The 72,089-nt window shown below is 39.1% G+C and overlaps 2 protein-coding genes across 3 annotated transcripts; both read left to right on the top strand.

Annotated features, from left to right (window-relative positions):
* Positions 1–1,408: 1,408 nt before the first annotated feature.
* LOC127790632 (UDP-glycosyltransferase 89B2-like) lies at positions 1,409–2,945 on the top strand. Its single transcript, XM_052320212.1, has one exon. The coding sequence runs from the start codon at positions 1,419–1,421 to the stop codon at positions 2,874–2,876; it is 1,458 nt and encodes a 485-aa protein (XP_052176172.1). The 5' UTR covers positions 1,409–1,418; the 3' UTR covers positions 2,877–2,945.
* Positions 2,946–12,619: 9,674 nt separating this feature from the next.
* LOC127791186 (uncharacterized) lies at positions 12,620–48,471 on the top strand. Of its 2 annotated transcripts, none has more exons than XM_052321020.1 (7): positions 12,620–12,943; positions 13,499–13,597; positions 13,952–14,291; positions 25,456–25,590; positions 46,273–46,355; positions 47,732–47,837; positions 47,912–48,471. In XM_052321020.1, the coding sequence occupies exons 1-7, from the start codon at positions 12,759–12,761 to the stop codon at positions 48,026–48,028; spliced, it is 1,065 nt and encodes a 354-aa protein (XP_052176980.1). In that variant the 5' UTR covers positions 12,620–12,758; the 3' UTR covers positions 48,029–48,471. The 2 variants fall into 2 exon arrangements, with proteins under 2 accessions (XP_052176980.1, XP_052176981.1); XM_052321021.1 differs by having other exon boundaries at positions 12,622–12,943; positions 47,933–48,471.
* Positions 48,472–72,089: the final 23,618 nt, after the last annotated feature.

Genomic DNA, 72,089 nt, shown 5'->3' on the forward strand with positions numbered 1-72,089 from the left:
GGTGACCAGCTCTGATACCAAGTTGTTAACCTAAATCTCACCCTTATTTATGATCACTCAATCACTCAAACTCACACGACGAACTCTCTCTAATTTGTGATGAATAGAAATCATAATACAATCAAGAACTACATAACACACACAAGATTTACCCTGGTTCAATCTCAATGAAAGACCTACATCCAGCTTGGCTTTCGCCCATGTTTTCTCCATTATCTTGAATACCAATACAAGATTACAAGTGCACTCAAACCCAACCCTCACCTAGCCCATAAACCTGAAAGCTATATAGAGTTGTAAATCAGAAAGATATTCACTCTTCCTCTCTACACAATCTCGCCCCAAGATAGCATGAAAACCCATAATAGAAAGCACACCCAAAAGCCTAACTCTGGCCCCTATTTATAAGCCATAGAGGGCGGGAGAGCTACCTGATCGACTATCCAGAATTGGCAGTTATAACAAATCCGATCAGACTTAATTTAATAACAAACCCTTCTAGAAGACAAAACAGAAAAATACAACATGATATTTTCCCTCACATTACAAGCCCTAATCTAGAACAAATGAATTCTAACACCATGTAAATACTTCGATATTTAAGTCAAATTCTTAAGAATGCTAAAGAATTTGCAAAGCTTTTAAATTAGTATTAGAAACATACCTTTTCTAAATATGAGTTCACCCATTTATAGGGGAGTTTTGGAGTTTGTGATAAGTATTTTTAGTATTATGAGATTGATTCAGATGTAGACTCTTTTAGATAAAGTTTATCTCTTGTGTGAGTCCCTTGGGGATTTTTAGAGTTTTCTTGTTTACCCTTTTAGTTTTGGGAATATCCCCCCCCCCCCCCAAAAAAAAAAAAAAAGACTTCGTCGGGAGACCTTAAGGTCTCGCGGTGACCCTTTTGATTGGAGTCTACTAAGAATCTCTCAAGGATCCCTCGCCCAAGAAGATCTCTCAAGATCTTTTGACATGATGCTTTTCTTTTTGTCCTTTTGTTTTATCTTTAACTTTTCAACTTTGTGCCTTTAATTTGTTTGTTTCATTATTATATCGATGTGTATTCATTGGGTGAATTTTTTCGTCCCAAGCTTTTTTTCCTTAGGGTCTCCTTCTAGATTTTCTTCTAAATTCTCTCAGGTCTCCCATTAAATTTATTTTAGTCGACCTTGGTCTACATACACATCAAAAAGAAATAATGCAAGTATGCAACAAAAAATAGAGAACGTAACTTCAGAAAACAAGGGCTACTTTGCGTTATAAATCATAATTAACACTATTTATTACATCAATTGCTTAAGTTACGCGTTTACTCTCTCTCTCTCTCTCTCTCCCTCTCTCATGCGTGTACGTGTGTATATAATCTCGTTTTCTATTCACAAATCTAACAGATTAATAAGTTTAAGAAAAGCATTATGTCCACCTCATGCAGCGGCGGCGGCGGACACTTGCTAGTGTTCCCTTACCCGGCGCCGGGCCACATGACGCCCCTCCTCCACCTAACCCACCAACTGGCCAGCCGCGGCTTCACCATATCCATTTTGGTCACCCCTAAAAACCTTCCATTGCTCAACCCTCTTCTCTCGAAACACCCTTCCCTTGTCCACCCCCTTGTCCTTCCCTTTCCACCCCATCCCGCCCTCCCCGCCGGCGTCGAGAACGTCAAAGACCTGCCCCCCACCGCCTTCCCCGCCCTCATGCACTCCATGCACCAGCTCTACACCCCCATCCTTCATTGGTTCCGCTCCCACTCCTCCCCGCCCACCTTCATCATCTCAGACATGTTCCTCTGGTGGACCCAAAAGCTTGCCGACGACCTCAGCATTCGTCGATTCATGTTTTCATCATCCGGCTTCATGGCCATGGACATCATCTATTCCCTGCGAAGGCACCCACCAAAGGGAGGCGGCCCGGATGATCCGGACCATTTGATAGCTATATCTGAGGTCCCATCTTCGCCGGTGTACCCTTGGTGGCAGCTGCAGTTCCTTTACAGCACGGGTAGCTACGTGGAGGGAGACCCGGTTTCTGAATTTTTGAAACACGGGGTGCTCGCCAATAATTCGAGTTGGGGGATGATTTTCAATTCATTCAGTGGGCTGGAACGGGTTTACTTGGAACACCTGAAGGAGCAAGTTGGGCACGATCGAGTATGGGCTGTGGGGCCTTTGCTCCCTCCAGTAGCACCGTTAGCGTCAAACATAAAGAAGTCTGATGGCTTGGACTATACCGATGCTGATGATATATTATCGTGGCTTGACAAGTGTGAAGATCAGTCAGTGGTCTACGTTTGCTTTGGGACTCAATCTGTGTTGAACCCTAATCAGATGGCGGCCATAGCATCAGGCTTGGAGGAAAGTGGGGCCAAATTTATATGGAGGGTGAAGGAAATGAACGTGGGGATGGTCCCGCAGGGATTCGAAGATCGTGTGGCTGGGAGTGGGAGAGGTTTGATCGCAAAAGGATGGGCCCCGCAGACCATGATCTTGAGGCACCGGGCTGTGGGTGCGTTCTTGACTCACTGTGGCTGGAACTCAGTGTTGGAAGGAATAATGGGCGGAGTGCCGATGTTGGCGTGGCCAATGGAGGGCGAGCAGTTTCTGAATGCCAAGCTACTGGTAGAGGAGCTAAAGGTGGCGAGTCGGGTGTGTGAGGGGGCGCAAACTGTGCCTGACTCGGGCGAGTTGGCTCAGCTGGTGGCCAAGTCGGTGGGCGCAAATAGGGATGAAAACGTCAAAGCCATGCACGTACGAGCGATGCAGCTGGGTAAGGCCGCTTCGGATAGCATCAAGGAGGGTGGGGGTTCATGTCAGGATTTAGATGGCTTGGCCGCTCATATTCTTTTACAAGACGCCGGGGAAGATTCAAATTAAGTAGAAGAAACCAAAAAATAAAGCCCAAAGTTTTGATTTTTTGTATGATTTTCGATGGAAAATTGTATTAAATTTATTGTTACGCAAGCAATCTATATATTTTGAACGATTTCTATCACATTAAATTCGATGTGTCATGGCAACCACCAAATAAAATTCTCCTGATTGAAGAAACAAGAAAAGGGCCCAAGAAGAAGCCGAAAGGAGCCGAGGAGATTTCCTCGGCTCAAGGGATTGGGGGCTCTAGCTAATTATTAATTTAGAAATCTTTTAAATTATAAATTTTTTTTTTTATTTTTAATTTTGTATAACAGATAAAACTGTCTTTTAAAAGCATTTTGAGATCCCTCTTTTTTAAGAGTCCTAAATATAGGCTTTAGTCGTCTTGCCCTTCAACCGGCTTGCAAAGTGTAGACCAAACTTAACTTATATAAAGCAGAAAGGGAAGACTCTTCTAGAGATTTGAAGGTCCTTTGGAGACTTGAGGGTCTCCCAATGACCCTCAAAATCATATTCCCTCAAGACGTCAATTTACTTCGAAGTTTTATAAATAGGAAATGATTCTTCCCCTTCAAGTATGAAAGAAATCCTACTAAATTTGAGCTATAGGTATTTATATTTGTTATTAACCTTTATATATTTATATATATAAAAGTATGATAATTTGCAAAAGAATTTTTCCTCCCAAAACTTACATTAATTACTAAAAGTAGTAGTAATTAAATGCTTGCATTTTTCAATAAATTAAATATAGTAATTAAATTAAAAAATTAAGCATGGTTTCGAATACTATTTATACTATTTATTTATAACTTAATTTTAAACTCAATTAATCTTCTCATCAATTAATTCCTCCATTAATTAAAAATAAGTATTATTTTTTATCAATATTATTAATTAGAAATATTTATAATATTATTTTTGATTAATTCCTCAATTAATCCCTCAATCAATCAAAATAAATATTATTTCTGAAAAATATGAATATATAACTTAAACTATTAATTAAATCATAGAAAATAGTTCATTTGTATAAAATAAAAATAATTTGTATTTAGTACTTATTATTCCAAAGTAATTGAAGATCTCCTATAAAGTTTATTGGAACTTTTCATTATCAATTAAATAAATATTATTAATAAAAAAATTTGAATAGACAATTTAAATTATTAATTAAGTCATGTATAGATATATAATTTCTCAATGAATTAAAATAAATATTTTTTATAAATATTATTAATCAAAAATATTTATAATATTATTTTTTATTAATTCCTCAATTATTAAAAAATAAATATTAATGTATAAATTTTTCAATGTTAATTAAGATTTAACATCACATTTGCAAGACTATTCAAGAAAATTAATACATAGTGAAAGAAAAATAAGTCAAAATTCATATTTTCAAAATTTTGTTATCATTATTGCAAAAATTAAATTTCAAGATCAAAAATTAAAATTTTCAAATGAATTTTTAATTAGCATTGAAAAATCCATGTTTCCTCACATTTAGAAGTTTTAATTTATATTTATATTTATAATTTATAAATAAATATATAATATAATAAATAATTTTACTTTAATAATTAATCAGTCATTACCTTTAATTGTTTACAAGACCAATACATGAGTTTTTCAATACTAATTGAGATTTAAAATATTGTATTTTTAAGACTAATATATAAATTTTTTAATATTAATTAAAATTTAATTTTCAAATTTATTGTGATTACACTTTCCATGCATCACACGCACGGGTAAACACTAATTTTTAATTAAATTAATTTATTCATCGAAGAGTCTAAAAAAAAGATATATATATATTATGTGCCTAATTAGCTTTTGTCCTGTAAGCTCCTAGAGACCCTATAAGTGCGTCTTGCAAGCTTCTAAAGACTTAGGAAGCAATTCTCTAATTATAAATTAAATTGTTGTATCCAGCAATAATAAAATTTAAATTATATATATATATATATATTACGTTTTAAAAATTTTAAACAAGTATTCTTTCATTCTCTTACTTTGGTTATTGAAAGTCACGTGAAGGGCTTAAATAAGTACCACTAAGTAATAAAGTCTAATAAAATAGACGTCATTTCAGTTTCACCATTAAATTACATTAAAATTATTTAAGTCGATACTCTTTTACTTTTTACTTTCTTTATTACAATTTTTTTTTATTAAATCACATTAAAATTATTAAGCTGCATTCGAATATTTAAATAAGTCATCTTTCATTTGACCATTTTCGTCATTTATGAAGTTTTGTCAATTGAAAATTATTTAAAAGCTTTAAATGAATAAATAAAAGGACAGATTAATTAATGTAGTAAATTAATAAAGGCGCTAATAAATAAAATAGAAATTAATATTCATTTCCGTTTGCCAATTAAGTTAAACAAATATAAATTAATTTGTAGCAACTAAACAAATGTAAAGGTATTTTAAAAGTTTAATAGTTAAAAAGATAAATTAATATATCAAATGACTTTAAATTTAAGGAATTTTTAGGATTTGAACAAATTTGAAAGAATTTGTAAAGTTTTATGAATTTAAAAATTATTCAAAGTTTTGTGCCATAAATTTGTGAGGCATCCCCCTAGGTGTATTTTTGACTAATAAATGTAAGTGGACGTATTTTTTTCAAAATTAATCATGAATAAATAGTAAAGAAATAACTAATAATGTTAATAATGTTTGTAATCATGATTTTGAGGGTAAAATTGTTCAAGAAAAAAAAAAAGTAACAAATCTCGCTATAAATTGTACAGTTAAATGAATGGTAAAGGGAGATTGAGGGAGAGAAAATGGAGCAGAAAAACGAAAGCCAGAGGATTATTCCTAGAGGCTAAACATTCTTCCTGAAAAGAAGTAGCTAAGGTGTAACATCCTGCCTTCTCGAAACGTTAGGTAACGTAAAATTTTAGGAATAATTTTTTTTTTCAATCAAACAAATCATGGAAACTCAACACAAAATCGTTCTTTAAAAATCCCGTTATATCTTTTCAGTATATTAACTATGAACCATCAATAAACTAAGACAGATACATCATCTCAAATGCGGAAGCTAAATCGAAACATCAATAGACACAATTAAAACCACTTTATTTATAATATAAAGTCGAGCTAACGTTTACCTGATGTCATCAAAATAAAAAAGCATAACTGAATATAACATAATATAAATTATCCACTACTCGTCGTCACTCCTTGGCGATACCTTTCCTTTTCATACCATTGCCTTCACTTGGAACGTTTGAATATTCCAGAGACATAATCCAAATTAGATGATGAAAACACATTTTTCATGAATGAATGCAAAACATGAAATAAACCAATATACCCGGTAAGCCCTAACTCAAGAGAATCCCAAACGCTTAACCCTATCACCGAAAAAGAGCAATCTCTCTAAAAGCTATGCCACCATACCAACTCGACGACACGACGCGATTCTAGCTTAAGAGGGACAAGCCAACGAATCTCTCCAACATCTCGGGAATAATTGTTACCAACTCCCAACCCATGAAGGTCACATCAATACAGGAATTCGACTCACCACATTTACGTTGGAGATTATGTTCTCACTCTAAGCATCCAGGAACCACCACACAATCTCAACTCCAAAATTTCATATGGACCACCTAGTCATCCTAGTGCAACTTCCCTGACCAAACGGTCTGGCACAAAAACCTAGTTAGCTATCCTGGCATACTCATTAGCACGAGATACCCTTATTATTCCGTCATGCCCTTGGAGAATTATGGTTATACTATCCAGGCAACATCCTATGCTGACATTCCACATGAACAACACAGTATGAACCACCTAGTCATCCTAGTACAACTTCCCTGACCAAATGGCCTGGCATGGAAACCAATTCGACTATCCTGACATGCACACTAGCATCAGATACCCTTATTATTTCGTCACGCTCTTGGAGAATTATGCCTATATTATCTAAACAACATCTTAGACTGACATTCCATACGAACACACAAAACGCAAGACAATGCCACATTTCACAATTCAATGCATCATATAAATAACAATTTATAAAATACAATGCATAAGTACGAAACGTTTAAGGACAAACATCCCTTATAAAATCAACCGTTACAAGTTAAACTGTTTGCATGCATAAAACCATTTTGCATTAAATCTCCACATGTTCAGATAGAACAAGCACAATAAATCAAGTTTTGGGGGCAAACACTCACCTTGACGTATTTGGATCGCCTTGATCCTCGTGCACAACCTCGTTTTGTGTGCCAAAACACAAGTACTCATACTTGTACTCAATCTTGAGCCATGACACTCCTAAAACACCATATTTGATTAAGGAAACATCAAAATCCATTTTTTCCAAATTTTCCTTAATTTCCTCTATTTTTCTCCTAATTTTCACCTCGATAATTCCAAAATAATTATCTCATCAAACATTTTTTCAAATATTTTAACATGATAAATCCTAAAATAAATCAAGAAAAATATTGAAATCAGAATTACCAAAATACCTCTGTTCACGCGCCCTGCGCATGGCTGTGCGTGAAAGCTGGCGCGTGCAGCCACGCGCTACCATCTTCTTCAATTTTTCAACCGCTGACGGATGCTCCAATGGCCAAAACAACGGCACCCCCTTGAAGCCCTTGAAGAATCGATCTCAATGGCACCGATTTCAGGCCGAAAGGACACCGAAAAGTGCCCCAAAATGGCAATTGCAAGTCCGACGAGGCGGTCTGTTTGAGCTTTCCGGCCAAGCTCCAAAACAACTTCAAACGCACACCAAACGATCCCAAATGCTCCAAATATGATCCTTGATGCCTCGAGACCAAAAGCCCTCTATCCCTTGCCTTCGATTCTCACCAAAACACGAGTAATTTGTGTGTAAAGATTCGGCCAAACCCTTGCTCTTTTATAGCAAAAATCTGACCAATTAGCGACTAAGGCTTGGCCCCCAAGTCAACCCACGCCGTATACAACCTCCCCTAGCTCCTCCCCGGTCATCCCATCACCGAGATCGGCCTCCACGTGCGGTGGATTTGCAGCGGCCGTCTTTCTTCGTGTTCACACTGCCCATTTTTTGCTAAATTGCATTTTCACCCCCCTAGATTCTTCCAATGACATTTCTACCCTTTGCATATCACCCCTGATCTTTCCAACTATACCAATAAGTCCCACAAGTTTAGTAATTCTCATATCACCCTCGAAATTTCTGAAAAACCATCATTTTGACCTCCCTCGGGCAAATTTGGAAAATTACGCTTAGGCTCGATTATTCGTTTTAACCTTAAATCCATTCATTTCAACCCAAAATTGCTTAAGGGTTGTTCTACACATAAAATATTGGTCCCCAACATGCTCCGTTGACTTTCCAAATGATCCCTATATCAATTCGATTTTCTCAGTCCGGTCAATAGCTGTACCAAAAACTGTTCCCAATTTAATTTCTTTTGATTCTTAAAATCATATCTCGATTCACTTGTCTGTAGTATATCATTTTTCTTAAACATCTAAGGTCCGGAGTACTCCCTTCAACTGATTCGGTCTCTTAAAATTGCGATAGTGTATCTTAAAGCTTCATTTTTCCAAAAATTCCATTTATGCTTTCATTAAATACCGTTTATATCCTCAAATCATTTTCGGGTGTTACATAGGGTCTCCTCGGAAGGTAGCATGTTGTTCTCCCAGAACAACCCTCTCCCCAGACTCTCATTCCTCTCAGACTTTCCTCCTTCCCACACTCACATTCTTTTTGGGGAGACATCATTCCCAGAGATATAACCTTCCTAGAGTCACGTTCTTTCCAAGTAAGTCTTCTTTCCCGGGATCGCTCCCTTCCCGGGCCAAACTTTCTCCCCGAGCCAACTTCCTTCCCAAACTCTTCTTCTTCCTATGCAATTCTTCCTCTATGAGAACACACTTTCCTCCCGAAAGTTGTCTTCCCAGAGCTCACTTTCCTCCCAAAGTCCAACCTCCCCAAAGCGACTATTATTCCTCTCTCGGTGAACATCATTTCCTAGAGCTAGCCACAAACACCCGGTGATCATTCTCGTGTTACAAATCCTTAATTGTTATATTTTGACAACAATACAAATAACTTTAAATGAATAAATAAATGGGCATTGAAAAATAGTTATTGTGTTTGTGTAGATTTTAATATTGTTGGAATGAGTCTAAAATTACATTAATTCACATTATTAATTAGCTCTGATAATAATTAAATTATACTTTTGAATTCAATAAAATTAATTAATTCTTTCTCTATTTTCTCATTTTCATTATTCCAATTAATTTGTTGTCTTAAAAAGTTAAAAGAAATTGTAAAGCTTTATGAATGTAGAGATAAATTCATTTAAATAAGAAAATAATTGTTTTATGTGCCTTCCAACTAAATAGTTGTTTTATTTATAAAAAGAAAATATTACACTTAATACCTATTATTATTTTAAAAATTACATATTTATGTCTGCATATTGTGTAGGCTCATTTCCCTAATTATATATAAAGGGCAATAAATGATGCTATTAATATTTTTTCTTGCTTAACATCATAGATGTGAACTCATTAATTAATTTTGGTTGAAGTGAGCAGTGATCAAATAACTTTTCTTATAGCGATCCTACTTACGAATTACGAAAGCTCGTTTAATTAGTTAATTACTGTTTAACTAATCCATTATGGGCCCTAGAGAATCAACCCTATGATGAATTTAAAATTTCAAGAGGCTGCACAAAAGTCTAAAAGAAAAGGCCGAATAAGAAGTCCAAAAGGGCTTGAGGATATTTTTCTAGCTAAAATGAATAAAATTAAATTATATTAATATAAAATTAAAATATTTTTTAGATTAAAATATAGAATGGTTAAAATAAACTTAAAAAATATTTTAAGATTTTTATCAAACCGTTTGTTAAATTTTTTGAAATGCACTGAATGACATATGTGTCATTTTTTTCTTATTTATAAGATTTAAGATATACTTATCTTAAGGGGGCAAGGATAAGCATATCTAAAAAATATCATATAAGAAGTCATATGATTTTTTTTTAAGGGTTGCTAGACAAATTTAATAAACACATTAAAAATGACAAAAGTCTGGAATGTTTTCTATATCTTATATTTTCCAGTTTACATCTTGATTAACAAACACTATCCTAATAAAATAGCTCATCGGAGACCCTCGGTCGAACTTATATATATTTCAGGACAGAGAAAGAAGAGTTGGCAAACTGATTGACAGCTTGAATGAAAAGGTCGACCATTTTTGCTACCCTACTCGATTTAATGGCTTACATGTGTCTCTTTCGCGACTAGTTCTTCAGAAAGTTGTGGCGCTACTATTGGGCCCCTAGGATTAAGTAGATGGACGGGAGATTAAAGAAGAGAAGAGGGTTTATGCACTAGTTATGGATTCCCTCTTGCTTCATTTCATTTCTTCATATTTACTTTTGCTCTTTTTGTCTTCTTCCAATTGAAATAAGCTCAAAAGGCAAGCTAGAGAATTTTGAAAGACCAAGAGAAATGTTGGTGACTTGACGTCTTCTAGTTAGCACAGGATGAGGACTACAAGTTGATTCTAGAAAGCTTGTTTGGTGTGGATGGACTAGTCCCTCCATAGCTTAAGGATGTAGAAACAATTTTTACATCTATTTGACATCGAGCTTTCAAGTACGTTTACATTTTATTGCATATGGTGTGATATTATGTTACTTAAATATTCAAGCGATATATAGTTTGTGTAGAATTCAACAGTGCATCTCTAATATAAAAATTTTAAAATGCCACACATAACGTAGCCATATGACTAATCCAACATAAACATCAAGAGAAAAATCAAAGTTTAAAAGTATATCTTGAAATTGTCAACAAAGAAAAAGAAAAATTAAAAAATACCCTTGACAAAATCAAAGAAAAGATTTTCATAAAAGAAGAAAATGGTAAAATAATTTTATAAAAAAAAAACAAAAAACTTTGGCCTCACATTCTAATATTACTAGGTCCTTGGGAGACCTGTTGAGAGATTTTCTCGAGATCTTGGCAGGTTTGCAGATGACTTAACTTCAAGTCTTTCTTGACTTTGGCAATTTGCAACATTCCTTGTTTGGGGCATTGTTATCTTGTCTAGGCTTTTTGATCTAGTTCTCATAGACAATGCTAAATGTTGTTGTCGAGATGTAACAATAAATTTATAATTGTGAGAGAGTCTTCGTCTTCAGCTTTCAGTTTATTAGAGACTTGTAAAACAAAACATAATCAGGGGTGTGGGATATCTTCCACGTGGACTCTATGATGGTTAAGTTACTTCATCCAAAAGAGTATGCAATTGTAGTAATAGAAGTGTAGTCTCAATAAAGTTTTCGTTGTACTTCTATTGAATGGATCACTTCCTAAGTTAAAGCTAATAGGTGGAAGAGCATTCATATCTTTTGGAATTGTCTATTTTAGATTTTGAAATAGATATATTAGACGTGAGTTGACATATTCTTGTTGGGTCATATCTCAAAAGGACCCCTGAAGACTATGTTTTTCTAGGACCCGAGAAAGACTCCTAGGAGGATCTCTTAGAAACACCAAGGAGAGGTTTCCTAAAAAGATCTCTCAAGGATACCTCAAGTCTCCCGCAAAAGTCCCCTAGAGATTGCTCAGTTAAAAATGTCTCAAAATTCTTTCTTTGAACTTACCTTAGACCTGTCCCTTCTTACTGTTCTCTTGGCTATCTCTCCAATCAAATTATACCACTTTATCAAATTAACATACATTATTAAAAAGTAATGTGTATTAATAATGACAAAAAAATTAATGTTTTTTTTTTCTAAAATTTAATTGTAATTAATTGGAAAAAATCCATTTCTTACAGATGAAGAAATGGATTTTTTTCTAGAAAAAAATATTCGCATGAAAGTATTCTATTTGGAAAAAAACTCATTTCTTAAGAAGAGATGAATTTTTTTTTCTGTTAATTACAAAATAAATTTTAGAAAAAAAATATTAAAATTTTTGTTATTATTAATATATATTTTTTAATAATATATATTAATTTGATGAAGTGACATAATTTAATTGGAGAGACACGCAAGAAGACAGAAAAGTGACAACACATCTCAACTCCCTTAAACTTCGACCCGTTGTTGGGCACATGAAAAACAAATAACTTATTAGGCTTGGTTGGTGAGATAAAATATTTAAGAATCGTTCTACAGGGTTAGACAACCCTATCGAGCGTCTCACCAAATGGGGGCAAAATGACGAATTTGCCCTTGCCTCTTGCAAATTTGCAAAGCGGGCCATTGTTTCCCCTATTCTCTCATCTCCCTTCCCATGGTCGTTGCCTCGTCCCTACCCTCGCCTTTCTGCCATCGCCGTCTTGCCTCGTCTAACCGACAATCGATGCAGTGACTGTCGGCAATGTGAGACGACGGCAGTGGCGAGGTGGCGGCCATGAGAGGGGAGAGGAGAGAGTAGGAACGGGGCAACCATAAGAGGGAAAAGGAGAGAACATGACGTGGTGATAAAATCGTTTTTTTAGCCCCTTTTGATAACTCGATCGGTAAACTTGGAGGGGCTCTTTAGATTTTTCCAATATTTAAATCTCAGGTTTAGTTATGTTATATGTAGATTATTTATGATTTTTTCAACACGTGTTGTACTTTATTGCTTTATTTCTGTTATTATTTACATGAGAAAAAGGAAAAAACAAAAGCTGATTCACTTTTTAACGTCAAGGCCAGATTATAAAGAGTGAATTGATTGACCTGACCTGCGCTTCTATGCTGCGAAGTGGTGCTCCCGCCCGCTTTCTGGAACCGTTCCTGAAATTCGTTTTGAAACAGTATTCATCATTATCTTTTTCGAATCTTCGATGTTTATCAAGTCTTGAGGGCGAAGATGTGCGCGGCGGCATCCTGTAGTAATCTGGCCGTGCAATTGATGAAGCAGAAGAAGGCCGCCGCCGTTCTTTACCACTACCCCTGTCCAGATGGCGCCTTCGCCGCTTTGGCCGCTCACATTTACTTCTCTGCTACTTCCACTCCCGCTCTCTTTTTCCCCAACACCGTCTATTCTCCTATCAGGTAAGGTTGTTCCGATTTCTGCTATTTCAGTTTCTTCTTTGTATTCTGATTACTTGCTGTTAACTGGTTGCTAATCATCTCGGTAAATATATTTGAAGATACAAGGAAAGAAAATAAATAATTATTCTCCTATCAGGTCGTTCCGATTTCTGCTAATTCTATTTCTTCTTTGTGTACTGATTATTTGCCATTGATTGGTTGTTAATCATCTCGGTAAGATTGTGTTTGGACATGGGGATTACAAATGATTTATTTTGAAATTTGAAATTTGTAATTTGAAATGCTTGCATTTGAAATGAGTAGGTGTCATTTCAAATTCTGCTAACTTTGGACCTAAATCCAAATATTTCCAACGAAAATATATTCAAACAATGGATTTGGAATTTCAAATTACAAAGGCATATCTATTTGAAGAGACAAGGAGAAACGAAAACCGAAAGCAAGTATACGCAAGTATCTCGTTACTCATTTCTTCTGTTACTTGTATTCTCTTGTGGAATGATTCTCTCACAGTGGAAATTGAATTATTTTGTCCAAATTATTTCTCTCTTTCAGTGCCGAACAACTTCCTCTGAGCGAAATTGAGGACATATACCTCTTAGATTTTGTGGGAAGCCCTGGTTTTGTTCAACAAATTTCTCCCAGAGTTCACAGGTCCATTCCTCCCTCGATTCCCTTGCCTACAGTTTCTTTCCATTTTGAATTTTAATTGCCTTGTTTTCCGTTAGCCCATTGTTTGTATGATAATGATTCAGGTTGTGACTGTCTCAGTTGAATTTGTTGGCTGACACAGTGAAATGACATTTTTACTCCTACAGTTGAAATGTGGTTGATATTCAACAGTAGGGCTAAAAATGTCATTTCACTGTGTCGGACAACCAATTCAGCCAGCACAGTCACAACCTCTATTATTGTCCTTGTTTCTACAGTGAATAAATTCTACAACATTCATAAGTGTTGTTCAATCGTCTAATAGTTATAATCTTTTCCTACTGAGCAACTGAGCAGGGTGGTAGTGTTAGACCACCACAAAACTGCATGTGAGATGTTAGGTCCCAAAACTTCTTCCATCATTGGAGAAAACGTGTTTCTGGTAATTGATATGGAAAGGAGTGGTGCTACGGTTGCATATGATTTTTTCAAGGACAAACTCCTTAGGAATGCTGATGTCAGTGACAGCTGCAAGTTCGCACTCAGAGAATTTGAGCGTGTTAAGCCGCTTATTGATTATGTGGAAGATGGAGACCTTTGGAAGTGGAGGCTTGAGAATAGCAAAGCATTCAGTAGCGGTTTGAAAGATTTGAACATTGAATATAACATCAGATCGAATCCCAATTTGTTTCAGCAGGTTGATGCTTGTCTTATAGATTCATTTATCACATGTATTACCTATGCTTTTGACATGCTTAAATCTTTTGGATGTGAGTGGCCTAAGTTTATGCTAGTTTCTGGTTTGAGTTGGCTAACAAAACCCACTGTATTCCCATTTGGTATACCTAATTAAGCTAATCTGTGTGTAATTTCTTTCATATTGAGTTACTCAAGAAGTTCCTTTCTCCTTTGAAGCATTTTCTCGAGTGTGATTCTCTTTGAGTTTCAAATGATTTGGCTAATAAAACAAGTTATTGCTATATTTTGATCCTCCATTTGCTGAGATGCAAAAAAATGCATTTGATGTCTTCAAAAGGGGTGTGTGTGTGTGTGTACGTGCACATGTGCGTGAGACCCTGGGAGTAGCCTATTGTAAAAAGATACAAACAGCATTTGAATGTTATCCTATCCTAAACCCATACTTGACTTCCCTTGCAGTTATTGTTCATGGTGAGGTGAGGGAAGTAGTACCTCCCACCTAGGATCAAGAAAAAGTAAATGGTTAGGAGAGCATTTTCTAAGGAGACTAACATCAATAGAGAAGATATTGGGTTATGGAACATGCATATATGGTGCTCAGACATTTAGTACTAGTCCATGGTCGAGTGTCCCCCCACCACATGTTCTTTTGATGAAACCCTTCAGCAGGCGTCTCAACCAACTTCAGTGATTAGAGCACCATCTATCCTTTGCTCCAAAAGCAAAACTAGGGTTCTCAATTCTGGCATATATTTCCACGTCGTCCTTCTCTTCACCAACACTGATTCTTGTACATGTGAGGAAAACTAAAAACAATAATTATTGCGTTCCAAGGAACTGAAATTGTTATATTATGCATTCTGAGTTTGCCTTTAAGAGTTATGAAAGAGGAAGATGATTCAATCATATATAACTAAATGATTTAGGATTAATTTTGGCATGCAAAGATTAACATGTTTTCAAAAAAGTGAGAGCGCTGAGTTGGTATAGAACATGAAGAAAGATTTGACTTCATTATATATATCTCATCAACAAATCACAATCAATATCTTAAAAAAAAAATAGAGATATTGGTAAAGAGAGAAACTGGCCTTTAGGATTTGAAATATCTAACAATTCTATTGTTCTAAAATGTGCCTGGGAGGTGATAGAGTTTGGTGTCTACCTTTAGGGGGGTTTTTGTGCATTCTTTCTATAATACCCTCTGTGACAAAGGGAGTGCAAACTTTCTTTAGAAAATCTTTTGGTATTCAAAAGTTTCTCCCAAGGAGACCTTTCATTTGTCCTTACTTCTTTGCCTTTCTTAGTTTTATTCGTACTTTTATTGACTTAAGATGGCTGGCGGTGGTGGACTAGTATTCTTTGTGCAAAATGATGTGGAATTTATTGACAATTCTCTTTTTTATTATGTAGTAAGTGGGATATTTGGACTCTTTATTTGTTATACCTTTTTGTTATGCCAGTTATGGCTCTTGTCCTCAGAACTTAGTGTTTGTGATGAAGATAGAGACGAATATTTTGGGGAACAATATTTTAGGCATAAAAGTAGAAATTAATATTATTTTATTAGTTTCTTTTAATTTCTTTTATTTCCTAGAATCCTAATTAGATAGGGATTACCTTTATAATCTTAATTAGATTATATCAAAGAATCCTAGTTAGAATACGCTTTTATCTATTAGTTGTCTATAAATAATCCTTTAGTGAAGTATTGAAGGAGACTTTGATGAATAATATTGAATATTGCTATAGGTTTCGAGTACCTAGTATCACTCATGTTTCTTTGGTTTGGGTTTTGCATTAATTGGTATCAAAGCCGAAAGTCTTGAATCGTTTTCAAGGATTTTCTAAGAATTTTTAGGGAATCAGCTAGCCTTACGATCTGCATCATCACAGACAGTTCTTCAAGTTTTTGAAACAAAACCACATCAACATGTAGCAATAAACAAAAAAACCCTACTCGAAGTAGTCATCATCGTCAGCATCCTTGTAGAGCCTCACTAGCGATTCTAAACCCTAGGCAACTGTCTTGTCAGAAGCTTAACAACTTTTGATTGTCAGTGAAGTTGCCTTAGGAGCTTCACCCAAGTCTAGCCCGTTTGCCACCATTGAAGATATTTGAAACTAACAACGATGGTGTTAAAATCCTCAACTAGCAACATCAAAAAACCCTAGTCGTAGAAGCCATCACCGTTGACATCCTTTGTTGACCCTTGTCGAAGAGTTTAAATCTTAGACGATTGTCTCACCGAAAGCACCACACTTCAGATTTTTGGAAGCATTGCCCAGTCGCTGCCATCAATGATGCCCCGATCACTATCGGAAACTGCCACAAGTTCTTGTTGAAATCTTGCCAGAACCTGTTGCACAATTATTGCTCCCTTCTACTGCTGCATTATAAGTCTAACCCTAACCCAATTTCTCGACCCAAGCCTAACCCAATTTGAAGATCCATTACCCATTGACACGACCCATTTAACAGAAAAACCCCAAAACCCATTGACTCGAGTCCTAACTTGGACCCTACTGCTCCCAAACCCAACAACCCACAAGCCTTTATCCAACCAAATCCAAATACTTACAAGCTTCATTCCCTTTTACACCATTAGCCCAACTTCCACTTTGCTTTAGTAAGGTATACTCTTTACTGTGAAAATTTGATTAATATATATTTATTGGATATCTTTAGTAAGTTGTTTTAGGTTAACTTAATATTCTTTCATAGCCAACCAAAAAAAATAAAAATTCCTTACCTTATTTGTTGCATCTCAAGCATTATTTTTTGTTATTGATATTGTCATTTAATTTATATTTCTTAGTCCTATTGGTGTATCCTAGTAGGTTTCTTGTTTGCATTTAAGTTGCAATTTGAATTTTCTTTGCATTCACTTAACCCATTGTATCACTTCATGGCCTTCTCTTGTTATCATAGTTCTGAAAGGCGTGAGGCGTAGTGAGGCGCAAAGGGTCTTGGAGCTTGAGGCGCGAGGCGCACCTTTGCGAAGCAAGGTGTACCTTTTAGAAAAAAACTCAAAATCTTGTAAAATCATAAAAAACTGTCAAATTATCAATAATAACACATGCATATCATTAATGATTCATTATCTTCAAATTCTAAACTAACATCATCAAAGTTGATTCATTCATCATGCAAATTCTAAATTAGAAACATCATTAAAGTTCAAACTTAAAGTCTCAAACTCAAACAAGTACCAATCATCATGCAAAGTTTTAAACAAACATATAAACACTACAAGTCTACAATCAAGAAAATATTTTCATTTTGAAAAATGTTATTTTTCTAAATCTGGAATATTAGCGCATTTATAAGGAGACATATAAGAAAATGTTTTCATTTTGAAAAACTATCTCCCAGTATTTTGATAGCCAATATTCATTGTTGTTAAAATAATTTTTAATGAATTTTTCAAAAATAGTAGGTATGTATTTTGAGGGTGGTAAAATCGCTAAATTCCGAGTTTGTACTAAAATCAAAATTCTATTTTCTTATTGTTATGGATTTTGATTTTTTAGATATTTTTATTGAATCCAAATGGGAGATACTTTCTTATTTACATTTATGTATTAAAGTAAATGGACATTTACTTAAACTAAAGAAATATAAATATGTTGTAATGTATACATGCTGGAACCGAAAAGAGGCGAGGAATTGGGCTGCCCAGGTTTTAATTAAAACCTAAGTTTCATGAGACGGGCCTCTCGCCTCGGCACCTCACCGTGCAAGGCGAGGGCCTTACTGAAATTGCCTCGCCTCGGCCCAGGCGAGGCGCCAAACTGGCACCTTAAGGTGCCTTGCACCTAGGCGTGCCTTTAACAACTATGCCTGTTACCATGTGTTTATTTGCTCATAGCCCCAAACAAACACGAGCAACCTTTTTCCACTACACCACTTGACCTTCAATCATTACACAATTCCTTAAAATCCATTAAAACCAAAATGAACAATCTCGAAAGTCTTTTGAATACAATGGGAGCACTTACTGAATAGATGGCACAAGTCATAAAATACTAGGTAAATAGAAGATAGGAGATGATTCTATAGAGTTCCCCCACTCTAATGAGTCTGTACATGGTGTACTCAATACCCCAGGGATACACGTTACTTCCAATAAGAATTCTCAATCACATGAGACATTGGCTCTTTTCGAAGCCAGGCAACCCCATGATAGGAATACACATCCTAAAGCACCTAGGTATGACCGCAAGCATCTAAGCTTTAAAGAACCTATAGGTGGCAATCCTAGAATTGACACACATCATGAAAGGAATCTAGAAAGAGAATATAGGCAATCACTTCTATCCCATAAGAATAGACAGGAAGATAATAGAGAAAACAATAGGAATGTGAAAGTGGATGTTTAGGAGTATGATTGTAGGTTATACCCTAATGTGTTTTTAGATTGATTAGATGACATGGAATATTACTTCACTTCGTGTAACATGATTAATATTGAGAGGGTTTGTTTCTCCAAATTGAAATTGACTGGTTTTGCAAAGAAAATTGGCAAAATCTTCATCATAATTTTGAGAGATTAGGTGAGCCTCCATCACACAATGGGCCGTCGTGAAGCAAAAGGTAAAAGAGAAATACCTACCCTCCTTCTATAAGGGTTAGTTATAGCAACAACTACTAAATCTAAAACAATCAACTTTATGTGTAACTGAATACTTGACTCAATTGGAAAGTCTTCTCATTTGATGTGATTTAAATGAGGATTCTTTCTTTACAATGCGAAGGTTTATAAATGAATTGAGGATGGATGTCCAGAAAAAGATTATGTTGCACTCCCCTAAGATTGTAGAGGAAGGCTATCAAAAAACCTTATAGATAGAAAAATACCTTAAAACCCCTCATATTCATCGAGTGTCCACACAATTCTCTGACTCCCGTTCATTAAGGTCCTTTCCTCCACCTTTCCCTTAGAGATACTAATGTTAGTAAGGTAGTCCCTTATTTAGCCTCTAAGGATAACTTTGCTAGGAATATAAATTTTCCTTCAAATAATTGCCAACCTAGTACTTATTGTCCTCATAACCTTTCCATTCAATGCTGCCATTATCACAAGAAAGGTCACATAATGCTTATTGTCCTGAGCGTGCCTTAACTCTAGAGCAAGAGCTAGAATTTACCGATTAACTTGAGGATGAAGATGGAATGGTTAATCCATTATATTTGTTTGGAGGAGAGGAAGAGGTTGATGATGATCTTGATTTGGTGGAACAGGTTAACATTGTGAGGTGCATACTGACTAAGAGTGTCCATGATGATGAATGGAAACACACTAGTATTTTTCAAAGATGCATTAGGAGTGGTGAGGGAACTTGCATACTAGTTATTGATGGGGGTAGCACCATGAATGTGGTTTCTAAGTTTGCAATTATTCGACACAACCTTAGGGTAGAACCACATCCAAAACCATTTAAAGTTGCATGGGTGAATAACACAATTTTACCAGTTATCAAGAGATGTCTTATTCCTATTCAATTGGGTGATTAGAAAGATGAAATTTTCTGTGATGTTTACCTATGGATGTTGCCCATATCCTTTTAGGGTGCCCTTGGCTTTATGACATGAATGTAGTTCATTATGGACGATAAAATACCTATGTCTTTAACCATAAGGGTAAGAAACCCATATTGATCCCTGTGAAACCTTTTAGTAAAGGCACTAGGATCAAGCCCAAGCAAGCACCACCCGTCCCTAGTAAAAAGCACACTCATTTGATAGCTCCTAAGACATTTGAAAAAGACTATCAAGAAAATGGATATAGGTTAGCCATCATAGGTAAGGAATCTATTTTGAATTCCATTGAGAGTTTGGAGTTTCCATCTGGGATGAAGCCATTGTTGGAAGAATTTCCTAATATCACGCCCAATGAGCTCGCTAGTGACCTACTGTAGAATCCTAGCTTTCTGATTTGTTTCCTAATTCAGGAACCCTAGTTTTCTGATCCTATGGAATTAATGATTCTTTTTTGGTAGTCTCCTAAACTGTATTTAGTAGTTTCCTAAGCTGTATTTAGTAGTTTCCTAAGTTGTATTTAGAAGTTCCTACTTATAATTGTACTTCTTGATCAAAGAAATGTAAAGAAATTCATTATTCTCCAAATTCTTCATGGTATTAGAGTAGTTTAATCTAAACCATTGATCTTGTCCAAATAAGTCACCATGGCTAGTGGAGGCGAGAACTCAGTCTCTGAAGTATCATCTGGATTTGGAGGAGTAGCAGTACCAGTTTTCAGTCCTCCTGAAGGCCCTATTCTTCAGATTTCTGGACACAAGTTGAACGACTAGAACTTCATCTAAAGGTCACAATCTATCAAGCTGTTCGTTCGTGGGAGAGGCAAGGAGGATTACCTCACCGGACTTGCTGTACAACCTTAAGAAACTGATCCTACCTTCAAGATCTAGAAGGTAGAAAATAGTATGGTCATGTCATGGCTGATAAATTCCATGAAAAATGAAATAGGTGAGAATTTTATGTATTACAAAACAACAAAGGAAATATGGGACACAGTTAAGGAGACTTATTCTAATATTGACAACACCTCGGAGATCTTTGGATTAAAAATCATGTTGCATGAGCTACTACAAAGAGAGCTGTCCTTGACAGACTACTTCAATGCCCTAACTCGACAATGGTAGCAGTTGGATATCCTTGAAGAGAAGGTTTGGAAGTGCTCGGAAGATGGTCAACAATACAAGAAAATTGTTGAAAAAGATCGGGTTTACTAGTTCCTTCTTGGGCACAACAAGGATCTAGATGATGTGAGACGAAGAATCCTGAGTGTTAAGCCCCTTCCCAACGTCCGGGAAGCCTTCTCAGAAGTTTGCCAGGAAGAAAGTAATGTTAGGCAATAGGCACACAACATTCTTTCTCTCCTGCTGAAAACTCTGCATTGGCAGTTCAAAAAGCTCAATCTAATCGTGACAAGCCACAAAGGAATAAACTAGTATGCGAGCATTGTCGAAAAATCAGGCACACAAAGGACATATGTTGGAAGATACATGGCAAACTAGCAAATTGGAAGCCAGCTTGAGAAAGAGAGGGTTGTGGAAACATGGCTGAGTCTCAAAATACTTCAGAGACTAACCCATTCAGCAAAGAACAACTTGAAGTCCTCCAAAAGATGCTACAACTAACCCTTCAGAGCACTTTTGCCCCCATGGGAACCAGTTCACTCGCCCTAAAAGGTAACTCCTTGCATGCACTAAGTGTCCAACGGGAAAATCCAAAATCTTGGATAGTTGACTCTGGGGCAAATAGACTATATGACAGGAGATCTGTCTTTGTTTAGCAATTATAACCCTTGTCATGGTAATTACATTGTTTGTATAGCTGATGGATCCTCTCTCTCAAGTAAAGAGCACATGTTGTGTTATGATTTCTGAAAAAATTAACCTTGAATATGTTCTTTATGTCTCTAACCTCAATTGTAACCTGCTTTTGGCGAACAAATTTACAAAAGAGAGAAACTGCATCACTAAATTCCCTTTCAACCTGTGTGAATTTTAGGAATCGGGCTCGGAGAAGAAGATTGGCAGTGCTGGGCTGTGTGCAGAACTACCTTCTTCTAGTCGAAGATGGTAGCAAGCCCCAACCATCACAAAGACCATGTATGGCCCTGAACTCTAGCATTAATATTGATAGTCTAGTTATGTTGTGGCACTATCAATTAGGACATCCAAACTTTATGTATCTCAGAAAATTTTTCCCTCTTTATTCAATGAGATAGCATAAACCTTTCAATGTGAGATTTGTCAACTTTCCAAGCACAGTTGTGCCTCACATTCTAGCCTTCCTTACAAGTCTTCTCACCCTTTTTCCATAATACACAATGATATTTGGGGACCCTCTACAATTCACAATATCATTGGTTCTAAATGGTTTGTCACATTCATTGATAACCATACTAGACTCTCATGGGTGTACTAAGATTTCTATTGAATAAAATGGGTATTTCTTGTTCACTTTCAGATCTGTTCTTTTGTGATTCTTGTAAGATTGGAAAATTACGTCAGCTTCTTTTTGCTAGCCACGAAATTACTGTTGTTGAACCTTTAGAATTGGTCTATTCTGATCTATGGGGACCTGCCCTTGTTATGTCCATTGAAGGATTTAGATACTACATAATCTTTGTGGATGCATGCACTAGGTACACTTGGCTTTACCCCCTAAAAATCAAATTTGATTCCTTGACCATCTTTACTATTTTTCACAAGTTTGTTGAACTTTAGTATAAACTAAGCTCAAAACATTACAAACTGACAATGGGGGGGAGGGGGGATTTAAAGCTTTCTTACCTTATCTTCATGCCAATGGTATTCAGTCTTGGTTTACTTGTCCACACACCCATCAACAAAATGGTGTAGCAGAGAGAAAACACAGTCGTATAGCTGAGATGGGTTTAACCTTACTGTCTCATACTCATATGCCTCTTAAATTTTGGGTGGAAGTCTTTTAAATAGCAATGCATCTTATTAATCTACTTCCTTCATCATCTCTAAAGTCTTTTATACCATTTGAACTGTTGCATCACAAACAACCTAACTACTCGATTCTTCAAGCTTTTGGCTGTGCTTGCTTTCCTTACCTTCGTCCCTATCACAAGCACAAATTTGATTTCCATTCTACCAAGTGTGTTTTTCTTGGTTATAGTCACACCCAAGCTGGATATAAGTGTTTGCATCCATTAGGGAAAGTGTATGTATCTAGACATGTACAGTTCAATCCTAGTGATTTTCCCTATCCCACTTTGTTTTCTACTTCCTTTTCTTCCCTACCTTAGGCATTAAGATTAAATGGGTATTCTATTGCCTTTTTGGAACCTATCTCTTCCTCTTCTAATTCTTCAATGTGTCCTCAAGTAGCACAGTTTCTGGCCCCAGCACCATTTAGTGCTGTCTCCGGTGGTACATGTGACAGTTCGACTCTGTCTACTGGTGCCTCACAAGAGCTCCAACCTTCTATTATTCAGTCACTAGAACCTCCAATCTCTCTACCCAAGCCTAAACCTATTCCAGCACCTTCCCTTCACCTTATGATCACAAGATCAAAGTCTGAACAACTAGTTGCCTCTTTCCCCCATGCCTTTGTGAGTTCCCTTGAACCTAGTTCAGTTCGTGAGGCTCTTTTAGACTCACGATAGGTTAAGGCCATGGAAGAAGAGTACATAGTCTTGCAGAGAAATGATACTTGGGAATTGGTTCATTTTTCTCAAAATATGAACTTGATTGGCTGTAAATGGGTTTTTTGGTGAAGTATAATGTTGATGGGTCTATTCTTAAGTATAAGACCAGGCTGGTTGCCAATGGATTTCTTCAAACTCCAGGAGTGGACAATGCGGAAACTTTCAAGCCGGTAGTTAAGGCTTCAACCATTAGAGTTCTCTTTTCTTTAGCAACAACCTTTAGTTGGGAGATCCAACAAGTTGATGTTAACAACGCTTTCCTTAATGGGGATCTAATTGAGACTGTTTTTATGGCTCTACCTGAAGAGTTTATAAGCTCTCAGTTTCCTACTCATGTATGTTGGTTGAAGAAATTTTTGTATGGGCTTAAGAAAGCTCCTCGAGCTTGGTATATGAAACTGAGAACAACATTACAGAATTGGGGATTTGTTAGGGCTGTGTCAGATGCTTTTTTGTTTATCAAGAAGACAGCTGGTTATGTGCTCTTTATCTTAGTATACGTTGATGATATACTCATCTCAGGTTTGGATTCCACAACCCTTAGATCGTGTATTCATGACTTGAACACAAATTTCGCTCTTAAGACCCTTGGCTTTGTGAATTACTTCCTAGGGTTTGAAGCATATAGAGATGGTAGTAGTATATATCTAACTTGGTCCAAGTATGTTGTTGATTTGTTGAAAAAGGCTGCTATGCAAGATTGCAAGCCTTGTGCGACTCCTATGGCTGTTGGGATTTCTTTAACTGATGAGGGAGAGTCATTTTCTAATCCATCTTTGTACATAACTCTTATTGGTTCCTTGTAGTACTTGACATATACTCGCCCGGACATAGCCTTTATAGTGAATAAATTGAGCCAATTTTTGTCCAATCCTAGGTCTCAACATTGGTTAGCTTGTAAGAGACTACTTTGATATCTTAAAGGGACTATTGGCTTGGGGTTGGTCTTCTCTCCTTCACTAGATGATTTGTCCTTGCAAGTTTACACAGATGCAGACTATACTGGCTGCAAAGTGACTAGATGATCTACTAGTAGTTTTTGTGTCTATCTCGAAAGAAATCTTATTGTCTTGGGGTCCAAGAAACAATCAATTGTTGCTAGATTAGTTGGGGAGGCTAAGTACCGAGCAGCTGCCCTAGGTGTGACAGAGTTGGTGTGGCTGAAATCTCCATTTCTGGAGTTGAGATATTTGTGTGCTGCTACTCCTATAGTGTGGAGTGACAATTTGGCTGCCAAGAGCATGGCTGAAAATCCGGCCTTTCATTCTCGAACCAAGCATGTCGAGATTGATATACATTTTGTCCGTGAGAAGGTAGAAAATGGTGAAGTGGAGATCATATATGTTCCAACATTTAATCAGGTGGCTGATATTCTCACTAAAGGGTTGCCTAGAGACTGGTTCTTGTTTCTGTGTCAGAAGCTTGGTTTGAAGATGTCCCTTGTGCATGATGATTCTAGGGTTGCTGCAGGACTGCCCAAGAATAAGTGCTCAACTTCCATGGAGCTTTATTTGAGGGGGAGTGTGGAAGCATCTAAAGTTTTGTGATAGTATTGTTTGCTATTGCTGTTTTTGTTTTTGTGTATTTCCTGCTGTTGTTTGGTTGTTGTAGTATATCTGTTGTATTAGTATTAGTGCTGCTTTGCTGTATTAGTTATTGTTGAGGTGGTGCCTCTTTCATGTGTAATGAGCTGCCTATTTAAGCAGCTCTTAGGTTCTTTCTCTAATGTTAAGTCTTCATTTTCTCTGCAATACAATTTACGACTCCTCTCGTTCTTTCTTCTCTCCTGTTTGATTTTGTCATTTCTTTCTGCCCTAGGGTTTCCGTTTCAGAAGGTGCAATAAAGGCTATAATTTTGATCTTAGGACACTACACTTCTTGTGTATGCCTATAGCTTGTTTTTCATGTTTTTTTTTTTTAATAAAGATGAATGCGGTAAATTTTGTCCAGTTATGTGCTTTGGAGCTTGAGTCTGTCATCAATGAAGGTATGCTGAGCTTATCTAACAAGCAGAAACTGATAAATGAGGTTCTTGAGCAGTCATACAAATTGGCACTTGGAGGTGGAGCATTTGGACATTGCCTGGTAAATTTGAACCCTACTCTTTAGCTAATTCTTCGTAGGCAGTTATGTATAACTTATCTGTGCATTATTTTACTGCTATAAATTTAAAAAAAGTGAGATATTATCATTTTCACCCAGAATGTTTATAAATATATAATCTTCATGTTATGGAAATAGATTATATCAGTATGTATATATTATTGTTTCTATGTTCTTTATGTGTACTTGTGTTCATTCTTATCTTTTCTTATTTATCTATTTATTTTTCTTGCTCCCTGATAACTATGTTTGTGCTTCTTACCATTCTACGTTATGGAACAGTTTTCATCATGCACAATGGTAGTTCAGAACTTGCTGCGTATAATATTAGTTTATCCTGAGATAGCCAGATCAATAGTATTGATCTTCAGATTTAAAACACTAGATCCCAGCATATTTGGACCATTCCTGCACCTCATTAGTTATTGTTTATGAACCTTCAAAATATAAAATCACCTTAGAACAATTCTGTTGAAGCCATTCTCTGTAATTTAGTTTCTAGAACTACTATATTATTTTTAAAAAAAATTACATAACTTTTGTTTAATGGTGTCCTTTATGAATTGTTTATTCCATTTGCGAGAGGCAATTTCTATTGCAAGAAGCAACTTAAATGGAATAAGAATGATCAAAAGAAAACAGAGAGGAAGGGGGAGGGAACTCCTACTTAGGTTTCTCCTTGGACTTATGTCATAGGTTTCATCCGAGGAAGAGAAAAATTCTTTTCATAATATAACTAGATACATTAAAAAATTCCTCCCTTAAAATAGGTTTTACAAGCCTATGTGTAGATGTCTAAGGACATCATTTTAACAGTGTAAGTATCTAGTAATAGAAAAGCCCAAAAAAACTTGAGGGGTCTTGGGGCAAACATGCAACCACTTATAAACCTCTAAGTGCACAAGATGACATGCAATAAAACTCACGCAAGGACATGACTTGGTTTTTTACATGCCATTGTCCTACAGGCGGCCATTTCAGAAAAATCAGGTTACAAGGAGGTTAAAAGCACAAAATTTCCACACAGTGAAGGAAACTGACAAAAATAAGCCTAGAAGAAGAAACCTAACTCATATGATTGCCTAAGTAAAAGATTCTATTGAAGCTTATATCTCAACTGGACATCATCCCCCTAGGATGATGGCACTAGGAAAAGTGTGGTTGGGAACCAGCAATCCCCCCCTTCTGGCCATCGCATGTACTCGGGACAAGGGTGGACTGGTGGTCATCTCACTTCCTCATTCACTTGCGTGGATTAGGGTGTTACTCTTTAGCTTAATAGGTGAAATCTAGTTGCACCAAAACTTATCTCATTGATTAGCTTAACTTAATCACATCTCCATTTTTTTTTCCCTTTAGATTAACCTTGGTTGACTTTTAAACAACATTGTCATGGGTAGTTTACCTCAAAAAATCAACTGTCTCCAACCTTATTGATGTTCCAGCAACTTACATTGTGCCTAGACTTCCCTCAGTTGGCCCAACGATCAACTATTGATCTCAGCAATCAAGCTCCTTAGCTCTCTGGTTGAAATCATCAACCCCTCGATTGACTGTCGTCCAATATTAATTAACTAATCAATTGTTGGTCCATTCTTGCCTATCATGATTTGGTTTAGTCCGTATAACTATTTTGAGGTGCATTTATCTTTCATTAGGCATGTTTATTCTTGTTTATTAAATGACCCTCTTGCTCATTCCTTACATTCTCAACCACGTCTCTTAAACATCACCTCATCCCAAGCATAGTCAACCAAGGATCAATAGGCGTACATCATAATAAGCCACATAACATTATATGAACACAAGTACCCAAGCCTCGGAATACACGGCCTCATCTTGGTCTCCTCATAGGCTTTACATATATCATAAAGCAAATAATATGTATACAATCAATGTTCCCACAGCTCACTTTGTACAACATTTAGCATGCTATTAATACAACTCTTAGATCCCAAAATAATCATACTTCTAGGGTAGTTATACACCCTCTCAAGGGGTGAGCCTCTAAACATTGCAGTCTTGGTACCACGGGGGATGGGTGGGTTTAAGATTTGCTTGAGTTCAATGATTTGTATTTTCTTTATAAATCTCTTCTCAAGGAGTAGATCAGAAGCAAAAGTATCTTAATCAAACTGTGAATGTTCTTCACAAAACTAGTATTTTATGTTTGAGATTAAATTGAATCTTCTCAAAAATTTCCTTTTGATATAATTGATTAATCAAATATTAAAATTGTTAGAGCTATAATTGTTTTGTATATACATACAATAAGGCCTATAACCTTATATATACAAGTAGGGATTTACAAAGTAAGAAAGATTACAAAAAGGAAATTATAAGAAAAGGAAGCACAATTTGTTGTTGCCGTAATACAACAATTGAAACTTGTTTGTCTCAGGCAAACTCAGCAGAGAGTTGGTAGAGCTAAGATAGTGAGAAGAGAAAGAAAGGTTAGTGTTGGAGAGCAGCACGAGAAGAGGCTAAGAGCTGCTTGGGGAGTGGCTTGATCTGTTGTCCGGGAGAGTAGGAAGAAAGCCCTGGAAGGCACCCCGGGGAGGTCATCGGAAGGGGGGCTCTTGAGGGGTAGGCAGTATTTGAAGAGTTTTCAACCGGTGGTGGGACCCAAAGGGTCTTCAAAAAAGGTAAGTCTTGAGGGGGCAGGTACAACGCTTGGAGGGTCCCTACATTTGACACTAAGGATGTGCCTTAGGACAGTTGTGTGTGCCTCTGGAAGGTGCTTTGAAGTTCCGAAGGGTCTTCAGATCTACAACATGGGAACAATTAGAAGGCACGTGAGGATCTATCCCGCATAGGCCCTTTGATGCCTAAGTCAAATATGGTCACGAGGCTAAAATAATGATGCAGATGCAGTATGTTGTATGCTGATGAGGGCTATGAAAGAGATAAGACTCTTTGGAATAGGTGTATAGGTGAGTTTAGAGTGTATGCATATCCAGTCTAGGTCTTCGAGGTTTAGATTTGGGCCACCTTGAAAGGTTGGGGATCGAGGGGTATTTATAGTCATCGAAGGATTGGGACACATGGCATGCATGCATGGAGACCCATGGCAGGACCCTTTGGGTGAGAGAGCACGAGTCTTTAGGTGTCCCGGGTTAGGATCAAAAGGCTAGAAGGATTGCCCCAAAGATTGGTCTTTGGAGGAAGGAGGCCCTCAAGAGGGGTAGGCCAAGTTATTGCAAGATAACTTGGGTCAAGGCATGGGAGAAGGGTCTCTAGAAGGGTTCCAACAAATGATTCATCCCAAAAGGAGGTCAAAGGGCATGGGCTGAGCATTAGGAGAAGCAAGTCCTCGAAGGGTCCTCAGTTAGGCCTTTAGGGAGCAGGCTCAGGAAGAAGTCTTCCTCCTAGGAAAACACACCTCCATGGAAGTTACCCTTCTGAAAGGGTCCCTCAAAGCCTATGTTACAACAAATGATTCCCCACTTGCCTTCGACTGAATGTCAAAGGGAAGAGTTCAAAGATGTAAAGGGGAGATTCCTCGAAAAGGTGTAAGAATCTATCCTTCGGAGGTATAGGACTTTTTCGAAGGGATGGTTGTTGTCGGGATTTTCCAAGGAGTTTTTGGGTATTTTGCACCATGGAAGGTTTCGGAAGAAACACAAGAGGCTTCGGGGAAAGCACATAAGGCCGCATGTGTGTAATAATTACACCGTTGTTTAGTTCTTGAGGGGTTTTGCCTATAAATATCGGGGGTCCTTCCATGGATTTCACTCACTATCACCATCCTAAGACCGGCGATTTTCTATTTTTGAAGACTTCTGGTGAACACAAAAGACTCACAATTATATTCGTATTCTCAGCTAAGGGTACTTCGTAAGTGGTCTTAGAACTCGAAGAGTAGTTTCCAAAGACTCTGCCTCAGAGGTGTTAATAACCTAAAAGAAGGTTCCGAATGCTTCACTCATTGATTTCTTCAACAACTCAAAGGCTATCTCAGCCTTTGATCCCACACAAAGTTATCTTTCTTTAGCAAATTTGTTATCATTTGCTAATTCCCCCATAACCCTTCACAAATCTTCTACAGTAGCCAGTCAGCCCCAAAAATTCTCTCAAGGCCTTAATGGTTGTAGGCCTTGGCTAATTGGTTATGGCTACTACCTTTTTTTTTTATCTATACTCACCCCTAGGCTAGATATGATGTACCCCAAATACTCCACTTGACCTTGTGCGAAGGCACACTTTGACTTTTCGATATACAACCGGTTGAGTTTGAGAATCTCAAATGTAATCCTTAAGTGTTTTAGATGGAAGTCAAAGGTTGGGTTATATATCAAAATATCATAAAAAAATACAAGGAAAAAGTTTCTGAGGTGGGGTTCAAAAATTTGATTCATTAGTGATTGGAAGGTAGCTGGAGCATTTGTTAAGCTAAAGGGCATGACAAGGAATTCATAGTGGCCATGGTGGGTACGAAATGTAGTTTTGGGTATGTCAAGGGGGCTCATCTAGATTTGGTGATAATCGAATCTTAGGTCGAGGTTAGAGAAAATGGTGGCATGTTTTAATTCATCTAGCAGATATCAGTGTTTTAAAACGCGGCCGCTGCAATTAAGGCCAAATTGGCCCCCCCCTAGGCGCCAGCGCCTAGTCGCTTGGGTCGTTCACTCTCTTGTCGGATGTGGCCTGGACTTGTCGTCACCTGGGTCGCGTATGACCTGGACTTATTGTTGCTAAAAGTAAAGCAAAATCGCTATAGGACAAGTAGCGTAGTTCAAAAATTTTGAACCTTACCCCGATCCTGACGATTGGATCAACGTCGAAATCAAACAATCACATACATAATAGAATAAATCTAACTTTTAGATTTTCGAGTCGTTCGTGGATTCGAGCCGTCCAAGCGTCCGGCCTCTAACTCGTGATACGCTACACGTGTCTGTTGGCAAGGAGAGCAAAATAGGAGTGCTAGCTCCTTCTCCTTTTCACGGCTTATGTATGGACGAAAAAGAAGTCCCACGTTTTAAATTGATGCCAAAAAGAAACGGGAAAGAGTGAACGGCAATACGTTTTTCAACTCTTGAAAAACTACACCAAAAACTCTCTAGTTTGGGCAACTCATAAAGGGGTATTTATAAGGAGTTCTAGGGTTTCTTAAACCTTAATGGATATGGGTTGGCCCATTTAATTTAGTCCAATTAGGAACTTAATTAAATGAATTTATTCTAGTTCAACTAGAAATATAATTAAATGGCTCAAATCTTTTTATAGGTTTAAATAAAATATTTTGGTCCAAATCTAATTCAAGCCCAAATATAATATTTAATATTTGAGCCAAATCTAATTTGGTCCAAATATAATATTTAATATTTGGCCTAAATCCAATTTAGTCCAAATATAATATTTAATTTAATATTTGGCTCAAATCCAATTTAGTCCAAATATTAACTTAAACCCAAATATATTTTATTTCCTATTTGCCATTTCAACAAATAGAAAATTATTAAATTAAAAACTCCTTTCTAATTTAATCAATTGCCATTTTAGGAAACTCTTTCCATTATGACGACCTCTTGTCATATCGACGTTATTACGTCCCTTTGTTCTTTTTCCGTGAGAATTTACGACTGCACAACTTTTTGCTGAAGTGTCCCACTTAACCATACGTCCGCTCTCCTGGTTTAAGCCAAGGACCGTGCCTATTGCGTATGAGTCATTAGGTTTCCGAATATGTTGGCAATGTGTCGGTAGGAACACATAAGACAAGATTGGCTTCTAGCAAGGCATCATGCCTACCCAATTTTTCAGAAGGATTCATAATCCGCAAATTACTTTTCACGAGTATGGTTACTGTAACACCCCTCTCCTAGAACTGCCCGAGAAGAGGTTCTACGAGAAATAAAATAAAACTAACTGATCAACTGAAATCTAATACCATAATGAATATCTCAATCAACTGAGATAAAACTGAGTCAACATCAACTGAAAACCATAAACTACATCTAAGGGAAAATCCTTAAACTGAAATATAAAATAAACCTAAACTGATAAGACACTAACTAATAAACTCCCAGACATCTTTGGTCTTGAGCAGCTCCACGTACACACACTACTGGACACTGCTGCTAGGCCCCACATCTGGTACTCTCCCGCTAGGACCTGGAATGGTGAAGAGTACAAGGTCAGCCACAAGGCTCAGCAAGTAATAAGCTGGAAAGAGTAATTGAAGCTGAATCGAAGAATATCGATACTAATAAAATACTTACTGAACTTGAACTGAGAGATATAATAATCACTGGATTGCATTTACAAGATGTAATGCACATAAACTGTAAACTAAATGCTGGTATGCATCTTTGTCTCATAGGACCACATAACTATAATACATACTTGACTGATCTGAATCGTGCAAACATAAAAACTGTAAGCACATGCTGTGGGCAATATGTCCCTAGCTCCCTGGTCAACATCAGGCGAGCGACACACAAACTGAAACTGAACTGATGGGATCCCGGCGGACTAGGCGCATAATGCAATGCTCACATACATGCTAGCACATAATATGTAGTGCTCCATAGAAAATCATGCTCAATGCTCATACCAAGATGTATGCACATAAACTCACAAAATAATGCTGATCTTGTTAAAATAAATGCTAAATATGTAATCTGATCTAATATGTTGGAATACAAAGATTTACTCATATTTTCCCTTGAATTGTAATATTTACTGATATTTTTTTAATTATTTAATGATTTATTTATTGCAACATGAAGACTTCCCGGGGGGTCACCCATCATAGAATTAGCCCCACTCGAGCACGCTTAACTTTGGGGTTTTAAAAGTTATTGGAACCAATATGAGAAAAGATGGAATTTTGATGCGAGTGTTATACACTCTAGGCCCATTGGGATATGAAATTCACCCATCCGGATACAAGACACATGAATTTGAATGAATTGTGAGAGACATCCAGATGAGTAAGGTCTCATTCGAATACAAGACACCTGAGCTTTGGATAAGTTATGAGAGACATCCGGATGAGCAAGGTCTCATCCGGATACGAGACACAAACATATTTGGACACATCCGGATTCAACACAAGGTATCCGGATATCACTCTCAAAAAGCCTTAGACTCATCCGGATACGACACAAAGCATCCAGATATCACTCACAGACAATTAAACACATCATGATACGACTCAAGGCATCCGGATACTACTCACAATCACTGCTGGACATATCCGGATATGAAAACGATGCATCCGGATATCACTGGACCATCCGGATATGAACAAGAGCTATCTGGATGTCACTCACATAAAACTTTTTGACCTATCTGGATAGCCTCTAACCTATCCGGATGCTACTCATATGCTCTGAAAAATTTACCTGGATATGAGGGAACCTATCCGAATGTCTGCAACTTGATAACCCAGAAACAAATGAACACAGAGACTCCGCTCTTGATTCAAACTTAACAAAACTACACCATTCCGAATAAAATCTTGGGAAAACAAATCCCAATTGACATGAAACAACTTTGGGAATGATTAAGGATCATATACATATAAAAATTGCTAGAGAAAACATGCATGATCTACCATAAACTCACTGTATATGCTTGCATATATATATATACATACTGACTGTATTAATCTGTAATACAACTGAGAAAACTTGAATCAACTGAGGATATTGCTGAGATACAATCCCGTAAGAATGGATTACAGGGATGGAATACTTGCCTTTCAATCTCTTTGATCGGATTTGAATGCTCCTAATGAACTGCTATGCTACTCACTGCTACTGCAAGACCTCTTCTTCTTCCTCTATGTGATCTCTAATCTTCACGGCGCGAAGAAACTCAGTGCTATGACTCTATATATATATACGCGAGAGAAGCTGCCCTAAAGCCCACTTCTTCTTCTCCTAACGCAACTAGGAGACTACAAACCACAGCTTTCTCACGCTCGGTTTCATCAAATCGCTTAAGATAATAATTCTAATTAATTAATTAAGTTCTAATAAGAACTTCTTAAAAGACCAACATGTCCTTATTTTAATTCCCACAATTTAAAAAGAATTAAATGTTATTTAAATGCTGATCTCTCAATTAAAAATATTCTAAATTGCCACATTAAAATTAAATGAAAAATTCTCTTAATTAAATACCTCACTAATTAATTAAATAATTCTAATTAAATACTGGGCCCTCTAACGGGTCGTTACAGTTATCATGTAATTCGATCCTCTCGCCAATGTATCTTATGTGATCTCAAGTCTGGCAATATGTTACTTGATTATGATCACAAGAGTTTTTCTTTGGTCATTTGGATATCTTCACTTAATAGAAAGTGAATCAATAACTCTTTATTGATCTCTTTCACCATGGCTATGGATTTAAAGTGAATATCCATCAAAGGTGTCTTAGATACATCATCCTCTATCAAGGGATAGACGAGTCCCATCTTGGCTATGCACCCATCTCCATAAGTCTCACGATATGCCCAACGATCGCCCACGTGCAGCCTTTGTCTAGGCCCATCGAAACGATGTCAAAACATACCAGTCTTCTTATGAGATGACCGTGATAACCTCAGGTCCAAGGATTAGTTACACCCATCTCGTATGAGAATACCATCAACATATAATCAAAATGGATTCTCGTGGCGAGTCATGTCCAGTGACACGTTTTCCAACATGTCACTTATGTACTTGTCTAAGTATCCCATGCCTATGGGTGTGAGACCCCCATTGCTATCACATAGCAAAAACATAGCACATACAAGTCTTACCGTAATTGTCAATGTCCATTCTTGACATTACTATGACTTTGGACGTTTAATGATATCTAGAAACTGTGATGCATTATCTCACATCTTTATAGATTAATCACAGTATATATCATATGGACTTCTATCTCATTTCATTCGGTCATTACAATAATAACAAGAAACTAATAAAATGACTTCTTGTGAAATTGAATAACTCCTTATTCAATAATAAATATGATATTCAACATGCCCAATTTGATTGGGTCTAGAACACCTACACTAATAGTTGCCTGGGTCGCACGTGGCTTGGACTTGTCGTCGCCTGGGTCATTCACTCTTTCTTGTTGGATGCAGCCTAGACTTGTCGCCTTGCTCCTTGCTGCTTATTGTGCCATCTTTGTCCTTGCTTCTTGCTTGCAGCAAACAACAAGTTACAGCAAGAAGCAAGCATCATCTTGCTGTTGCTATTGCTTGTTCATCTTAAATAACATCAAAAAATAAAAAATAAATATATTTTTTTCCTAGGTGCTAGGCCCCCATCGACTGCCTGACTAGCGCCTAACGCGTTTTAGAACACTGATAGATATTTAATAAGAGGAATGGGGAATTTGTCTTTGATGGTTATTTCAGTTAGTTAGCGATAGTTAATACAAAATCGCCATGAACTATCTTTTTTTTTTTTTAACTAAGAGCACTGGGGATGCAAAATGGCTGTAGCTGGGCCTGATGAGTGATTTTTGAAGCATCTGCTTAACTAATTTTTCTATTTTTGTCTTTTGGTTAGGAGGGCATTAGTAGACACAAATATTAACAAGGTCTGTGTTGGGCTTTAGGTTGATTGTGTGGTCAGTGGGTTAGGCTGGGGGTAGAGAATTAGGTTCTATAAATAGATTCTCAAATTCAGCTAGTAGCATATTACGAAGGTCAGATTGGTGTATCTCTATGTCAGCCTCTAGGAGATAGCTGACTATTAGCATGAATTCTCCTTTAACTTCTAGCTCCTTTTCCATTCTATTAGTGGCTTGGATAGAGAACAACTGGGCCACTTGACTCATCTTATGCTTAATCATGTTCTGCAGCTTTCTCTCAGTAATCATCTTACATATCCCAAACTCATTGCTCCAAGTTAGTCTTTTTTTTCCCTTCTCAAATGTCGGTTCCATTTTGTTAAAATCAAAGCAAATTGGGCTGACATGCTTCATCCAATCAACTCCCAACACCACATCACACCCCCCCCCCCCCTCCCCCAATTTAAGGAGTCTTAAGTCAGCCTCAAACCCTTCTCCCTGCATCTCCCAACAAAACCCGGTACATGTTGATTGGCTCATGACCTTATTGCCATTAGCCATGGTCACTGTCAATGGTTGTGTATTGATCAGGGGGCATTTTAACCTATGGGTTGTTCCCTTATCCAAAAAACTATGGGTGCTTCCATTGTCAATAAGGATTATCAGTTTGTTATCCTCCACCTTCCCCTATACTTTTATTATCTTACTATTAGTCAATCCCTTCAAGGCATGTAGGGATATCTTCCCATTGTCCTCCTCTTTCTCTCCTTGTGGTTGGGATGTTTCCATCTCCTTTGCCATCTCTCCTTCTTCCCCTTCCAATAACAAAAGTTGTTTCCTACATTGGTGGCCAGGGAAGTATTTATCCCTGCACCTAAAACAAAGGTCAGCTTGCCTTTTCTGTTCCATAGTCTTTCCCACTTTAGGTTGTGGGGGTAGGCAGTGCCAAACTCTTTATTTTGGAAGATCCCCTTCCTATCTCCTTAGCATAACTCTTTCCTTGGAGCAAATTACCTTGGGTAACTCCCTTAGCCATCAGTCTCTTCTTTTTTATTAGTGGTTCCACGGTCAATTCGTGAAGCTTAGCACTATTAGCAACATGCTTGGGAGTTCTAGGCTGAAGCACCTTCACCATCGGCCTCAATTATTTGTTTAAGCCATTTATAAAGCTTGAAATGAAATAGGCCTCTGTCAAGTAGGGGTTATGGTTGAGCATAAGAGCCTTCAGCTCTTCAAATCTCAACCGGTACTCCATCACCGTTCCTACCTACCTAATTTTGTTGAACTCTTCCACCACATTAGATAAGCCTCGATCCCCAAATCTCTCACAAAGGTTCTCTGCAAAATCCTCCCATCTACACTCTTTCTAGACCTTAGACCATCCTTGGTACCAAGCGTCCTCGGCATCGTTGAGATATGTTGCCGCCATATTAACCTTCTGCCTCTCTACTACCCCATACCACTCAAACATCTGCTCACACCTCCTGAACCACTAATGAGGACTCACTCCATCAAACAATGGGATTTCCAAGCGTGGCGTGAGTAAACCATGCGAATTTTGTCCCATCCAGTCTCACCAGGCTCCCCATGTTCTTCTCCTCCTTTAGAAGTTCTTGTTGTCCTTAGGTTCATCCCCTGCCCTAGTAAAATTGGATCTACTTTCCCTTGCTCCGGTAGAATTGGATTTAATCTTTCCCTAGGAGGGAAGTCGTGTGAGAGACGCAATTGGTTTTGCCTCGCGAACATAACCATAAACCTCTGGAGTTGTTCCCTAATCTGAAGTCCAATGTCCTCACGAATTTGGGCTACTGCAACCTCCAATTTCCTATCAACAACTATGATGGCGTCGTGGTTTTAGTTGGATCCCAACTCCAACTGATCCACCTGAGCTTGTAAATCACTCATTGTGGATCCACACTGCTGCACTTGAGTCTCAAAGTTCTTCATCCTAGTTCCTTCAACCATCATTTGTCACCCTCGATCACTGAGGCCAAGGATCGACTCTGATATCAAAATTATCAGATCCTAAGGGATCTGGCAATTGTTTAATCCTAATCTCTTCCGTAAGGATAGAGATCATAAGGGAACGAGAGAATTCCAGTGGGAAAATGAGAGAAAGATAGAGAAATAGAATGGCAGAGAGATGTTAGTGATAGTGCCCTAGATGCTAAATTTACATTACATGGGATGTATGTGAATGGCATTGTTGATTGTTCTTGATATTAATAAAAAATGTCATATCTTCATTCATATCTCTCCATTTTGCTTTTATGAATAAGTCCTTAGACTTCCTGGTAGAGTTCTTACTCTCAAAGTGTTGAGATTGTGTGACATGGATCTCTAGTTCAGGAATTCTTAAAGGTATTCCCGATCCTTAGATTTATCAGAAGGGGAATATGATTAATCGATTAGTGGACCAACACATAGGTTACTACCATTGTTAGCATGGGATGCTAATGGGAATGGGGTGGTGAGCCACACGCCACATTGCATGCGATGCATATAGTAGGCATGTGGGTAGATGTTGGTAGAACATCTACTGAATGTGACACTTGCGACAAATCACATGGCTCAAGGATTAATGATCTATTATCGAGTCTCGATTGTGTATATGGTCATTTGACCAGAGGTGACATAGTGTCTTGTGCACTGGTGTTAGGGATTTGCCGTTGAGTGAAACCATCCTGTGTAAGAGGTGGAAATGCTATCTATGCGGTCTCTATATAGTGGTGTATGGAGACAAATGTTTACTGATGGGATCCATTGGCGTCCATTGGATGGGGGCGAACATCTTATATGGTCCATGTTAGTGATAGTGATTGGAAATCCCCTTACCAGGGTGAGCATGAGATTGGAATGGGTTCGAATGTCAGATTGGATTTGACATGCTACCTATATCACACATGTTACTGGATTTGTCATAGTTATCGAGTCCTGTGAGTTTAATCAATCCATGACTCTTACTCGGTCGGGATGTTAGTCGGTGGAAAGACTATAGTGCACGGTAATTGAGAAGCCTTAACGGGTTCATATGAAATTGGACTTCATTGTCATTAGGATCATCTTGAATCCTAGTTAGAGGATACTCAGAGTCTTTCAGGGTGCTCTGGAGATTTGGAGAGATCCTCTTAATAGGTCGAAGGGGTTCGGCTGATGTTAAAGAGTTGATGAGTCTTGATTGCTATATGACTGTGAACCTAGAAAGTCACATGTATATTGAGTAGTGTACTAAATTAGTGATCCGTTGCTGTTAGTGTGTTCCTCATCACTGTGGGACAGTGATGTTGGTTGCTATCGTGTGTGGGGCACATGGATCTATGGATAAGGGAGATTGCTATTGGATAGCAAGGGGACTTGGTTGCATTATTGGATAGTGTAAAGGCTATTATTGGATAATAGTGGGGTCGGAGTGCAAGATAATCAAAGTTGGGGAATGGGCAGCTTTAGTCGACTGGACCCTTCAAGTTGGTCGACCGAACTTAGACTATGTGGTTTTGGTTGACTTCAGTCTACCAAATTGCACGGTCCAATCGATCGGACTTGAACCATGAGGTTCTGGACGACTTAGGTTGACCAAACCTCACAGTTCAGTCGACCGAACTTCCGTCGCTTTGTCTCGTTAGAACATTTAATGCTCTAACGATTTGCATGATGATAAAGGTATGGGACAATGAGGAGGCGTGCACGGTGAACTGGGGGTTGGTATTTGATTTTGAGTGGCTTTGAGAAAGTTAAGGCAAGCCACTCCTCACTCAATCTCCTTGCTCTCTCTCTCCTCTTGCTATTGTTTGCTTCTTCTCCATCCTCCATTGCTGCAATTTGCTTGTTCTTGCTCCAAGCTTGTTGCATCTTCTCTCTCTTCTATTCTCTTGCTTAGATTTGGGCATCGGATGGCCAAAGAGCAACTAAGAGGGAATCGCAAAACAACTTCGGTTCACCTCCATTGAGAGGGTCCTAGCACGGCTTCATTGGAGGGTTCCGTGAGCATCTCAAGCGTAGACCAATTAGGTCCTCCACACTTGAGGAGGCAGGGTGGTCACCTGACGCAGCGGCTTGCTCGTAGGAGTTCATTCGAACAACAAGGAGGAGAAGGATCTTCATCGGACAACTAGCACAGACTTTCTTCGTATAGGTATACAGATAAAACCCCCTATGACATGGTTTTATCTTTTGATCATATGGATGATATATATCGTGTCTTGCAAGGATTGTTTTCGCTTTTGCTTTTTGCTCCTTTGATATTTGTTTCGGTTTTGAAAATGATTTAAAACCCATAAATCCATGCATAGATCCACTTGTGGTTTGTTTTTGGCCTTGGGCCCTTGTTTCCTTTCAAAAAGAGAGAAAGAGAGATGGAGAGGGAATTGTAAGGAGCATTTAGAGGAAATTCATTCAACAATCTAGATACTTCCAATAGAGGGGTCAGCCACACTTTATAGCCTTCTCGCACGTACATAGATTCCCGCCCCAAATTGATAACTACCTGTGTCTTGCACCCCATAGCTTTACTTGTGTACAATCCCTTACTGCACTAACTGAATTCTGTTTTATTCTACTATTTCTATCGTAAGTACATGACAAACCTCTATATGTTTGGTACAATTATGCTGGACTAGATTGTGAGCCATATTGATATTAGACTTATTATTACAATATAGTTTCATTGTCAATTCCGGTTTAATCTTGAGGTCATTTAAAATAATTCTTAGCCATAAAAGTTCGCATATTCCATGAGCTATAGCTCTAAACTCTACCTCGGCACTTGATCCCACAACCACACTTTGCTTTTTACTCCTCCATATGACTGAGTTTACTCCTACAAATTACAATAGCTGGAAGTGGATTGTCTATCCATAGGTGAATCTGTATAGTCAGCATCAGAATAAGCTTTTAGAGTCATACCACCATTGTTCTGAAACATGATTTCTTTTCCTGGAGTTGCCTTTAAGTAATGTAGGATGCAGTTTACAACCTGTAGGTGTTCTTCCCTTGGGTCATGCATAAATTAGCTAACTATTCCCACAGAGAAAGCAATATTGGGCTTGGTATTGGACAAATATATTAATTTGCCAACTAACCTTTGGTAATTGCCTTTATTAATTGTGTTGCCTCTATCTTTTGACCCTATTCTGTGATTTAGGCCAATGGGAGAAGTTGTTGCCTTAAGTTTCTTTGTTTCCTTCAACAAATCCAAAATATACTTCCTTTGGGATAGGAATATGCTATTTTCAGAGTATGTTACTTCAATTCCTAGAAAGTATCTAAGCTTACCAAGATCTTTAATTTCAAATTCTCGTGCCAGATGTTCCTTTAGAGCAAGTCTCTTAGTATCATCATTCCCTATGATGATAATATTATCAACATAAACCAACAAGGCTATGATCTTTCCTTCTCCATTATGTTTTATGAATAGGATATGAGCTCCTTGACTCTATTTATATCTCGTTCGTCTCATTGCTTTTGTAATCTTCCAAATCACGCCCTCGGAGCCTATTTTAGCCCATACAAGGCCTTTTTCAAATGACACACCTTATTATCACCAAATAATTCTTCGAACCTAGGTGGAGGCTCCATATAAACTCTCTCTTCCAGGTCACCATGGAGAAAGGCATTCCTAACATCAAACTACAACAGTGGCCAATTAAAACAAGCAGCAAGAGAAATGAGTATTCTAGTTGTATTCATTTTGGCTACAGGAGAGAATGCTTCTTGATAATCGATCCCATACATTTGTGTGTATCATTTTGCTACCAATCTTGCTTTGTATCTTTCAAGTGTTCCATCAGATTTGTATTTCACTATAAGCACCCATTTACATTTCACTGGTTTCTTATCATTTGGTCTAGGTATAACCTCCCAAGTTCTGTTCTTTTCTAGTGTTCTCATTTCCTCCATAGTAAGTGTCCAATTCTTATCCTTTAATACATCATGAACCGACTTTGAGATTTATGTAGTGTCCAAAGAGGTAAGAAAGGCTTGATATTGTGAGGACGGTCTATGGTTAGATACAAATTGGGATATGGGGTAGATAGGATGTTTTGTGCATTTCTCGGGTGCCTTTTCTTAATGCAATGGGTAGGTCAAGATCATCGGACTTAAGTTCTTCCACAAAATTGGAGAAGGGATAGTGGTATTACCTTCATCCAGGGAAGAATCTTGAACTTGTGTTGGTCTAGGATCAACCTCCTTCCTTCTTGAGTAGACGAGAGTTTCTCTTAGATTTAAGGCTGGTTATTGCAACTTGGTTGTGTGTTCATCACAATAAGTATCTGACTGAATTGGGGTAGCTAGAGGAGATAAGGTGGAAGGTTGAGATTGAAGGGATCTCGATGAAGGCTGGCTAGGTTATTGAGAGGATTGTCATGACCCTATGAGCAATAAAGGGGTATTATTGTAATAGGGTAAAATAATTTGTTTTGGATATTTTAGCAATTAGTTAGGTGCACATGGCTGCATGTGCAAGGCTGTTAGGAGACAAATATGCCTATATAAGGCTGTTGTAAATGGATGGGTTTTACATGTTGAATGATAATTGAAATTCCAATATCTCTCTCTACAATTTCTTTCTCTTTCCCTCCCTCTCGTTCAGCACTGTTCCATTTCTTCTCTTCCTAATTCTACTCAATCTCCCCCTTCAATTCTTCTCTGTTTCTTCCCCAAATTTCCTTCCAATTACTTCTAAGACCCTAGCTAAACCCTAGGGTCATGACAAATGGTATCAGAGCATCGTTCCTCGGTTGTGATTTCAATCAATTATAGACGAAATTGAGGCAAATATAGTGATATGGGAAAACTGTTGAGGAGCTTCAACAGAATCGATCGGCTAGCAATTCCGATTCGATTCCTGAGGATAGATCGTCACCCAGCAACGCGTTCCTTGAAACTGATTTGAGGCTACTTTGGAGGACAGTTCGCGGAGCCGGTCGAGTTACAGGAAGTGATTGGGTAAGCAGAAGACAAGTTGCGAGAGCTCCATCTGAGTGACGATGTGGGTGAGGAAGGCTGTCATAGCTAGGTCAACCAGAGCCATCGGTTCTTGGAAGCTCTTGGCCAGCCGTTTACGCATCATCTGGAGAATTCAAGTAGCAGTGTCGGAGGCGAGTCAGGTTGCTAAAGGCGAGGACGAGACTCACTTCAGCAGCGACTTGAAGGATTGGAAATTGAGAATGACGGTTCTCTTTGTTAACCAAGGCCAATTCCGAGTGATCGTTTTCGCTAGAACTTGGGCGGCCTTCGGCAATTGATGCAAATTAGGAAGTTGATGACGAGAAGCAACTTCCTGCGCCACTATTGAACATCAACGAGTTGTTGGTCATAGGCAGTTCTAGCAAATCAGAGTGGAGGTGATTCCGACCCAAACTGACGGTGATTGGGTGAGGCGAGCACGAGCAAGCAAGTCCGATCCAAACTGTGAGAAGCAATTCTAGGTGAGGTGAGCGCAAATTTAATCAAGTGCATTGCTGATGTTGCCGCTTTGATCAGTTGGGGATTCCGACCTAGACGGTGAACTGTAGTGGATGTTTCGTGAGGTGAATCTGGAGGCTGAACTGATTCAATTGAGTTCTGGAAGTATTTGCACAGCAGAAACGTTGAGATTTGGACTCGGGAGTGGGTGTAGCTATTTAACCAGTAGTGAGTTCTGGTGATTTTGGAATCAGAGGCGATCGCAATTGGGTTGGGAACCTTGGGTAGTGATTGGGTTGAGAAGAACTGCCATTAATTTCGTTAGACGCAGATGCCTGGGGGGATAGATGGCTGTCGTAGTGCTGAGGATTGGAGTTCGAGAGGCAGTGGACTTCGTTGGCAAGCTGGCCAGGTGAATTCCGATCCGTTTAGGCTATTACCAACCAATCTGGTTAATTTCCCAGCGATAGAGCAGTCCCCGGTTTGGGCATGTGAATTTGGGAGGCGAAGCAAGGTGGAAGGAGTTCCAGTTTCTTGGCTTATGGATGGTTTCACCCATAAAAGTTACGCCAAGACAGATGGGACATATGGGAGGTCATGGGAGACTCAATTGCAGCGAAAGAATGCTTCATTTTCAGCTGAAATGGAGCTTTAATGGCAGCCAAAGGAGGCTGCATTTTCTGATTCACTGCCTACTCTAGACTTTGGGCAGAAAAAGAAGCATTTCGATAGAGGCAACAGTGACAAAAAGGATGACTGGCATTATCTAAAGAGAATCGGTAACAATCAGGTGGGTGGGACAGTAGATGCAAAAGGAGAATTAAAGGAGCACACTGGTTCCTTTGGAAATGAAGTTCCTTATGAGGATGTTCCAAACGATACTCATGAAAGGTCAAAACTAAGAGCTGAATGATGCAGCTACTTGGATGATAGAGATAACAGAAGGTAGCTAGGAGTTTTTGGAGTTGGAAAAAAATTATCCGACTAAGATTGACAAAATAGAAGAAGAATTAATACGTCAAAGGGCAATTACCAAAAGGTTGCAAGAGGAAAGTTGGGAAGTATTTGATCAAGTGACCAACAAAACCAGGGCCAACTTGTTACCCTTGGCATCTAATGCATGGACTGAAGGATTAGATAACGTGGAGGGATTTTTATCAAACGATAAGAGGGAGACAGCCCTAGTAGAAGAGGGGAACATATGTGGTAGTTGGTCAGTTAGAGTTTCAGAATGATCGACATTTGAAGGCTATAGGGTTACAGATTTCAGCTGCTACCTGCGACAAGGAGCGGCTAAATTCATTGAAGGTATTTGATGTGGACACATTGATAGGTTTTGGCATTATATTGGATCCCTAGACTATGAGTACTAGGAACCTTAATTTGGTAGCTATTGCAAACCCAAGGGAAATAGTATGTTACTTTTTGGAGGAAGATTCAGCCTTGTCTGCAATGATTATCATTTTTGTTTCAATTGAGAACCTAAAAATGAAGAAGAAGAGACCTAGAAGGAGGAAGAAGGAAAGAAGGATGAACCAGATGGAAAAGGCTGGAATTGGATGAGGAGCTATGGCTACTTGTTGCAAGTTCTTGGGGATAAGAACTCTCTTAAGGAGGGGGGAATTGTCATGACCCTATGAGCAATAAAGGGGTATTATTGTAATATGGTAGAATAGTTTGTTTTGGATATTTTAGCAATTAGTTAGGTGCACATGGCTGCATGTGCAAGGCTGTTAGGAGACAAATATGCCTATATAAGGCTGCTGTAAATGGATGGGTTTTACATGTTGAATGATAATTGAAATTCCAATATCTCTCTCTACAATTTCTTTCTCTTTCCCTCCCTCTCTCTCTCTCTCTCGTTCAACACTGTTCCATTCCTTCTCTACCTAATTCTACTCAATCTCCCCTTTCAATTCTTCTCTGTTTCTTCGCCAAATTTCCTTCCAATTACTTCTAAGACCCTAGCTAAACCCTAGGGTCATGACAAGGATGAAGGAGAAAAGGGAAGGTTTGGATGAGTGTCAAGGGTGAGATCCTCATCTTCACAATAGTGCTCCCTGTTAGAATATCAAGAAAAAGAGATAAAGAGTTAGAAAATCAAAATTTTGAATTTGGATGAGACTAAGGGGGTGTTTGGTACAGGAGAAATTTTAAGATTCCTGGGAATGTTAGGTTGAAAATCTGTATTCCTATGTTTGGTACAACTTTTTTATAAAAAGAATCCTGGGAAATAGGATTCCCGAGAATGATTTTTAAGCAACTTTCCCACAAAAAGATTTCCATGAGGGGGGGTTGGGAATCCAAGTTTTCCATGGATTTGGGAATGTTTTTAACAAATAAAAAGATTAAAACACCCCTTACCCTTTTATAATCCCATACAAACATATTATATATATTATATATATGTAATATATTTATATTAAATATATTATATATTAAATATAAAAATATATTATAATATATTTATATTATTTATTATAAAATATTATATATATTAAAGTAAATATTCATACAAACATATATATTATTATGTATATATATATACATACACATGCATATATATACATAATGTGTAAAAAAATAACATTTTTTTATTTTCTAAAGATATTGTGGGTCCCAATATTTTATATAGTAGAAGAAATTTATTATTTTTAAATAAAAAATTAAATAAGAGTAATTTTGAAAAAAGAACATGAATTCTTAAGAATGTTATATTTAAACCAAACATAGGAATGTAAGATTCTCATAAAAGAATACTCAACATTCCAGAGAATGTTTAAATCTATCCAAACATAAAATTGCATAAATTTTGGAATCAAAGATTTCCAAGAACATTCCCAAGAATCATGAATCCCAGGAATTTAAAAACTTCTCCCGTACCAAACGCCCCCTAAGAGATTAGGTTGGTTGGAGATAAGGAAAGATTACAAAAGATTAAATTGATAAAGAGATGGAGTTCCTAAGAAAAAAGAGGCAGTTAATTACAAGTGATTGTTCTAGCATTAGTGATAAACTTTATAGTTTAAAGATATTCAATTTTTTTTCTTATTTTTTAGGAGATGCTATAGAAGAATTCTTGTATATATTTCCCATTCGTAAGTTTAATAAAGCATGAAGTAGATTTCCATTTAATCAAGTAAACCTCTTTTCTCTAATTGAGTATTCATCCTAAGTTACTGGACTATTTCTTCAATTTACTCGAGTAAGTTGCTTCAATCAGTTGTTTTTATGTTTTGTTCATGGTATCAAAGCCAGCAATCCTACTGGCCGATTCCTTCCACTATTGATTTTTTATGGTCAAAAGTTATCACATTCCTTCCCTACTCAAGTAAGTTATCATATTGACTTTGTCTCATAATTGACTTTTTTTTTTTTTTTTTTTTCATATGGATATAATCTATTAGCTTTCAAGTTTGGATAAATTTTTCAAATCTGGAAACTAATTGCTAGTCATTTTGTTTAGTGTTAATTTAATTATGTTGACACGATTATATCTTGCCCTAACACATTCCTTTAATAATCTAGTAGTACTTTAGTTGTTCTGTAGTTTGTTGCTATTCATTAATTTTAATTAAATGAATGTTACACGTCAGCATTTGTTGTCTCCCTAATTCCTTGTGCAAACTACATTTGTGCACTCACCTGGCGTGTAGAGGATGAAGTTATCTTCCATATGAAGTGCAGTATGAGAAAAAACAATCAATTTTTTATTCCATTCTCCTTTATATATAGGCTGTTAACGCAGATTCTGTTTTTGAGCTGAGGAGTGACCTTGGGCATCAGTTAGCTAATAAAAGTCGACAAATGAATTTGAGGTTTGTAATATTCCCTGATATCTTACTTTGTCCACTATTATATTAGTTGTATATTAACCTTCCATTATTTTCCTCGCTGACTTTTTTTTTTTTTCCCTGTTTCCTTTACTGCTTCTCTCTCCTTTGGTTCCTTTTCCTTATAGTTGAACCAATTTGTTTCTGTTGCTACTTAGCTATCTTATTTCTCTATTATGCACGTTTATTATGAATATTAATGGTGCAGAAAGAGTATGACCAGATTGTGCTCTATGTAATATAAAATATGCTTTTCAATGTATTCATGGCATAAACATCTTTCTGCAAATCTCTACTGTCCTGCATCACTTTACCAAAGCACTAGCTATATACCTTAGGCCATTACTCCATTATTAAATCCTTTCTCATCCTTGGATCAGAATGCCACTGGATCAAACTAAGCAATCTACTAGCAAATGCATGGATCTAAAATATATCTGCAAGCTCCCTCGGGTTAAAATAAAAGGTAAAAAAGCGTGGTATCATAAAGGAGTGCCTTCTTCCATAGAACCTCCAAGGAGTTTTGACTCAGACGTGCACTTCTCTGCTAGAGGATTCAAAGAATTCCAGATTCAATATTTTGACTTTCCTGATCTGACGCCAAAGTGGAATCCAGACCTCATTTGACTCTTGATTGTTATGCTGGCCAAACATTAGCCACTCTGTCCAACTTGGACCCATGTATTAGCCATGGAATCCCTAAATTGGCCCCTCGCATTCCCCTGAGGTGGTACTTGAGATGCACTGTTGTGGGATATAGCCATTATGGCTCCCCTTTAGGGACAGATACCACCAATGAAGTCACCCTTTGGAGCTAACTGGAAATAAGCAATGCCAAAATCCAAGTCTTGTGCCTAATCAGTATTAGGAGCTCCTAGTTTACAAGCTTAGTTGCGTTGGCAGCAAGAAAAAAAAAAGTGAGGGCAGTTTTTTTGTTTGTTTGTTTTTTTTTTTCTTTTGGGTGGGGGGGGGGGGATGCTGCTGCTGCTAAGCATAAGGACAGTTGTTGAAGTGAGTTTATTTCCTAGCTGTGGTTGGAAATATGATGTGCAAGATGATATTTTGAGACAAGGAATTGAAGGGTCTTCTAGGTAAAAGAATGAAAGTAAACTCCCTGAAAAAATCTTATTGAGAGTTTGTAGCTTAAGTTCACAGTCGGCTCTTTATTCTTCTATTTGCTTTGTTGTTTCATTTCACACTCTCTTGAAATGAACGTGAAATTAAAAGAGTATATGTACCTTTGTTTGCTAGAAGTCTCAGTTCTTGATGAAATTGCCAGTCATTGCTCCTTAATTATGTCACATGCTACATGCTTCCTTCTCTTATTCTTAATCATCCTATCATAATGTTGATCCTTTTAGGGGAATTGGGGCTGTTGCATATAAAGTATCAGAGCTTGAAACTGACAGCATCCTGAAAATAAGCCTCAGGAGTGTGGATGGAGAAGACACAACCCCAATATCCCAGGTTAGTCTCTTGTTTTCTGTTTTACTTGATATGTTCTTCCCTGCCTTGTCAATTTCAATCAAAAAATTTGTTAGGCCACATGCACCGTTTCACAGGCATTTGGAGGTGGCGGGCACCAAAATGCAAGTTCATTCATGCTGAGCACCACTGATTTTGAGAGGTGGAAGCGTTCTGCTTGGACCCTTACCTAGGTCGTTTTGCCGTTGAGTACCCTAACTGGCCACTGAACAACAGGCTGAGATACATGCTAAAGCTCTGAGACGGGCTGGATCTGTGCAAAAAAAAAATTGTTGTCTCTCCATCCTCTGATCATAATTATAAAGACTTTGGACGATGATGGCATGGACGCCGTAGTCTTGTTGGCTTTATCTGATTTTGGTGAAAGCACGCTCAGCTGCTGCTAATTTGTTGTTGGAGATTTGAAACTAAAGTGACATCCATTTTCAGTTCTTCGTTTTCATGGTTTTAGTTGCATGCTTGTTTGCTGGGTGATGTCCACTAGTTTGGAGATAATTATGACGTCATATTATGGACATGGTATCACAAATTAATTATGTTTTACGTCTATAAGATTTTGAATACATGGCAATAATTATCATTTTATAAATTTAAAGATAGAAGTAGAGTTTATCGATACTCATTGTCAAATGTATTGAGGATACATACATACATACATGACAATGCATCTTTGACTTTTTGATGCTACATTAGCGTAATAATATAGTGTCATGGTTTCATTGTGTCATTACCTAACTCCAACAATGAATTTTTATAGTATAGGAGACCATCTCAAGGTGGTATGCAAGTAACCTCTCGAATGGCGGGTGATGCTCTCGTGACAAGTGACTTGCTGAGAAAGAAATCAATTAGGTGCTTAGGTGAGTGTCTCTTGTGCAGATTCTTCGATGCCTAAATAAATATTGAGTGATCGAGCATAATGAAAGGGTCTCCCAATGATTCTTTGATGCCTAAATAAATATTGAGTGATCGAGCACAATGAAAGGGTTTCCCAATGATGCTTCGGGAGAGGCTTCCAGGGTTCACTCAACCATGTTCGGCTTATCTTGGTGCATGGTCACATGATGTGTTGTTTGGTGCCCCCATGTAAGGGTATGTCGGTGTATGGGTTGCATACGCATGTAGCAAGGGTCGACATGCGTAAGCTTGATGCGTAGTAGGGCTTGCAAGTGGTTGTGTGGTTTGATGTGCATGGTTGCCTAAGGGGGGCGGCTATGGTCGGGTGACCCTCACTTGACCATAGGCCCAAATGGGTCTCTTAGCCTAGCTTGTCCTTGGCCACGTGGGCGTGGTCGTGTGGGGGCATGGTCGCGCACATTTGCACGAGGGGCTATGGCCAAGTAACCCTTGACCATATGCTTTCGGGAAGGAAGGGGTGTCTCCCAACCAAGTTAAGGCTGAGAAACCCTCACTCTGCCTCTGCCTTAGCCTCCTTGTTGCTTGGCTCCCTTGGTCTCTTCTTCAGCTGCTTGGCCTACTTTGACTAATTTTTTGTCCTGCCATGTGATGGGTTTATTTTGTTAGGCGTAACACTTGATCTATGCTCGGAGTAGTGCAGATGGTTCACTACACACGTTTGGGAGCTTGAGTATCGCAAGATTGTGGGTTTAAGTCTGTTTTTGTATGATTGTCGATAATATGTGTATCCGTGAGATCAAGGCTTGAGTTTTGGCCTGCAACGTACTCATCTGACTCGTTTGTTCGTGGTGGGCCGAGCCGCAAATTATAGGGAGAGTGGGATGCTTTGGCCAAAGATTGTTTGATAACGAGGACTCCTCAATTTTCATATTAAAAAAATAAAATAAAAATTAATCACTCTCTATTCTTAAGTCTCTCTGTCACGTGTTTCGGGAGGAAGAGTGTTTCACGTGCATCACTATATAATTTTCGAGTGGGCAATCTTTAGGCACTTTTTCCTTAATTAATTTTTAATTTGTACAAGTTTTCCATATCTTCATGTCTCTCAGTTCTATTTATTGCGGATTCCCGTGCATTTTTGGGCCCCTCTATAAAGGACCCCTTGGCGGGCCATTTTGGTCATTTTGCTTCATCACACTCCGCGCGAGATTTGCTCCCAGGCTTTTGCCCACGCTCGGACTCACTCGGCACATAGTCTCTCGGTGTATAAGCCCTCGGTCCGTGACTCTCCCGGTATTAATCCTTGGTCTTCTTCACCCGACGGACCCCTCACTCGGCCCTTGCGCTGCTCTTGCAAGTCTCCACGTGACTCCCCACTCGGCATTAAGCGCTGCCCAATTTCCTACGAGTGACCCTCATCCGCTGGCTTTAGGTTCCTCTTCATTCCAAATGCCATTCATTTGGAACTCCACTCCATTAATTTATTGCACCATGAACTTTACCTCATTAATTTATTCCACCATGAACTTCACTTCATTAATTTAATCTTCTTCCTTGAAATCCCAAGCCAAGGCCTTCAGGTGACCTTGTCCAAAGCTACCATTAATTTAAGCATCCTGCAACCTTCACGTGGAGCCCACTCAACTTCCTCTATCTTCCAATTTCCAATTTTAGTCTCTCACCCATGGCCTTTTGCCATTAATTTAATCTTTAGTCTCTCTTCAGGTCTTCACATGGACCATCAATTATCCTTACTCTTGTGAGCTTCTCCGTCTTTGAACTTTCCTCACCTCGGCAGGGCTCACGTGAAGCCTTATTCCACTCCACTGGGCAGCCGCCCTTTTACCCGAGAGACAGCCTCTTTCTCCTTTTCCTGTGACTGGTGCCCAGCTTGCTGCAGAGATTCCTCCTTGCTTTAAGTCTTTCACTGCCTCCATTTTCATACGCTCCATAATTGTTCAAGGGACCCTCACTTAACCCCAAGAGACCTTCACCCATCGTCTTCAAGTTAACGCCGAGTGACCCTCTCTCGGCCTTTGCTTCTTGAGTCCTTGAGTTTTTGCCTTTATTATCTTGCAAGGTATTTGTCATGGGTCGAACGCGGAATATTGTGCTTCCTCCTCCCTCTGTTCTTGAAATTCGTATATCTGTTGGTAAGAAGTCTCGAGTAAAAGAGAGGGACTTGGCTGGCATCTATCGCTTTTCCAAATTCTTTGCTGCTGTTGTCAAAATATAAGGGAGAATATAATGTGTGTAGTTGATCACGAGAATTTTGAGAGTGTAGGGTCTTATGAGTCTTGGGGGTTTTGAGAGTATTGTGAGTCTCGTCACCAAATGTCTTGAGAGTCTTGTGTATGCTGAGTGACGGGAGACTCTTAGGATCTTTTGAACGAGAGACTTGATGTACGAGAAACTCATTTAGATCTAACGGGAGGCTTTCTGATGACCGAGCGGCCCTTGATAGCTGAGAGAGTCTTGATAACTGAGAGACCTATAAGATAAACGCACGGTTAAGGGCGCAGGTGGGTGTCCCAGCACAAACCCTCCAATACTTAAGTCAGTTCTCGAGAGCGGGGAGCGCAAGAGTGTATTCAAAGTGCCAGAAAGAGCGTCCTTGAGGTAAGGGGTTAGGCCTCCTATTTATAGAGAAGGTAGAGGGGGGACACGTGGTGGCCATCCCAAGAGTCTCGAGGCCCCCTGAGAGTTTCGTGGCTATGATGACGTATCCGAGGGATAAGGTGTGAGTGGGAGACACCCATTTGGTCAGATGACCAAGTGGTCTTGCTTTTGAGTCTCGTGCATTTTACTCTTGGTGTTTTTCTTTCCAAGTGAGTGTTGGGACAAGACGTGGCCGAGTGGGTGTGAGCGGGAGACACCCACTCAGTTATTAAGGGGATTCCTGACCTTTACGTCTCCCTTCTTCATTCCTTGATTCCTAGATAGGGTAGAAAAGAAAAGAGGCCTAGATAGGGTAGAAGAGAAAAGAGGAGAAGGGTTATACCCCTTTGGGGAGAAGGGTCCGCCTTCACTCACTCAGTCATATGACTGAGTGGGTCTTCACCCACTTGGTCTTGAGTGGTTCCTTTGCTTTTTCACCTTGGTTTAAACCCCATATCTATCCCAATACTTGGATCTGCTCCTTAACCGAATAATAATGCAATTTTCAAGGTGTATCAATTGCTCCCTACTCTTTTTATTCGAGAGAATTGGGCGGAAGAGTATCCATCCCTACAAAATTTTGGGTATTTTCTACCATAATTTTCTTGCATTTTGGAAGTTGTTTGCGTATAGTCGTTTTTTATTTTATGTATCTTGGTGCAAACTCTTGTGCCTTTCTATTCCTTGAGCCCCTAGAAATAGGGCCTACGGCTCCTCACTCTTTCATTTGCTTTGGATGCTCTTTTAGTTGTGGGTGATTTCAAGACTCGAGTTCCCTCAAGTCTTATCACACTTTGAAGTCTCGGCACATTTTGAAGCCTTGTGGTCATGGGACACCTACCCACTCTGTCAAATGACCAAGTGGCTGAGGAACTCCCACCAACTTGGTTAAATGACCGAGTGAATGCCCACTCGGTCAAATGACCTAGTGGGCGGGTGCGTGCTCGCTCCATGTCTTCTTCATTGCTTCTTTCGAGAACTTGTCTACTTTTAGTTTGTACTAATGCTCTTATATTGTACTTATTGTAGGCGTTGTTCATTGTAGCCAATTCCACGTCTTACTTCTTCACTTCTTCTAAGTTAAGGGAAGGTAATCTTTCAAGCTCTTTTAATATGCCAAGGAGAAGACCAGCACCACCCCCCAGCCCTACACACATTCCCGAGGATACTAGCTCCCGGCTTCGCTTCGGGGACTTTGACAGAGTTGATGACATTACACCCTCAGGATATGTGGTGAGATATCCACGCCTCGACGAGCCTGACCCTTCACAAGTGGATGAAGGCTCTCTAGGCATCCATTACGCATCCTTCGAAGTGGGACTTTGGTTTCCTTTACCATCTTTCGCCATGGATTGGTTGCGCCACCACGGGATTGTTCTGGCCCAGCTTCATCCTAACGGCTGGGCCCAATTGGCGGGCTTTTCAATCCTTTGCCATCAAAGGGGAGTGGCCCCCTCCTTGATGCTTTTCAGCTATTTCTATCTGTTGCGGAAGGCTAGGAAGGACTGCCAACTGTATACTCTCCAAAAGATATCTGACTTTGAACTATTTACCGATCTTCCCATTAAAATTAATCAGTTCGAGGGTCGTTGGTTGGTGATAGAGCCCCCACTCAATTTGGATGCCCATTTGTCTTGGAACTATAATGATGTTTGTGAAGCAAGGTTTTCACCCATAAAGAACGTTCGGTGTATATATCGTCATGTCGTGGATGCGTTAACAACGCAAGGTCCTGCTGAATTATCCAGCCTCTTGAACCTGGGATATTTCAAAGTTATGGGCTAGGGGGTTGTAACGCCAGTTGCTCCTCCTCCACCCTCTACATTACCTATCTAAGAACAAAGTAATGAAGAGCTGACAGAAGTTGAGGAGGAAGAGATGGAAGTGCACAGGTCATCTTTGTATCTTCCTTCCAATCCTCGGGAGGAAATCTCTCCTGAGGGTAGACTTTTTTTCTATATTGCCTTCCATTATATTTTTATTGTATTATGTCTTTTGGCTGACGTTTTATTTATTTATTTTTTTTGTAGAGATAGCAAGAGTAGGCAGACTGATGGAACTGTGCATGCACCAACGTGAGGAGGAGACACGCATTGCTGCAATAGCTGAAACTTCTATTTGCCTTACTGAGGGATTTACTAGCTCTTGACCTCCTCGTTCGCACAGGCCTAAAGGGGTCTCCTCCTCTAGGGTTCAAAGGCACCACCGCCTAAGGGGTGATCGCTCAAATGCAGAAGTTCTTTCTCCCTCTATTGAAAACCTGTCATCAGCTCCTCCGTCACTAGAAGAAATCGTGGATGCTCATTTTTGTGCTCCCACCTCTCGAGGAGGGCGAAGCTCATCCTCTTGATTTTCTGGAGACATGGCCTGGGTAGATGAGGAATGCTGACGCCCTGTGATCCCCAACAAGAAGGATCCTCGGCGCCTTGACAACCAGAGGTCTTCTAAATCACCTCCCATCCTTCCATTTCCAGGCAAAGTGAGGTATACAATGATTCTCATGGTACCAAGCTTTATGGACGGGACTTTCAAGTATCCCTTGAGGTGCTAGAAACAAACTTTGTTTTCGAACCTGGGATCGGTACCCGTCTTATCTACTCCACCATTCTCCCTCGAGATGAACGGTGTTTCATTGGTGGAAACTACTCCAAGGCCATGGACGAAGTGGAGCAGTTCCTGGTGCAAGTAAGTCGATTCTCACTTCCTCTTTTCACACAAGGATTTCTAGACGGCCTCTCTACTGGCCATTTTCTTTATGTAGGGGATTCAAGGGATCATTGTCTCTAATGCGCGAGAGAGGGCTTATCGTGAACAAATGGATGTCCAGATGCTGGAGTGGAGGAATCACCAGTTTGAGTGGAATGAAGAGCTCCAGGAGTTGAAGTGTCGCGCGCAACAGGCGGAGATAGGGAAGCAGAAAGTAGAGGTGGAACTAGAGAGGATGCGTGCTCAATTGTTTGAGGCTGAGGTTGGCACCTCGGGTCTCTAAGGGGAAAACCAGGAGTTACGCTGCCAGCTGGAGGCTTCAGAGCAAGAGAAGGCCAAGCTGAGGGTAACGCATGAGGATCTTCTTCAAGAACACTCCTTACACCTGACTGAGCTAGAGATAAGCCACAGGTAGGTCCACAAGGTTTTAGTAATAGAGAGGACCACCATTCGGGCTGAAGCGATGAAGGAATATTGCCTCTCTGTCAACTACCAAGACAGGAAGGGGAGGTACGCTGCAAGCTTCTTGAAGTACGTCTTTTATCTGGCCCGCACTCATCTGGAATCCCAGCACCCCAGGAGACTTTTCCCGAGCTTCTTCTTAGTCCTAAGGTTAAAGAGTCTATCCACGTGGACTGACGTCAGTTTGAACTGGGTGTCACCATGAGTCCTTTTTCATACTTAGATTCTCACTTGGTGGATGGTTTGGAAAATCTGACAAGCCCATAGGAGTCATACCCCTTCAACTCCAGGGGGGAAGAGACGATAGGTGCTCTTCAAGACCTTAGGGCGATTGAGGAGGTTCCAGGTGAGGTTGTTGAAGGTGTGCTAGATATGGCCAAGGCTGAAGATGGGGAACTTCCAATAGCGTCTATGGAGATTTCTACCGCATCCTTTGGTCCCGCTAGGCGCTTATCCCGGAAATCTTTCTCCCACGAATAGATCTTTTTCTGTCTCTTTTCTCTCTTTTTTTTTATGTGTATCTTGTACTTTCTATTTTCTTTTTAGCAATAAAAATTGTACTTTTAGTGTCGTTTTGTTCTTGACATTCACATTCTTTAATTATCTTGTGCAATAAGATTCATACCTTAGGTACTGTTGAATCGTGAGCGGGACAATGAGTTAGGATTTATCCTTTATTGTTGGACCATGTACAGGACAATGAGTTTGGATTTTTTTCCAATTGTCGGGTTGTGAGTAAGACAATGGGTTAGGATTTATCCCTCATTGCCTAGTCATGCGCGGAATAATGAGTTTGGATTTTTCCCCCAATTGTCGGGCTATGAGTGGGACAACGGACTTGAGTTCATTTTTTTCCTCGTTGCTGGGTTATAAGCAGGGCAACGAGTTTGAATTTGTTTTTCCCTTGTTATTGGACTATAGGTGATACAACGAGCTTGATTTTTTTTCCCCTCGTTGCCAGGTTGTAAGCGAGGCAACGGGCTTAAATTTGTTTTTTCTTTGTTGCCGGGCTGTAAGCGAGGCAACGGGTTTGAATTTATTTTTTCCTCATTGTCGGACTATAAGCGGGGTAATAGGTTTGAATTAACTTGGTTTTCTTTTCTACAATTGAGTTATGCAAGTATATATGTAACAAAATAAGAGCGTACATAATGAACACATAAGCATTTTTTACGTGGTTCAGCTAAGTGTGCCTACGATGGGCAGTGACTTCTCCAATATATCCGCAGTAAAGGAAAATTTTCTATGCTGTTGTTCCTCTGCAGCTGGGATTAATTTCCTCTATTTAAGTACCTTTTCAACTATCCTTTCATATCATCCCGTATACTTGTCGTTGTGTGGTTATCTTGTCTTTCCCCCATTGGCTTACTGGCCACAGTTTCATGGTACCTCCCATTTTGTGGGCTCCTTGCCCTGTCCTCCATTCATTGATTATCGTTTCTTTTGGGCATCGTAACATGGGGATTCTTCCTTGGTGGTGGTGATCTTGGCCTATTCTTCTGACGAGGAGAAGACCAAGAATGAAAGTAGGGAATGGCTTTCCAATAGGAATCGGCTTCCAAGTCAGGTTAAAACTCATGTGGTTGCATAGGTTCCAGCATAAACCTTCTCAAGGTATCAAGCAGTGTCCCTCCAGGCATCATGCTTTAGAGTATCCCAGCCATGTCTCGAGGTGCCTGCATACCCTCAACATGTTGTTGTCTTAAGGCTTCGTACTTATCCCACGGGACCATAAGCGATGGCTATCGTGAAGTCCCAGCTTGATCGGTGGGGTGTGCTTGTGAGCCGATGTTAAGCGGAGGCAGGGCTAGCCGGTACCCCAGTTGTGGATTCAGGGGAGTAGAATGAGCACCTCCCTATGACTGAGAGTCTGGAAGAGGTGCTCCCAGGGGTTGAGAGTCCCGTGGAGGTGGGTGTGCTCCCTGTTGCTGAGAGTCCTAGGGAGGTAGGCATGTTTTTACGCCTTGAGAGAGAGTTCGTCAATGTCCTCGGGTGTTTGCCATATTTTAAGTTGACTTTCTGTTCTTCTTCCCACAAATAACACCAATTGTTGTTGCCAAAATACAATAATATATTTTTAATGTGGGAGAATACAATGTATGTGGTTGATCACGAGAATCTTGAGAGTACAGGGTCTTATGAATCTCAGGGGTCCTAAAAGTCTTAAGAATCTCATGGGTCTTAAAAGTCTTGTGAGTCCTGAGAGTCTTATGAGTCTCGTCACCAAGTATCTTGAGAGTCTTGTGCATGCTGAGTGACGAGAGACTCTCGGGATCTTTAGAACGGGAGACCTGATGAATGAGAGATTCCTTTGGATTTGACGGGAGACTTTCTGATGGCCGAGCGACCCTTGATAGCCGAGAGAGTCTTGATGATCGAGAGACCTATAAGATGAACTCATGGTTAGGGGCACTAGTGGGTGTCCCCGCACAAACCTTCCGATGCTTAAGTCAGTTCTTGAGAGTGGAAGCGCAAGAGTGTATTCAAAGTGCTAGAGAGAGCGTCTCTGAAGTAGGGGGCAAGGCCTCCTATTTATAGAGAAGGTAGAGGGGGGACACGTGGTGGCTATCCTGAGAGTCTTGAGACCCATCCCGAGAGTTTCGTGGTCGTGATGACGTATCCGAGGGATGAGGTGTGAGTGGGAGACACCTACTTGGTTAGATGACCGAGTGGCTTTGCTTTTAAGTCTCATGCATTTTACTCTTGGTGTTTTGCTTCCCAAGTGAGTGTTGGGACAAGAGGTGGCCGAGTGGGTGTGAACGGGAGACACCCACTTGGTTATTAAGGGGAGTCTTAACCTTCACGTCTCCCTTCTTCATGCCTTGATTCTTAGATATAGTAGAAGAGAAAATAGGAGAAGGGTCATACCCCTCGGGGAGAAGGGTTCGCCCTCACTCACTCGGCCATATGATCAAGTGGGTCTTCACCCACTTGGTCTTGAGTGGTTCCTTTTCTTTTTCGCCTTGGTTCAAACCCATATCTACCCTAATGTTTGGATTTGCTCCTTAACCAGATACGAATGCAATTTTCTGGGTGTATCACTTGCAATTATCATATTAGGGTCCTCACGCCAAAAGAAACAGGCACTACTCTAGTGGGTGGTTGTGGTATCGAAGTCCATAGTCTCTCTCTGTGTAGGTCTTCGTTTCCCCTTGTCCAATTTTGGCATGGCGTAGCTAGATAACCATTGTATCGTCTTGGCCTAACTTCATCCTAACGGTTAGGTCAATTTCAGTATACTATGTCATAAGATTGGTGTTCCCCCTTCCATTCATCTTTTATGTTGCTTTTACAGTCTAAGAAGAGTTGAGCGGCGGGGCATCGTCTTTACTCTTTAAAGGATAATAGGAATCTCCTACCTCTTCTTAAAACTCTAAAATAAGGTGGATTTTGAATCCTGTTGGATCATGGTTAAGCCTCCTCTTAACTGGAATGCATCACTTCATTGGTGTTGGGATAACGAGCTGGATGTTTGGAAATAGAAGCTCCCAGACATTGGGACTATGCGGGCTGTCTATCGCAAGGTAATGGAAAGGTTGTGTTCTCTTGGACCTTGCAATTTGCCCAACCTACTTACTCCTAAGAACATTATAGTTGCAGGTTGGGGTGTTTGGCTCAAAGATAGGCCTGGGCCCTCCAATCTTGTTTTTATGCTGCCATCCGCTATGTCTGAGAACGCCTTTCAAGCTAGAGAAGAAAACAAAAGCCGAAAGGATGAGGGCAACCTGGAAAAGGATGAGGGTATAGAAGAAGAGGATGGAGAAGATTTCTTAGACCATCTCCAACCCAAAACTTCAAAATGGTGCAACTTTCACATTAGCCTAACAAGTCATCTCCAACCCATTACACCAAAATTTATACCAAATGAACAGTGTTTCTGTTTTCTTATTTTTTTAATTCATAACAATTAATTTATTTAAAAAATTATTTAATAATTTACGTAATTGCAGGTTAAATATGTAAAAAAAATTACACGTATTTACATAAAATATTGCATGTATTTAAAAAATTAAATACGATATTATACATAATATCGCAATCTACAAGATTTATAATTTAACACAACAAGATTCAAAAAGGATTATTTGAATGAAAAAACAATACAAACAAAAAATGCAATTAAGACTCGACATTTAATTCTCAAAATTAGTATATTCTTCCCATAGATGTTTAACCAATTCATTTCGAAGTGCAATGTGACCCTCTTTATCCTTAATTTTCCAGTGTCGAACGAGGAATTCTTGAAATCGGGTGCCTTCATCAGTAACCATCTCAACGTTTGGATTTAGCGTTTCTACCCAATCTCGAATTGGCGCCTCAATATCACATTCATCCTCGATAATCATGTTGTGTATAATTATGCACGCAGTTATTATATCGTGTAAGATACTTTTTTGCCAAAAGCGTGACGATCCTACGACTATTGCAACCCTAGATTGTAGAACCCCAAATGCCCATTCTACATCTATTCTACAACTCTCTTGTTTCATTACAAAATATTTTTTCTTGGGACCATGTGGCTCACGAATTGTTTATACAAAAGTAGACCACTTTGGGTATATACCATCTTCTAAATAGTAACCCATATTGTATTCGCGTCCCTGTATGATGTAATTAGTAGGAGGAGCAATACCTTCAGCTAGGCTGGCAAATAGATGGGAGGCCTTCAAAATATTGATGTCATTATTTGAACCCGACATACTGAAGTGTGCATGCCATATCCAAAGATCGTAATCTGCTATAGCATCAAGAATAATTATTAGAGATTCACTTTGGCCTGCATATTGGTTAGCCCAAGCAGTTGGAAAATTTTTCCACCTCTAGTGCATATAATCTAGACTACCCAACATTCCAAGAAAACCACATTGTTTACCAACATAGAGCAGCCTCACAATGTCATCAGTGTTTGATGATCTTAGATATCGACCCCCAAATACCTCCATAACAGCACGACAAAATTTCTTCATACTTTTAATAGTAGTGGACTCCCCAATTTTGATGAACTCATCAGTTGCATCTGCTACGACACCATATGTCAACATCTGAAACACAACAATTATCTTTTGAATTGAGGACAAGCCAAGTCTTCCTAGAGCATCCCTCTTCTTTACAAAGTAGTTGTCATGAATTGTGATAGCTTGAAGTATATGCAAAAATAATTTTCATGACATTTGAAAGCGACAATGAAACATCCTTTCACCATAACGTGGGTTCTCGACAAAGTAGTCGTTGAATAGTCTTTCATTAGCAGCGTCCTAATCGTTATGAATGACTATATGATCAGGTATCGAGCCTTCATGTATAGGTTGGTGTTGTTGTTGATCAAGCAGGTGAGCGAGAAGGATGTTGTTATACAAAAAATAGGCGGCTTCAATTTGGGCTTCAAATGTTGCTAGGTGATTCATAAGTTCTACTTTGTTGTCATTATTACTTACGGACAACGATGCCGAAGAAGTAGAATAATTTGAGGGACCTCTAAGATTGAAATTCATTCTGGTCAATAAGGTAAATCTTTCAATAATTTTTGCAAATACCGAGTGCTGCAATTTATAGTTGTTGGATATATCTTATCCCCAAATCTCACCTTGTTCTGTGAATTTACATCACAACTATTGATTGGATATCATCAAACTTCACCCCTTAGATTTGATTCCCCATATTTAACCCTATCTTATCCTCAAATCTCACCTCATTCTGCGAACTTACATCACAACCGTTGATTGGATATCATCAAACCTCACTCGTTAAATTTGATTCCTCATATCTAACCCTATCTTATCCCCAAATCTCACATCGTTATGTGAACTTGCATCACAATCGTTGATTGGATATCATCAAACCTCACCATTTAGATTTGATTCCCCAAATCTAACTCTATCTTATCCCCAAATCTCACCTCGTTCTACGAACTTGCATTACAACTGTTGATTGGATATCATCAAACCTCACGCCTTAGATTTAACTCCCCATATCTAACCATAACCTTCTTTCAATTTTACTATAAACTAGTGTGCCGCCTCTTCATTATCTGCCACATTCACCTTCTACTAACCTTCACACTCTACGAAATCAACCTTAAACCTTCAAACTCAACATAAATAGTTATGGCGTGATAAAATGTCATCCCATTGGAGATGAAAAAATGACAAAATCGATGGATTTTATCGTTTTTCCATCTCTGTTGAAGATGGCCTTAGGGATTGCCTTTTCCTCACACATTTCCACAATCCCACTTGAGTAGCCCTTTAGTATAGTAGAAATTCTTTTCATTCGTTAGCATCAATGGTGAACTCTTGCTTTGATCCTTTGTTTTGCAGGCATGAATCACTTTAGGGAACAAATCCGCAAAGAACGCGAAGGGGATACTCACCCGTCGAGCGAGAGGAGTTCTCATCCTCTTATATTGCAGGTCTTCAGGGGAAAAACTAGCATGTCATCTCGTAAGCGCTTGCAGCTGAAGAATGTGGAAGTGGGGACTACAATGAACTCACGTAGTATTGAAACGTCAACCTCCTCAACAGGAGTGCATACAACGAACCCACTACTTTTTGAGGGCACTACTAAACACCTCTTAGCACTCACTACTCCCGAAATGGGGAGGTTTCTACCTCTCATTCTTCCTTCAACAACAACCTCTAGCAGATTCAGGAAGAGAGTCGCTAATGATTCTGATTGTTGATTAAAAATATCAAAATTTTGCCATATTTTTATTGATCCATAATCATTTTAATGAGCTAAAATGTCAAAAAATACTTGTTTGCAGGATTCAATGGAAGGTGAAGATCAAAGGTCAAGTAATTCATTCTAAGGCATGATTGAGTAAAGATGGGTAACCAAAGAAAGAAGAAGCACCCAAGGCAAAGTCATCCGAATGCTTAGTTTGTTGAGTAAGTAAGCCATTCGAATGTAAAGACTACCAGTTACTCATTCGGATGAGGGTAGTTCAATTCGAATATTAAGCAGTGAAGCGAGAAATGGAGGTCATTTAAATAAGTCAAACGCATTCGGATGAAAATAAGTCCATGCGAATATTGCAAAAGGCATTCAAATGCATTGAAGAAATTATGAGGCAAAGTCAAAATTCATTCGTATGAAGTCACTGTTGCATTTGGACGACTAGAGAAAATCAAGAAGGAAATGAACAATAAAGTAAAATTCATTCGAATGATTCATGCACACAGTTGGATGACATGAGCAACTCAAGGAAATTAAGCTTGTCATTCGAATGTCTTCCCCACCTATTCGAATGACACTCCGAAGACAAACTTCAAATACGCAAATGAATGCGGTGCCACAAACAGTAAATTCAACCAACTTTTATGGCAACATTTCACCAAGTGGTCCCCCTCCTTCATGCTCGACAAGTTTAAAAAGGGATGATCCTCCTCGGAATCAAAGCAGCAGGGACGATAACAACAAACTCTTTTTCTTTTTATGCTTAGAATCAGATATGAATAAGTAGAAAGTAGTCTTTTGCTTTACATTCTACATGTTGGTCTGTACTTTTAAACACACACTTTAATTCTCGTTCTTCATTTTCTTCTAGTTTACTGCAAGTTCAATACTAGTTGTAGTTTTGTTTAGTATTCAATATAACAGTAGTCCATCTTCCAGTTATTTTTCATTTTCTTATTTTCGTTCTGTTTATTATCCATTTGCCAAGTTTAATTCAAGTTGTTTATTTTACCTGAAGATGTGTGGCTAATTCTAAACTTGGGGCAAGGCAAGGACAGTGTCCAATGCCTTTGATTACCCAAGGTAGCCGAACTTCAAATGTTCAATAACAAGAACTAAGAGGGCTTGAAAATTGTTCTTCATTTAAACTTCAGGCTTGGATTAGTTAATGTGCCTAACCTAGAGTCTCCATGCCATGTATGGAGGTTGCTTAACCTGGGAACGTTCTCATACCCAAGCCCAAATAACTATCTGTGTTAAACTTTATTTATACGTTGATTTATGATAGCTGCTTAACATAGAGTCCTCCATGCCATGTATGGGGATTGCTAGAACCAGAGTTATCATTTTCTCGATAGTGTATTTAATGACTAAACCTCAAGCCATCTGAACATTCTATTATTCTTAAGAAAGATATATGGGAATCAGTTGGGCTTGGCACTCGAATTGTCTTGACCCAAGATTTTACCATATCCAGACAACAGTCAATTACTATTAGTCCAAACCATTCTCATATTCTTTAAGCTATTTAATTTGGTGTGATTACCTCCTTCCATGAGTAATCTCCCTGAGAATCTACCCGGACTTACCCGAAAAATATAAGTTTCTGCTACGATTACACTCGTGCATTGGCGAGTCTAAACGTCTCACCCTTTTTTTGAATAATTTAAGCAACTCAATAATCTTTTTTATAACTGAAAAAGAAGATAAAAAGTGACAATACAAGGTGAGTGATGCAGCAGTTTCGTCCCCCACCGTAAAGATCAAAGGAGATTGAGATAAAAGCTCCAAAACACCCCCCTGATTCTCCCTTTGATTGTATAGCCTTCATTAACTTCCGTGCATCTTCCCAACGATGACCAAGTAAGGGGCGATCACTTTCAACTTTACCCCAGGTTGATTGACATAGATTCTATTACAAACCATGGGGTTGGTGCCCGTATGATATACACTTTTGTGCTGCCTCTAGACGAATATGGATTTTTTGGCATTTGGCCCAACGTTGCAAATGGACTTGAGCAGAAGCTAATTGAGGTAGGCCAACTTTATTGTACCTACATCCTTATCTTTTTTCGACAGGATTTTTGGTTTTCTAATGTCTTATTAATATCCAGGGGGTTTAAGGATTGATAATTTCCAAAGCCATCGGAAGGGCGTACCATGACAAAGTAGAGGAAGAGAAAAAGCAATGGAGGGAGACTCAAGTGCAGTGGAAAGAGCACAGGTAGTCTCTTGAGGCGAACATTCAGAAGCTGAGGCGAGAAAATGAAAAGTTGTGTTCCAAGCTAAAGGATGCTCACATCAACTCCTCAAGCTTAAGGAGGGAGATCGAGGATCCTTGCAAGGCCAAGGAGACACTGGAGAAAAAGCTCAACAAGCTCATGAGACCCTTTTGTAGGAGCATGCCTTACGGGTTGATGAGATTGCTCGCTACAAAGAGCTAATCAAGGTTCTTAAGGCCTGATGGGACGAAGAATTCTCTACAGCTCGCATTGAGTTAGTGAAGGATTATTGCTTCTCAAAAGATTACAAATTAGCAAGGAAGGTGTGTTACGCAAGTTGCTTCACGAAATATGGCTTCTACCTTGCCCATTCCTTCTTAGAATCCCAACGTTTAAGGGAGCAATTCCTTGAGCTAGTCTGTATGCGGAAGGTAGAGGACTTTGAGGCCCTCGACTGGCATGCATATGATCCAAACCCTACAAGCCCTGAGACTTATCTGAATTCTTACCTTAAGGATGATTTAGATAATTTGATGGGCCCGTGGGAGTCATACCCATTCACTTCACGTGGAGGTTGAGATTATTGATGCCCTCTAGGGTTTGGGGACTAGTGGTCAGGAAAGGGTTGAAAAACCACCCAATAGAGATGCTCCCCTACCTCTTAGCCAAGAAGAGGGCAAGATCCTATATGTCCCTGGTGATATTGCTCCTCCTTCCACATCCGACACTGTTAGGGGCTCGTTTCCATACATTTAGAGTAGTTATAATTTATTTTATTTTATCTTATCTCTCTCATTTTCCTTAGCTTTTAGATGTACCTTCTTTCTTCAATAAATATAACTAGAAATTTAGTATTTCTTTCTTAATTTCTCTATTTTGTTGAGCACTGTTGCACTTGTGTATTCTTTCCAACATGATATAATGACAAGACACATGGTGACAAATTGATAAAGGTTGAGGTGACCTATTATGTCAACATGTCTACTATAGGTCTCACCTTAACTTTTGGGTTTGTATCATTTGGGGCTTGGATTATCACACCGCAAGGCGAACCACGGGTAGTTTTGCTTCATCAGATAGGATTTAAGCCCATGGTAATCCTTTGGCGGCTTCATAGTCTTGTGGCTGTTGGGCTAAGAAAATCAGCTTGTTAACGGGACAACCCTCAATTTCGTAGTTGTCAGGCTATGTAAGTTGTGTTACTCGCGGAACAACTCATGGCTTATTGCCAAGCCGGGAAAAGTATGCTACTGGCAGTGCAATTTTTAGTTCATCATTAGGCTAAGCAAAGTGCATTACTTGCAAGACAATGAATATTTCATTTCCACATTGCTAGAAAAAACAAGGTAAATTGTTCGCAGGATGAGTTGCTTCGCAAGGTAGGGACCTATAGCCAGTCAACTACTATCCTTTTATCCTGAAAAATAAGGAAAACAAAGACGAATAACAATTGATATAGACAAATAATATCACACACAAGGGAAAAATATTTTTTACGTGGTTCGATTAAATGTGCCTACATCCACGGTCTCGTTTTGGGCTCATATCATTGCTTGCAATCACCATATATACATTTTACATATTAGGAAAGTACAATTTCAAATGGTTTGCATTCCAAGTCTTACCCATGGTTTCACTTTGGAGTGTTTAAAGAATGCATGTGTTGGGGTCGATCATTTCTTGAATGCAATATGGCTTTCCCAGTTAGCTTACAGTTTCCCATCTTCACAAAGGACGTTCATAATTGCCCATTTTATGAGGACCAAATTGCCTTCCTTTAGGGGCCTATTCCTTACCTAAGAGTTGTAGTAGCTGGTAATCTTTTTATGGTAGGCGACAATTTGAATGTTAGCCCTATCCCTTTGTTCCTCAACAAGATTGAGGTTTTCTCTCAACGATTCAAAATTGCTTGAGCTACTACCTTCTTCAAAAGCACTCAACCCGAGTGATTTAAAAGCCACTTCCATGGGAATTAGGGATTTTGTTCCATACACCAAGTTAAAGGGCATTTCCCTTATTGACACCCTACGAGTAGTTTGGTAGGCCCACAAGACAATTGGTAACTCATTGACCCATGCTCTTTTTACCTCCTCAGGGGAGGTTTTTAAGATGTGTGTTACGCATGGCAAAATAAATCTAAAATGCGGATCGGTAACAAATCAACTTAGGGCTTATAAGAAGAAGGTCGAGCCCTCGCATGGCTGTCCTGAGCCCATTCCAGTACCCCCAAACGAGGGTCACTCAAGGTGTTGATCGACGCACGATAACGAGGCAAGGGACCCTCCCCCCCTACATGCACTGGGCAGGGCCACGTGGTTAACTGAGCAGCCACCTCAAGCCCCTCAAGTGGGGGTCAATTGGAGATGGTCACCCCCTAGCACCCCCACGCACATAGCCGCAAGGCTGCCCCCCCCCCCCCACACACATGGCTACGCCATGCTGGTAGAGATGTCAAAAGGGCCGACTCGAGTTGACCCACGGGCTTTTTAAACGGGTCGGGCCGACCTATTTATTAAAAGGGCAGGGCTTGGTCCGGCCCTTTTTGTTGTGGGCAGGGCTTAGCCTGGCTCACGGTGTAACGCCCCACTTTTCCGAGCATTAAATAACTTAGGAATTTTAGAAATATATATATATTTAATATAAACAATTTCCCGACAATCCCGTTTTACCTTCCCAGTATACTAAATATGAATAAACAAGCTAAGACAGATAATCATAATAAATGTGGAAGATAAAATTGAAACCTGATATGGTACAGAATTGAAATCCATTTTAATCATAAAATAAGAATCCGTACCATTACATTTTCAAATACTTAATTACATGGAGTCTCATCATTAAGCGATAACAACTAAATACCTCAAATGATACAATCTAATGATACCTCAAAAGTACATTAAACCATAACAATTATACACGATCATCAATATAATAATATATCCTGAATCCTCATGAGGAAGCAAATACCGGGACAACTCGCCAAACCCATCGGCCACGTCATCACGTGCCGTTACGTCTCAATTATCTCTTTGCCATATCTGCAAGTCTTGACTAGAACGTTTGAATGTTCTAGGGGCATAATCCATTAGAAGATAAAACTTCTAGTGAGGGTTCAAAAACATATATATGGATGCATGATGCAATAACGTGAACAAACATTCGCCCTAGTGTAACTTCCCAGGCCCAGCCCGGCACGGAACCCTAGGTAGAATCCCAAACCTCTGCAAGATAAGTTTAACGTTGTTCCATCAATTGCCCTTGGAGAATTACGGCTACACTCTTGGGGTGGCATCCCATTCCCATGCACAAATATCAATATGACAATAATATCGTGTCATGCAATTATCACGACTATCCATGTAATATGACAAAATGAATCATATCTTTCATAAATATCATGCATATATAAGAAATCATATCTTTCATAAATATCATGCATAATAAACAATCATATCATATAGGATATGACAACTCACCCTTAGAGATAAACTCGAATTTCTCGAAAAGCATGCATCGCCTCGATATACGTGCCCGACCTCAATTTTCGTGCGAACTCTCGAAAGTTGCACCAATCACTTTTCCTCGAGCACATAATTCATAAAAAGCATATTTAATCACTAAGTATCTCAATATTCTATTTTCTTTCATTTTTCCTTTATTTTCTTCCATTTTGCTTAAAAATCTGAATAAATACTATCGAGACTATTTTCTCAAATTTAATTCCACTACAATTCATAATATCTAATGAACTTCAAAGAAAAATTATTGAACTTACTCGGATGTTGCGTTTTTCACGCAAAATGAGGCTATTTGGTGCAAAAATCGAGACATCGGGAAGGCAAACACCAAAACTTTTTGGACAAACCCCCGTAAAACATTTTTCTCGATTTTTTTGGCATTTTTTTAGATTTTTCGGAGGCCTCACGCGTTAGGGCAAGTGGCAGCGCGTGCATCCCACGCACCAGTCATCTTTCCCAGCCACGGCACATCGAAAAAATTGGGTCTCTCCACCAGCTTGGACTCCTCAACCAGTTAATCACGATGGCACCCTCCTTGGCCTGAAAGAACAACCAAAAAGCTTTCTATTTGTCAGCCAAAGGTTTGGATCGGCCGCCCGCCTCCATCTCCGGTGAAGCCCCGAAACCCCTTCAAACTTGCTCCAAAATGCTTCAAACTTACCAGAATTCATCCTTAGGGAATGGGCAACGAAAGCCCCTTATTTTGGAATCCTAATTCTCTCAAAAAGTGGGTCGATTTGAAGCTCAAAGTCTCTGAAATTTTCGGCCAACACATGCCCTATTTATAGGCAAATCTGAACCCTCAAACGCCCTTGCTCGGCCAACCCAAGGCCTTAGGAGTTTCTACCTCCTTCAGATGGCCCTGGAACGAGCTTTACCTGACCACAAAAAGCGATTTGCAGGCACTCAACAATCCGAATGAACTTTCGATCGTTTTTTCTTGAAATCCAGCCACCCTAGTGGCCTTTGTCGCCTCTTGCTTTTACAAAAGATTCTCCCCCGACCATCCCTCGTGCAACCCCATGGCTGAAATGGCTGAAATCGACGGTCGGAGACCTGTTGGTCGGTTTCCCCTTGGCCAACTTTTACTAAATTGCACTTTAGCCCCTCCACTTTTGGTCTTTACCTTTTTGGCCCTTTTCACTTAGCCCCTTATCTTTCCATAATTTTTTTCAGGACTCTCAAGTCCTAAAACATCCATTTAACCCCTGAAGATTCCAAAAAAATATCGTTTTGACCTCCTCTTGGTAATTTTGAAAAATTGCACTTAGGCCCGAATCTTCGTTTTGGCCCTAAACCCTTTCGTTTCTCCTGAAATGGCTGAAGAGTTGTTCCTTATGAAAAACTGAAGCCCCCTCAAGCTTCCGTTGACTTCCTGAAAGTTGCCTATAATGATTCGATTTTGCAGCCTAAATGGCAGCTGCATTTTTGTTGTACCGAAAATTATTTCGAATTTCATTTCTTTCGATGCCATAAATCATGCCTCAAAATACTCATCACGGCCATATCATTTTCCTTTGGCATCCCTGCTCCAAGGCACTCCGTGCAGTCGATTCGGTCATTCATACAGTAATAAATTACCCTTATACCCTCAATTTATCTGAAAATTTCACTTTTACCCCAAGAAAATTTACTTGAGTCCTTTTGAAATTCTCGAGTATTACACATAGCCCCCATGTAGGGGGGCCGGGCTGGGCCTGCCTATGGGCTTAGCGAGCTCGTGGGCCTTAACCCACAGGCCCTAGTAAGCCAGGCCTACCGAGCCTATCCTCTTTTTCTTTTTTTTTTAATTTTTTTTTAAAAAATAATACGTATATAAATATCAAAATAATGCATATATAAAAATCATTTTTTTTCTTTTTAAACAGTTTTCTATCTTAAGTTTTAAATATTATTTTATCATTTTATATCAAAATTCTATATGCCTTGTAAATTTTCTTGTGAATTGATATGAAAAATAATGCACATATAAAAAGGAGAATATTTATTTATAATTTAAATATATAAAAAATTTAACTTAAAATTTTTAAATATATTGTTGGTTATTATTTATATATATTATGAAATATAATTTTTTTAGCATCCAATATCAATAATTAATAAAAAATAACATAGTTAAAATAATAAATGAGCAAGAAACGTTGGGAATAACATAAGGTCCCAACAGGTCGGGCCTGGTGGGCCTAACTGACCAGCCCATAAGGTCCCAACAGGCCGCGCCCAGTGGGCCACGGGCTGGGCCAGGCCGAGTCGTGGGCCCAAATTCTTTGGCCCAACCCCTCTATGGGGCCAGTGACGGGCTGGGCCGGGCCGCCCGACCCTTTTGACATCTCTAACCACACCCCAGATGTAATCTGTCATCACCTTAATTATGATCCACAATTTAAACCCGTTCAACAAAAGAAACAAAATATTGCCCCTGACAAGTTATTGGCATTAGAAGAAAAAATAGACAACTTGTTGGATGTTGGTTTCATCTGGGAAATAGAATACCCTGATTGGTTGACCAACATCGTGATGGTTAAAAAGCTCAATGGAAAGTGGCGAGTGTGTGTTGACTTTATTAACCTCAATAGATTCGTACCCTTTACCCCTGATTATGATGTATCCCCCAGACCAAGAAAAAACCTCTTTTATCACAAAAAAAAGAACCTACTACTATAGGGTCATGCCCTTTGGGCTAAAAAACGCTAGAGTTACATACCACTGAATGGTGAACAAGGAGTTTAAGAAGTTACTGGGTAATACGATGGAGGCATATGTCGACTATATGATCATAAAAAGTTTAGAAGAAGAATCCCATGTTGAAAAGTTGACTCAAGTGTTTGATACAATATGCGGTTAAACCCCATGAAGTGTGTGTTCGGAGTTCAATCAAGGAAGTTTTTGGGGTACATGATCACACAAAGAGGAATTGAGACCAACCTTTAAAAATACAAGCCATATTAAACATGACACCCCCGAGGACTACCAAAGAAGTGTTGCGGCTGACGAGAAGAATAGCAGCCCTAAGTCGATTCCTATCTAAGTCAATTGAGAGAAGCCTCCCATTTTTCCAAACATTGAGTGTCCAAAAGGGATTTGAGTGGATAGATCAGTGCCAGAAGTCCTTTGAAGACCTAAAGGAGTATCTGAAAGAGGTCCCCCTCCTGACATGACCTAGAATAGGAGAATCATTGTATATGTATCTAGGGGTGAATGACAAAGTCGTGAACGTTATGTTGATAAGGAGGGATAAGTTGAGCATCTAGTGTACTATGTCAACAAAGTCCTACAAGAAGCAAAAATGCAATATCCTTTCACAAAAAATGTGGCCTTGGCCTTGGTGAATATCTCCAGAAAGTTGCTCCCGTATTTCTAAGCTTATTCCATCATTGTCTTGATGGATTAACCGTTGAGAAGTATACTACAGAAACTAGAATGTTCGAGTCAGCTTACCAAATGGTCTATAGAACTGAGCGAGTATGACATATAGTTTCAGCCTAGGCAAGTTGGTTGATTTTATTGTTGAATGCACTCCCACCGGAGAAGTCGAAGAAGAGAATAAGGCAGAGTGGTTGCTATTCGTTGATGGGGCTGCTAGTTCGCAAGGAAGTGGGGCTAGAATAGTGCTCATCTCGCCTGAAGGGGAACCTCTAGAACACTCGTGATTATCTTTCCCCAGCTCGAATAATGTGGTTGAGTACGAGGTACTAATTATCAGTCTAAGTTTGGCTCGAAAACTCAAGGTGGCACAACTAACAACCCGCAGTGATTCCTAGTTGATTATCCAGCAATACCACGGGTAGTATGAAATTAGGGAGCTGATTATGGGACAATATTTGCAAAAGGTCAGGACCCTCGCCTAATCTTTTAAAAATTTTCAACTGGTCCAAATCAACAGGTCCCTTAATAGTCACACGGTCTAAATTGGCATGCATTAAAGAAACCACTAGAAGGACAATGTTTGTGGAAACCCTTCAATGACCAAGCATAGAAGAAAGTAATGTGGCATGTGTTGAAAAGAACAATGACTGGAGAACACCCTTTTACAAATACTTGACTGTGGGAGAACTATCGACTAATCCGATGGAAGCCAGGAAAATGAAAATTTGAGGGGCTCAATTCACCATGATTGATGGGATGCTATATAGTGAGCTTTCACTATGCTACTCCTCAAGTGCTTGGGCCATCGAGAGGTTGAACACGCCTTGGCTAAAGTTCACAGTGGGGTTTGGGGAGAACATTTGAAGGGAAGGGCTCTTGCTGCCAAAATTCTATGGGTTGGTTTCTTTTGGCCCACCTTACAAAAAAAAATTCCCTAAGGAAAGTAAAAGGATGTGACATATGTCAAAGGCATGCTCCAATTCAGTCCGCTCCAATATCATAATTACAACCTACATTCCAACCCATCCCTTTTGCATAATGGGGATTGGACATTCTATGCTCATTTCCTCGAGATACGGGTCAAAGGAAATTTCTTCTAGTTGGAAAGGATTACTTCACTAAGTGGATTGAAACTGAAACTCTAGCCATGATCACTGTAAAGAAGGTGAAGGCCATGGTTTGGAAAGACATTGTATGCAGAACCTGGGCATTCAATTGCGGATTGCCTCAATGACATATCCCCAAGCCAATGGGCAAGCCGAAATCAGTAACAGAACTATCTTGCATGGCTTGAAGACCCGTCTAGAAGGGGAAAGGAGAGCATGGGTTGATGAATTCCCAACCATCTTATGGGCTTACCGAACTACTAGCCAGGTGTCGATGGGAGAAATGCCTTTTAATTTGGTGTATGGAACAAAGGCCTTGATTCTGGTGGAAATATCTGTTAAATCTCCTAGGATGAGCACTTTTGAATAAGGTGGTAGCTCAGGCAACTCTAAGTCAATGAGAGAAAACATTGATCTTGTTGAGGAGCAAAGGGATAGGGCGGTTATTTGAATTGTTGCATATCCCAAAAGGATTGCCAACTACTACAACTCTCGAGTAAGGAGCAAGCCCCTGAATGAAGGTGATTTAATCCTCAAAAAGTCAATTGTTATTAGTGCACTCCATGATGATGGGAAATTACGAGTTAATTAGGAAGGCCATATCGCATCCAAAAAGTGATAGGCCCTAACACATGCATCATCTAAACGCTCCAAGGCGAAACC

This window comes from Diospyros lotus, chromosome 14 (assembly GCF_014633365.1).
Source record: "Diospyros lotus cultivar Yz01 chromosome 14, ASM1463336v1, whole genome shotgun sequence".
In the NCBI taxonomy this organism is placed as follows: domain Eukaryota; kingdom Viridiplantae; phylum Streptophyta; class Magnoliopsida; order Ericales; family Ebenaceae; genus Diospyros; species Diospyros lotus.

Excerpts from the sequence above, each read along its gene's own strand:
- LOC127790632 (XM_052320212.1), top strand. The coding sequence starts at position 1,419 with ATGTCCACCTCATGCAGCGGCGGCGGCGGACACTTGCTAGTGTTCCCT.
- LOC127791186 (XM_052321020.1), top strand. The coding sequence starts at position 12,759 with ATGTGCGCGGCGGCATCCTGTAGTAATCTGGCCGTGCAATTGATGAAG. Across the intron at positions 46,356-47,731 it reads AGTCGACAAATGAATTTGAG|GGGAATTGGGGCTGTTGCAT; the intron begins GTTTGTAATATT and ends TGATCCTTTTAG. Across the intron at positions 47,838-47,911 it reads ACACAACCCCAATATCCCAG|GCCACATGCACCGTTTCACA; the intron begins GTTAGTCTCTTG and ends AAAATTTGTTAG.